Below are 72089 nucleotides of genomic sequence, written 5' to 3' on the forward strand. Positions count from 1 at the left end.
CAGGAGCAGGTGCAGACATTTGTGCAGAACATCCTGTCTCTGCTGCTGGCCTCGCCAGCGGCCACTGGAGACCGCTGAGGGCAGGTCAGGGCTGGAGAACAGCCAGGATCAAGGGCAGCACCGCCACCTCCTCTGAAGGAAGCCCAAAAGCTGAGGCTCTGCAGTCTCTCCTTTGCCCTGCACCACCCTTGGCTTTCAGCCCCACAGCAGAGCCCTTCTGCAGCCGCTTCTCAGCTCTTGTTGTTCGCTGGCAGCTTCCAAAGGCACTTGTGCCTCTGCCGGAGCCAGAGCAATGGCCCAGCCCGTGCTGCGGTGTGTGGGGCACTCTGATGGCACCATCAAGGGAGTGCAGGGCTCGGCAGCGCTGGCAGGAGCAGAGCTGTGGGGCCTGACCCTGCTCCCGGGGCAGACGTGGGTGAGCTCCAGCACTTGGGGTTTTTGGGGAGGAATCTTGAGCAGTTAACCCCTAGGGTTAACTCCGGTTAGAGGTAACCCTAACCTTAACCCGAACCCTAACCCTAACCCTAGTTATCTCCGGTTAGGGTTAACCTAACCCTAAACTTAAGTCTAACGCTAAGCCTGACCCTAATCCTAACCCTAACCCTAAGCCTGGGATTAAACCCGCAAATAGGGTTAATTCTGATTAGGGTTAATGCTAATCCTAAGCCTAACCCTAACCCTGGGGTTAACTCCACCCCTAGGTTTAACTCTGGTTAGAGGTAACCCAAACCTTAACCCTAATCCTAACCGTAACCCTAACCCCATCCCTAACCCCTAACCGTAACCCTGACCCTAACCCTAAAATCTAACACTAACCCTAATCCTAACCCAGCCAAACCATAACCCTAACTTAATCCTGACCGTAATCCTAATCCTAACCCTAACCCTGGGGTTAACTCCGCCCCCAGGCTTAACTCTGGTGAAGTTTAACCCTAACCCTAACCCTAAAACCTAACCCTATCCCTAACCCTAACACGTAACCCTAAACCTAACCCTATCCCTAAACCTAACACCTAACCCTAAACCTAACCCTGTACCTAACCCTGACCCTGACCCTAACCCTAAAGCTAACATTAATTCTAAACCTAACCCTAACCGCGATCCTAAGCCGTATAATATTCCTGGACCACGACCTGCCGTATCCAACACTTGTGGGTCTCGGCATTGGCCCAAGCCACGTCCATGATTCTGACCATCAGGAAGCAATCCGTGGTGAAGCTGGGAGGGAGTGGAAGAGCAGGGATTGGAGCCATAGGACAAGGGCTGATGGGTTCCGAGAGGGAATTGCAGGCTGGAGATAAGGAAGGGATTCCCTAAGAGGGTGCTGGGGCACTGGGATGGCATGGATGGAGAAGGTTTGGATGCTCCATCCCTGGCAGTGCAGCAGGCCAGCTTGGAGCAAGCTGCTCTATGGAAGGCATCCCTGCCCATGGCAAGGGGTTGGAAGTGGATGACCTCAAGCTCCTTCCCAACCCACCCCACTCCATGATCCATAACCATTGCATTGCATTCCATTCCATACCATTCCATTTTAATCTCTTCTAATCCATTCTATGGAGAAGAGGGATGGGAAGGAGCCACATTCCGGCTGCTTCCCAAAGGAAAGCAGCGTGCCTTAGGCTCAAGGGCTGTCAAGCTGGAAGCAGCCTTCTCCTGAGCGCTCTTCCCAGTGCATCCAGGATGGGGAAGGGGACGGGATGGGAGCTGCTCCTGGCCTATTCCCTATGGCTGCAATCCCTTCTCCCCCTTACTTTTGCGCGACGAAGCAGTGAGCGGCTGTGAGGACCCATTGAGGGGTGATCATAGAATCACAGAATCATAGAATAGTTAGGGTTGGAAAGGACCTTAAGATCATCTAGTTCCAACCCCCCTGCCATGGACAGGGACACCTCTCACTAAACCATCCCACACAAGGCTTCATCTAACCTGGCCTTGAACACCGCCAGGGATGGAGCACTCACAACCTCCCTGGGCAACCGATTCCAGCGTCTCCCCACCCTAACAGGAAAGAATTTCCTCCTTGTATCCAATTTAAACTTCCCCTGTTTAAGTTTTAACCCATTACCCCTTGTCCTGTCACTACAGTCCCTGACAAAGAGTCCCTCCCCAGCATCCCTGTAGGCCCCCTTCAGGTACTGGAAGGCTGCTCTTAGGTCTCCACGCAGCCATCTCTTCTCCAGGCTGAAAAGCCCCAACTTCCTCAGCCTGTCTTCATACGGGATGAGGGACCCCCCGCAGATGTGCGAGAACGCGGTGGCTGTGGGGAACTGGATGCTGAGCATCCGTGGCCAGGCGCCCTGGTGCGCATCCATGCCTCCGACGATGCGCGACATCCCGTAAGAATCAGCCATGGGACGGGTACCGCAGGTCCCTCTTGAAGCAGAAGCCCAACACTTGATGCTTAGGGATGAAGGGCGAGCATTGTCCCGCCCCATTGGGTGCTGCAGGGAAAAGGGACCCTACGCAGTGTCCCAGAGATGAGCATCATCCTGCCTCCTAGGGTGCTGCAGGACAAAGGACCCTATGGGGTGCCCCATAGCTGTGCTGTGCCAGCGCATGGGGTGATGGCAAGCAAGTGGGGCTCCTCAAATCCCACCTCCCCATTGGTGTGACCGTGGCTGGGAGCAGCAGCATCTCCCTATGGAATACCAGGAACCTTGGAGCCTGGAGCCACTCACCCACAGCTGTCCCAGGAGCCTTGCACCAGCCAGGCTGAGGCCAGCAGGATGATGACACGGAGCAAAGCCATCGCTGCCACCACCGCTAAGAGTGACACCAAGGAGCTGCAAGCAAGGAGCTGCAAGCACCACTGCAGCCAAAGCGCAACTGCCCCAGGGATACGGGTGCTGGATGCAGGTCCCTTGGAGCTGGGGCTGATGTCATAGAGAGGCAGGTTCCATGGGGGGAGCTCCATGGGGAGGGGAGTGGGTCAGGGGTGTCGATGGGGGCTTCCATGGGGAGATGGGGGGGTTCTGGTGCGCTTGGGGTGCTCTGAATCCCTATGGGACGCTCTGGAGCTCTGTATTATGCTGTGGTTGTGTGATGCTGTGAATCTCTGCGGGGTGCTCTGCTTTGTGGGATGCTCTGGAGCCCTGTGGGATGCTCTGAATCCCTCTGGCATGCTCTGCTTGTGGGATGCTCTGAATCCTTGTGGGATGCTCTGATTCCTTATGCGATGCTCTGACTGTGGGATGCTGTGAATCCCTGTGGGATGCTCTGCTTGTGGGATGCTGTGAATCCCTCTGGGATGCTCTGGATCTCGATGGGATGCTCTGAACCCCTATGGGATGCTCTGGATCTCGATGGGATGCTCTGAATCCCTATGGGATACTCTGCCTGTGGAATGCTCTGAATCCCTATGGGATGCTCTGCTTGTGGGATGCTGTGAATCCCTCTGGGATGCCCTGCTTGGGGGATGCTCTGAACACCTATGGGATGCTCTGCCTTTGGGATGCTCTGAATCCCTATGGGGATTTAAGGTCCCTTCCACCCCACACCACGCTGTCTGACTGTAAAGTACGATTTGCATTTGGCTGCAGAACAGCTCTCAGCACTGCTCAGGCCCAGGAGCAGGTGCAGACATTTGTGCAGAACATCCTGTCTCTGCTGCTGGCCTCGCCAGCGGCCACTGGAGACCGCTGAGGGCAGGTCAGGGCTGGAGAACAGCCAGGATCAAGGGCAGCACCGCCACCTCCTCTGAAGGAAGCCCAAAAGCTGAGGCTCTGCAGTCTCTCCTTTGCCCTGCACCACCCTTGGCTTTCAGCCCCACAGCAGAGCCCTTCTGCAGCCGCTTCTCAGCTCTTGTTGTTCGCTGGCAGCTTCCAAAGGCACTTGTGCCTCTGCCGGAGCCAGAGCAATGGCCCAGCCCGTGCTGCGGTGTGTGGGGCACTCTGATGGCACCATCAAGGGAGTGCAGGGCTCGGCAGCGCTGGCAGGAGCAGAGCTGTGGGGCCTGACCCTGCTCCCGGGGCAGACGTGGGTGAGCTCCAGCACTTGGGGTTTTTGGGGAGGAATCTTGAGCAGTTAACCCCTAGGGTTAACTCCGGTTAGAGGTAACCCTAACCTTAACCCGAACCCTAACCCTAACCCTAGTTATCTCCGGTTAGGGTTAACCTAACCCTAAACTTAAGTCTAACGCTAAGCCTGACCCTAATCCTAACCCTAACCCTAAGCCTGGGATTAAACCCGCAAATAGGGTTAATTCTGATTAGGGTTAATGCTAATCCTAAACCTAACCCTAACCCTGGGGTTAACTCCACCCCTAGGTTTAACTCTGGTTAGAGGTAACCCAAACCTTAACCCTAATCCTAACCGTAACCCTAACCCCATCCCTAACCCCTAACCGTAACCCTGACCCTAACCCTAAAATCTAACACTAACCCTAATCCTAACCCAGCCAAACCATAACCCTAACTTAATCCTGACCGTAATCCTAATCCTAACCCTAACCCTGGGGTTAACTCCGCCCCCAGGCTTAACTCTGGTGAAGTTTAACCCTAACCCTAACCCTAAAACCTAACCCTATCCCTAACCCTAACACGTAACCCTAAACCTAACCCTATCCCTAAACCTAACACCTAACCCTAAACCTAACCCTGTACCTAACCCTGACCCTGACCCTAACCCTAAAGCTAACATTAATTCTAAACCTAACCCTAACCGCGATCCTAAGCCGTATAATATTCCTGGACCACGACCTGCCGTATCCAACACTTGTGGGTCTCGGCATTGGCCCAAGCCACGTCCATGATTCTGACCATCAGGAAGCAATCCGTGGTGAAGCTGGGAGGGAGTGGAAGAGCAGGGATTGGAGCCATAGGACAAGGGCTGATGGGTTCCGAGAGGGAATTGCAGGCTGGAGATAAGGAAGGGATTCCCTAAGAGGGTGCTGGGGCACTGGGATGGCATGGATGGAGAAGGTTTGGATGCTCCATCCCTGGCAGTGCAGCAGGCCAGCTTGGAGCAAGCTGCTCTATGGAAGGCATCCCTGCCCATGGCAAGGGGTTGGAAGTGGATGACCTCAAGCTCCTTCCCAACCCACCCCACTCCATGATCCATAACCATTGCATTGCATTCCATTCCATACCATTCCATTTTAATCTCTTCTAATCCATTCTATGGAGAAGAGGGATGGGAAGGAGCCACATTCCGGCTGCTTCCCAAAGGAAAGCAGCGTGCCTTAGGCTCAAGGGCTGTCAAGCTGGAAGCAGCCTTCTCCTGAGCGCTCTTCCCAGTGCATCCAGGATGGGGAAGGGGACGGGATGGGAGCTGCTCCTGGCCTATTCCCTATGGCTGCAATCCCTTCTCCCCCTTACTTTTGCCCGACGAAGCAGTGAGCGGCTGTGAGGACCCATTGAGGGGTGATCATAGAATCACAGAATCATAGAATAGTTAGGGTTGGAAAGGACCTTAAGATCATCTAGTTCCAACCCCCCTGCCATGGACAGGGACACCTCTCACTAAACCATCCCACACAAGGCTTCATCTAACCTGGCCTTGAACACCGCCAGGGATGGAGCACTCACAACCTCCCTGGGCAACCGATTCCAGCGTCTCCCCACCCTAACAGGAAAGAATTTCCTCCTTGTATCCAATTTAAACTTCCCCTGTTTAAGTTTTAACCCATTACCCCTTGTCCTGTCACTACAGTCCCTGACAAAGAGTCCCTCCCCAGCATCCCTGTAGGCCCCCTTCAGGTACTGGAAGGCTGCTCTTAGGTCTCCACGCAGCCATCTCTTCTCCAGGCTGAAAAGCCCCAACTTCCTCAGCCTGTCTTCATACGGGATGAGGGACCCCCCGCAGATGTGCGAGAACGCGGTGGCTGTGGGGAACTGGATGCTGAGCATCCGTGGCCAGGCGCCCTGGTGCGCATCCATGCCTCCGACGATGCGCGACATCCCGTAAGAATCAGCCATGGGACGGGTACCGCAGGTCCCTCTTGAAGCAGAAGCCCAACACTTGATGCTTAGGGATGAAGGGCGAGCATTGTCCCGCCCCATTGGGTGCTGCAGGGAAAAGGGACCCTACGCAGTGTCCCAGAGATGAGCATCATCCTGCCTCCTAGGGTGCTGCAGGACAAAGGACCCTATGGGGTGCCCCATAGCTGTGCTGTGCCAGCGCATGGGGTGATGGCAAGCAAGTGGGGCTCCTCAAATCCCACCTCCCCATTGGTGTGACCGTGGCTGGGAGCAGCAGCATCTCCCTATGGAATACCAGGAACCTTGGAGCCTGGAGCCACTCACCCACAGCTGTCCCAGGAGCCTTGCACCAGCCAGGCTGAGGCCAGCAGGATGATGACACGGAGCAAAGCCATCGCTGCCACCACCGCTAAGAGTGACACCAAGGAGCTGCAAGCAAGGAGCTGCAAGCACCACTGCAGCCAAAGCGCAACTGCCCCAGGGATACGGGTGCTGGATGCAGGTCCCTTGGAGCTGGGGCTGATGTCATAGAGAGGCAGGTTCCATGGGGGGAGCTCCATGGGGAGGGGAGTGGGTCAGGGGTGTCGATGGGGGCTTCCATGGGGAGATGGGGGGGTTCTGGTGCGCTTGGGGTGCTCTGAATCCCTATGGGACGCTCTGGAGCTCTGTATTATGCTGTGGTTGTGTGATGCTGTGAATCTCTGCGGGGTGCTCTGCTTTGTGGGATGCTCTGGAGCCCTGTGGGATGCTCTGAATCCCTCTGGCATGCTCTGCTTGTGGGATGCTCTGAATCCTTGTGGGATGCTCTGATTCCTTATGCGATGCTCTGACTGTGGGATGCTGTGAATCCCTGTGGGATGCTCTGCTTGTGGGATGCTGTGAATCCCTCTGGGATGCTCTGGATCTCGATGGTATGCTCTGAACCCCTATGGGATGCTCTGGATCTCGATGGGATGCTCTGAATCCCTATGGGATACTCTGCCTGTGGAATGCTCTGAATCCCTATGGGATGCTCTGCTTGTGGGATGCTGTGAATCCCTCTGGGATGCCCTGCTTGGGGGATGCTCTGAACACCTATGGGATGCTCTGCCTTTGGGATGCTCTGAATCCCTATGGGGATTTAAGGTCCCTTCCACCCCACACCACGCTGTCTGACTGTAAAGTACGATTTGCATTTGGCTGCAGAACAGCTCTCAGCACTGCTCAGGCCCAGGAGCAGGTGCAGACATTTGTGCAGAACATCCTGTCTCTGCTGCTGGCCTCGCCAGCGGCCACTGGAGACCGCTGAGGGCAGGTCAGGGCTGGAGAACAGCCAGGATCAAGGGCAGCACCGCCACCTCCTCTGAAGGAAGCCCAAAAGCTGAGGCTCTGCAGTCTCTCCTTTGCCCTGCACCACCCTTGGCTTTCAGCCCCACAGCAGAGCCCTTCTGCAGCCGCTTCTCAGCTCTTGTTGTTCGCTGGCAGCTTCCAAAGGCACTTGTGCCTCTGCCGGAGCCAGAGCAATGGCCCAGCCCGTGCTGCGGTGTGTGGGGCACTCTGATGGCACCATCAAGGGAGTGCAGGGCTCGGCAGCGCTGGCAGGAGCAGAGCTGTGGGGCCTGACCCTGCTCCCGGGGCAGACGTGGGTGAGCTCCAGCACTTGGGGTTTTTGGGGAGGAATCTTGAGCAGTTAACCCCTAGGGTTAACTCCGGTTAGAGGTAACCCTAACCTTAACCCGAACCCTAACCCTAACCCTAGTTATCTCCGGTTAGGGTTAACCTAACCCTAAACTTAAGTCTAACGATAAGCCTGACCCTAATCCTAACCCTAACCCTAAGCCTGGGATTAAACCCGCAAATAGGGTTAATTCTGATTAGGGTTAATGCTAATCCTAAGCCTAACCCTAACCCTGGGGTTAACTCCACCCCTAGGTTTAACTCTGGTTAGAGGTAACCCAAACCTTAACCCTAATCCTAACCGTAACCCTAACCCCATCCCTAACCCCTAACCGTAACCCTGACCCTAACCCTAAAATCTAACACTAACCCTAATCCTAACCCAGCCAAACCATAACCCTAACTTAATCCTGACCGTAATCCTAATCCTAACCCTAACCCTGGGGTTAACTCCGCCCCCAGGCTTAACTCTGGTGAAGTTTAACCCTAACCCTAACCCTAAAACCTAACCCTATCCCTAACCCTAACACGTAACCCTAAACCTAACCCTATCCCTAAACCTAACACCTAACCCTAAACCTAACCCTGTACCTAACCCTGACCCTGACCCTAACCCTAAAGCTAACATTAATTCTAAACCTAACCCTAACCGCGATCCTAAGCCGTATAATATTCCTGGACCACGACCTGCCGTATCCAACACTTGTGGGTCTCGGCATTGGCCCAAGCCACGTCCATGATTCTGACCATCAGGAAGCAATCCGTGGTGAAGCTGGGAGGGAGTGGAAGAGCAGGGATTGGAGCCATAGGACAAGGGCTGATGGGTTCCGAGAGGGAATTGCAGGCTGGAGATAAGGAAGGGATTCCCTAAGAGGGTGCTGGGGCACTGGGATGGCATGGATGGAGAAGGTTTGGATGCTCCATCCCTGGCAGTGCAGCAGGCCAGCTTGGAGCAAGCTGCTCTATGGAAGGCATCCCTGCCCATGGCAAGGGGTTGGAAGTGGATGACCTCAAGCTCCTTCCCAACCCACCCCACTCCATGATCCATAACCATTGCATTGCATTCCATTCCATACCATTCCATTTTAATCTCTTCTAATCCATTCTATGGAGAAGAGGGATGGGAAGGAGCCACATTCCGGCTGCTTCCCAAAGGAAAGCAGCGTGCCTTAGGCTCAAGGGCTGTCAAGCTGGAAGCAGCCTTCTCCTGAGCGCTCTTCCCAGTGCATCCAGGATGGGGAAGGGGACGGGATGGGAGCTGCTCCTGGCCTATTCCCTATGGCTGCAATCCCTTCTCCCCCTTACTTTTGCCCGACGAAGCAGTGAGCGGCTGTGAGGACCCATTGAGGGGTGATCATAGAATCACAGAATCATAGAATAGTTAGGGTTGGAAAGGACCTTAAGATCATCTAGTTCCAACCCCCCTGCCATGGACAGGGACACCTCTCACTAAACCATCCCACACAAGGCTTCATCTAACCTGGCCTTGAACACCGCCAGGGATGGAGCACTCACAACCTCCCTGGGCAACCGATTCCAGCGTCTCCCCACCCTAACAGGAAAGAATTTCCTCCTTGTATCCAATTTAAACTTCCCCTGTTTAAGTTTTAACCCATTACCCCTTGTCCTGTCACTACAGTCCCTGACAAAGAGTCCCTCCCCAGCATCCCTGTAGGCCCCCTTCAGGTACTGGAAGGCTGCTCTTAGGTCTCCACGCAGCCATCTCTTCTCCAGGCTGAAAAGCCCCAACTTCCTCAGCCTGTCTTCATACGGGATGAGGGACCCCCCGCAGATGTGCGAGAACGCGGTGGCTGTGGGGAACTGGATGCTGAGCATCCGTGGCCAGGCGCCCTGGTGCGCATCCATGCCTCCGACGATGCGCGACATCCCGTAAGAATCAGCCATGGGACGGGTACCGCAGGTCCCTCTTGAAGCAGAAGCCCAACACTTGATGCTTAGGGATGAAGGGCGAGCATTGTCCCGCCCCATTGGGTGCTGCAGGGAAAAGGGACCCTACGCAGTGTCCCAGAGATGAGCATCATCCTGCCTCCTAGGGTGCTGCAGGACAAAGGACCCTATGGGGTGCCCCATAGCTGTGCTGTGCCAGCGCATGGGGTGATGGCAAGCAAGTGGGGCTCCTCAAATCCCACCTCCCCATTGGTGTGACCGTGGCTGGGAGCAGCAGCATCTCCCTATGGAATACCAGGAACCTTGGAGCCTGGAGCCACTCACCCACAGCTGTCCCAGGAGCCTTGCACCAGCCAGGCCGAGGCCAGCAGGATGATGACACGGAGCAAAGCCATCGCTGCCACCACCGCTAAGAGTGACACCAAGGAGCTGCAAGCAAGGAGCTGCAAGCACCACTGCAGCCAAAGCGCAACTGCCCCGGGGATACGGGTGCTGGATGCAGGTCCCTTGGAGCTGGGGCTGATGTCATAGAGAGGCAGGTTCCATGGGGGGAGCTCCATGGGGAGGGGGGTGGGTCAGGGGTGTCGATGGGGGCTTCCATGGGGAGATGGGGGGGTTCTGGTGCGCTTGGGGTGCTCTGAATCCCTATGGGACGCTCTGGAGCTCTGTATTATGCTGTGGTTGTGTGATGCTGTGAATCTCTGCGGGGTGCTCTGCTTTGTGGGATGCTCTGGAGCCCTGTGGGATGCTCTGAATCCCTCTGGCATGCTCTGCTTGTGGGATGCTCTGAATCCTTGTGGGATGCTCTGCTCTGACTGTGGGATGCTGTGAATCCCTGTGGGATGCTCTGCTTGTGGGATGCTGTGAATCCCTCTGGGATGCTCTGGATCTCGATGGGATGCTCTGAACCCCTATGGGATGCTCTGGATCTCGATGGGATGCTCTGAATCCCTATGGGATACTCTGCCTGTGGAATGCTCTGAATCCCTATGGGATGCTCTGCTTGTGGGATGCTGTGAATCCCTCTGGGATGCCCTGCTTGGGGGATGCTCTGAACACCTATGGGATGCTCTGCCTTTGGGATGCTCTGAATCCCTATGGGGATTTAAGGTCCCTTCCACCCCACACCACGCTGTCTGACTGTAAAGTACGATTTGCATTTGGCTGCAGAACAGCTCTCAGCACTGCTCAGGCCCAGGAGCAGGTGCAGACATTTGTGCAGAACATCCTGTCTCTGCTGCTGGCCTCGCCAGCGGCCACTGGAGACCGCTGAGGGCAGGTCAGGGCTGGAGAACAGCCAGGATCAAGGGCAGCACCGCCACCTCCTCTGAAGGAAGCCCAAAAGCTGAGGCTCTGCAGTCTCTCCTTTGCCCTGCACCACCCTTGGCTTTCAGCCCCACAGCAGAGCCCTTCTGCAGCCGCTTCTCAGCTCTTGTTGTTCGCTGGCAGCTTCCAAAGGCACTTGTGCCTCTGCCGGAGCCAGAGCAATGGCCCAGCCCGTGCTGCGGTGTGTGGGGCACTCTGATGGCACCATCAAGGGAGTGCAGGGCTCGGCAGCGCTGGCAGGAGCAGAGCTGTGGGGCCTGACCCTGCTCCCGGGGCAGACGTGGGTGAGCTCCAGCACTTGGGGTTTTTGGGGAGGAATCTTGAGCAGTTAACCCCTAGGGTTAACTCCGGTTAGAGGTAACCCTAACCTTAACCCGAACCCTAACCCTAACCCTAGTTATCTCCGGTTAGGGTTAACCTAACCCTAAACTTAAGTCTAACGCTAAGCCTGACCCTAATCCTAACCCTAACCCTAAGCCTGGGATTAAACCCGCAAATAGGGTTAATTCTGATTAGGGTTAATGCTAATCCTAAGCCTAACCCTAACCCTGGGGTTAACTCCACCCCTAGGTTTAACTCTGGTTAGAGGTAACCCAAACCTTAACCCTAATCCTAACCGTAACCCTAACCCCATCCCTAACCCCTAACCGTAACCCTGACCCTAACCCTAAAATCTAACACTAACCCTAATCCTAACCCAGCCAAACCATAACCCTAACTTAATCCTGACCGTAATCCTAATCCTAACCCTAACCCTGGGGTTAACTCCGCCCCCAGGCTTAACTCTGGTGAAGTTTAACCCTAACCCTAACCCTAAAACCTAACCCTATCCCTAACCCTAACACGTAACCCTAAACCTAACCCTATCCCTAAACCTAACACCTAACCCTAAACCTAACCCTGTACCTAACCCTGACCCTGACCCTAACCCTAAAGCTAACATTAATTCTAAACCTAACCCTAACCGCGATCCTAAGCCGTATAATATTCCTGGACCACGACCTGCCGTATCCAACACTTGTGGGTCTCGGCATTGGCCCAAGCCACGTCCATGATTCTGACCATCAGGAAGCAATCCGTGGTGAAGCTGGGAGGGAGTGGAAGAGCAGGGATTGGAGCCATAGGACAAGGGCTGATGGGTTCCGAGAGGGAATTGCAGGCTGGAGATAAGGAAGGGATTCCCTAAGAGGGTGCTGGGGCACTGGGATGGCATGGATGGAGAAGGTTTGGATGCTCCATCCCTGGCAGTGCAGCAGGCCAGCTTGGAGCAAGCTGCTCTATGGAAGGCATCCCTGCCCATGGCAAGGGGTTGGAAGTGGATGACCTCAAGCTCCTTCCCAACCCACCCCACTCCATGATCCATAACCATTGCATTGCATTCCATTCCATACCATTCCATTTTAATCTCTTCTAATCCATTCTATGGAGAAGAGGGATGGGAAGGAGCCACATTCCGGCTGCTTCCCAAAGGAAAGCAGCGTGCCTTAGGCTCAAGGGCTGTCAAGCTGGAAGCAGCCTTCTCCTGAGCGCTCTTCCCAGTGCATCCAGGATGGGGAAGGGGACGGGATGGGAGCTGCTCCTGGCCTATTCCCTATGGCTGCAATCCCTTCTCCCCCTTACTTTTGCCCGACGAAGCAGTGAGCGGCTGTGAGGACCCATTGAGGGGTGATCATAGAATCACAGAATCATAGAATAGTTAGGGTTGGAAAGGACCTTAAGATCATCTAGTTCCAACCCCCCTGCCATGGACAGGGACACCTCTCACTAAACCATCCCACACAAGGCTTCATCTAACCTGGCCTTGAACACCGCCAGGGATGGAGCACTCACAACCTCCCTGGGCAACCGATTCCAGCGTCTCCCCACCCTAACAGGAAAGAATTTCCTCCTTGTATCCAATTTAAACTTCCCCTGTTTAAGTTTTAACCCATTACCCCTTGTCCTGTCACTACAGTCCCTGACAAAGAGTCCCTCCCCAGCATCCCTGTAGGCCCCCTTCAGGTACTGGAAGGCTGCTCTTAGGTCTCCACGCAGCCATCTCTTCTCCAGGCTGAAAAGCCCCAACTTCCTCAGCCTGTCTTCATACGGGATGAGGGACCCCCCGCAGATGTGCGAGAACGCGGTGGCTGTGGGGAACTGGATGCTGAGCATCCGTGGCCAGGCGCCCTGGTGCGCATCCATGCCTCCGACGATGCGCGACATCCCGTAAGAATCAGCCATGGGACGGGTACCGCAGGTCCCTCTTGAAGCAGAAGCCCAACACTTGATGCTTAGGGATGAAGGGCGAGCATTGTCCCGCCCCATTGGGTGCTGCAGGGAAAAGGGACCCTACGCAGTGTCCCAGAGATGAGCATCATCCTGCCTCCTAGGGTGCTGCAGGACAAAGGACCCTATGGGGTGCCCCATAGCTGTGCTGTGCCAGCGCATGGGGTGATGGCAAGCAAGTGGGGCTCCTCAAATCCCACCTCCCCATTGGTGTGACCGTGGCTGGGAGCAGCAGCATCTCCCTATGGAATACCAGGAACCTTGGAGCCTGGAGCCACTCACCCACAGCTGTCCCAGGAGCCTTGCACCAGCCAGGCCGAGGCCAGCAGGATGATGACACGGAGCAAAGCCATCGCTGCCACCACCGCTAAGAGTGACACCAAGGAGCTGCAAGCAAGGAGCTGCAAGCACCACTGCAGCCAAAGCGCAACTGCCCCGGGGATACGGGTGCTGGATGCAGGTCCCTTGGAGCTGGGGCTGATGTCATAGAGAGGCAGGTTCCATGGGGGGAGCTCCATGGGGAGGGGGGTGGGTCAGGGGTGTCGATGGGGGCTTCCATGGGGAGATGGGGGGGTTCTGGTGCGCTTGGGGTGCTCTGAATCCCTATGGGATGCTCTGGAGCTCTGTATTATGCTGTGGTTGTGTGATGCTGTGAATCTCTGCGGGGTGCTCTGCTTTGTGGGATGCTCTGGAGCCCTGTGGGATGCTCTGAATCCCTCTGGCATGCTCTGCTTGTGGGATGCTCTGAATCCTTGTGGGATGCTCTGCTCTGACTGTGGGATGCTGTGAATCCCTGTGGGATGCTCTGCTTGTGGGATGCTGTGAATCCCTCTGGGATGCTCTGGATCTCGATGGGATGCTCTGAACCCCTATGGGATGCTCTGGATCTCGATGGGATGCTCTGAATCCCTATGGGATACTCTGCCTGTGGAATGCTCTGAATCCCTATGGGATGCTCTGCCTTTGGGATGCTCTGAATCCCTATGGGGATTTAAGGTCCCTTCCACCCCACACCACGCTGTCTGACTGTAAAGTACGATTTGCATTTGGCTGCAGAGGAGCTCTCAGCACTGCTCAGGCCCAGGAGCAGGTGCAGACATTTGTGCAGAACATCCTGTCTCTGCTGCTGGCCTCGCCAGCGGCCACTGGAGACCGCTGAGGGCAGGTCAGGGCTGGAGAACAGCCAGGATCAAGGGCAGCACCGCCACCTCCTCTGAAGGAAGCCCAAAGGCTGAGGCTCTGCAGTCTCTCCTTTGCCCTGCACCACCCTTGGCTTTCAGCCCCACAGCAGAGCCCTTCTGCAGCCGCTTCTCAGCTCTTGTTGTTCGCTGGCAGCTTCCAAAGGCACTTGTGCCTCTGCCGGAGCCAGAGCAATGGCCCAGCCCGTGCTGCGGTGCGTGGGGCGCTCTGATGGCACCATCAAGGGAGTGCAGGGCTCGGCAGTGCTGGCAGGAGCAGAGCTGTGGGGCCTGACCCTGCTCCCGGGGCAGACGTGGGTGAGCTCCAGCACTTGGGGTTTTTGGGGAGGAATCTTGAGCAGTTAACCCCTAGGGTTAACTCCGGTTAGAGGTAACCCTAACCTTAACCCGAACCCTAACCCTAACCCTAGTTAACTCCGGTTAGGGTTAACCTAACCCTAAACTTAAGTCTAACGCTAAGCCTGACCCTAACCCTAACCCTAAGCCTGGGATTAAACCCGCAACTAGGGTTAATTCCGATTAGGGTTAATGCTAATCCTAAACCTAACCCTCACCCTGGGGTTAACTCCACCCCTAGGTTTAACTCTGGTTAGAGGTAACCCTAACCTTAACCCTAATCCTAACCGTAACCCTAACCCCATCCCTAACCCCTAACCGTAACCCTGACCCTAACCCTAAGACCTAACACTAACCCTAATCCTAACCCAGCCAAACCATAACCCTAATTTAATCCTGACCGTAATCCTAATCCTAACCCTAACCCTGGGGTTAACTCCGCCCCCAGGCTTAACTCTGGTGAAGTCTAACCCTAACCCTAACCCTAAAACCTAACCCTATCCCTAACCCTAACACCTAACCCTAAACCTAACCCTGTACCTAACCCTGACCCTGACCCTAACCCTAAAGCTAACATTAATTCTAAACCTAACCCTAACCGCGATCCTAAGCCGTATAATATTCCTGGACCACGACCTGCCGTATCCAACACTTGTGGGTGTCGGCATTGGCCCAAGCCACGTCCATGATTCTGACCATCAGGAAGCAATCCGTGGTGAAGCTGGGAGGGAGTGGAAGAGCAGGGATTGGAGCCATAGGACAAGGGCTGATGGGTTCCGAGAGGGAATTGCAGGCTGGAGATAAGGAAGGGATTCCCTAAGAGGGTGCTGGGGCACTGGGATGGCATGGATGGAGAAGGTTTGGATGCTCCATCCCTGGCTGCAGTGCTGCAGGCCAGCTTGGAGCAAGCTGCTCTATGGAAGGCATCCCTGCCCATGGCAAGGGGTTGGAAGTGGATGACCTCAAGCTCCTTCCCAACCCACCCCACTCCATGATCCATAACCATTGCATTGCATTCCATTCCATTCCATTTTAATCTCTTCTAATCCATTCTATGGAGAAGAGGGATGGGAAGGAGCCACATTGCGGCTGCTTCCCAAAGGAAAGCAGCGTGCCTTAGGCTCAAGGGCTGTCAAGCTGGAAGCAGCCTTCTCCTGAGCGCTCTTCCCAGTGCATCCAGGATGGGGAAGGGGACGGGATGGGAGCTGCTCCTGGCCTATTCCCTATGGCTGCAATCCCTTTTCCCCCTTACTTTTGCGCGACGAAGCAGTGAGCGGCTGTGAGGACCCATTGAGGGGTGATCATAGAATCACAGGATCATAGAATAGTTAGGGTTGGAAAGGACCTTAAGATCATCTAGTTCCAACCCCCCTGCCATGGACAGGGACACCTCTCACTAAACCATCCCACACAAGGCTTCATCCAACCTGGCCTTGAGCACCGCCAGGGATGGAGCACTCACAACCTCCCTGGGCAACCGATTCCAGCGTCTCCCCACCCTAACAGGAAAGAATTTCCTCCTTGTATCCAATTTAAACTTGCCCTGTTTAAGTTTTAACCCATTACCCCTTGTCCTGTCACTACAGGCCCTGACAAAGAGTCCCTCCCCAGCATCCCTGTAGGCCCCCTTCAGGTACTGGAAGGCTGCTCTTAGGTCTCCACGCAGCCATCTCTTCTCCAGGCTGAAAAGCCCCAACTTCCTCAGCCTGTCTTCATACGGGATGAGGGACCCCCCGCAGATGTGCGAGAATGCGGTGGCTGTGGGGAACTGGATGCTGAGCATCCGTGGCCAGGCGCCCTGGTGCGCATCCATGCCTCCGACGATGCGCGACATCCCGTAAGAATCAGCCATGGGACGGGTACCGCAGGTCCCTCTTGAAGCAGAAGCCCAACACTTGATGCTTAGGGATGAAGGGCGAGCATTGTCCCGCCCCATTGGGTGCTGCAGGGAAAAGGGACCCTACGCAGTGTCCCAGAGATGAGCATCATCCTGCCTCCTAGGGTGCTGCAGGACAAAGGACCCTATGGGGTGCCCCATAGCTGTGCTGTGCCAGCGCATGGGGTGATGGCAAGCAAGTGGGGCTCCTCAAATCCCACCTCCCCATTGGTGTGACCGTGGCTGGGAGCAGCAGCATCTCCCTATGGAATACCAGGAACCTTGGAGCCTGGAGCCACTCACCCACAGCTGTCCCAGGAGCCTTGCACCAGCCAGGCCGAGGCCAGCAGGATGATGACACGGAGCAAAGCCATCGCTGCCACCACCGCTAAGAGTGACACCAAGGTGCTGCAAGCAAGGAGCTGCAAGCACCACTGCACCCAAAGCGCAACTGCCCCGGGGATACGGGTGCTGGATGCAGATCCCTTGGAGCTGGGGCTGATGTCATAGAGAGGCAGGTTCCATGGGGGGAGCTCCATGGGGAGGGGGGTGGGTCAGGGGTGTCGCTGGGGGCTTCCATGGGGAGATGGGGGGGTTCTGGTGCGCTTGGGGTGCTCTGAATCCCTATGGGATGCTCTGGAGCTCTGTATTATGCTGTGGTTGTGTGATGCTGTGAATCTCTGCGGGGTGCTCTGCTTTGTGGGATGCTCTGGAGCCCTGTGGGATGCTCTGAATCCCTCTGGCATGCTCTGCTTGTGGGATGCTCTGAATCCTTGTGGGATGCTCTGATTCCTTATGCGATGCTCTGACTGTGGGATGCTGTGAATCCCTGTGGGATGCTCTGCTTGTGGGATGCTGTGAATCCCTCTGGGATGCTCTGGATCTCGATGGGATGCTCTGAACCCCTATGGGATGCTCTGGATCTCGATGGGATGCTCTGAATCCCTATGGGATACTCTGCCTGTGGAATGCTCTGAATCCCTATGGGATGCTCTGCCTTTGGGATGCTCTGAATCCCTATGGGGATTTAAGGTCCCTTCCACCCCACACCACGCTGTCTGACTGTAAAGTACGATTTGCATTTGGCTGCAGAAGAGCTCTCAGCACTGCTCAGGCCCAGGAGCAGGTGCAGACATTTGTGCAGAACATCCTGTCTCTGCTGCTGGCCTGGCCAGCGGCCACTGGAGACCGCTGAGGGCAGGTCAGGCCTGGAGAACAGCCAGGATCAAGGGCAGCACCGCCACCTCCTCTGAAGGAAGCCCAAAGGCTGAGGCTCTGCAGTCTCTCCTTTGCCCTGCACCACCCTTGGCTTTCAGCCCCACAGCAGAGCCCTTCTGCAGCCGCTTCTCAGCTCTTGTTGTTCGCTGGCAGCTTCCAAAGGCACTTGTGCCTCTGCCGGAGCCAGAGCAATGGCCCAGCCCGTGCTGCGGTGCGTGGGGCGCTCTGATGGCACCATCAAGGGAGTGCAGGGCTCGGCAGTGCTGGCAGGAGCAGAGCTGTGGGGCCTGACCCTGCTCCTGGGACAGACGTGGGTGAGCTCCAGCACTTGGGGTTTTTGGGGAGGAATCTAAAGCAGTTAACCCCTAGGGTTAACTCCGGTTAGAGGTAACCCTAACCTTAACCCGAACCCTAACCCTAACCCTAGTTAACTCCGGTTAGGGTTAACCTAACCCTAAACTTAAGTCTAACGCTAAGCCTGACCCTAACCCTAACCCTAAGCCTGGGATTAAACCCGCAACTAGGGTTAATTCCGATTAGGGTTAATGCTAAACCTAAACCTAACCCTCACCCTGGGGTTAACTCCACCCCTAGGTTTAACTCTGGTTAGAGGTAACCCTAACCTTAACCCTAATCCTAACCGTAACCCTAACCCCATCCCTAACCCCTAACCGTAACCCTGACCCTAACCCTAAGACCTAACACTAACCCTAATCCTAACCCAGCCAAACCATAACCCTAACTTAATCCTGACCGTAATCCTAATCCTAACCCTAACCCTGGGGTTAACTCCGCCCCCAGGCTTAACTCTGGTGAAGTTTAACCCTAACCCTAACCCTAAAACCTAACCCTATCCCTAACCCTAACACGTAACCCTAAACCTAACCCTATCCCTAAACCTAACACCTAACCCTAAACCTAACCCTGTACCTAACCCTGACCCTGACCCTAACCCTAAAGCTAACATTAATTCTAAACCTAACCCTAACCGCGATCCTAAGCCGTATAATATTCCTGGACCACGACCTGCCGTATCCAACACTTGTGGGTCTCGGCATTGGCCCAAGCCACGTCCATGATTCTGACCATCAGGAAGCAATCCGTGGTGAAGCTGGGAGGGAGTGGAAGAGCAGGGATTGGAGCCATAGGACAAGGGCTGATGGGTTCCGAGAAGGAATTGCAGGCTGGAGATAAGGAAGGGATTCCCTAAGAGGGTGCTGGGGCACTGGGATGGCATGGATGGAGAAGGTTTGGATGCTCCATCCCTGGCAGTGCAGCAGGCCAGCTTGGAGCAAGCTGCTCTATGGAAGGCATCCCTGCCCATGGCAAGGGGTTGGAAGTGGATGACCTCAAGCTCCTTCCCAACCCACCCCACTCCATGATCCATAACCATTGCATTGCATTCCATTCCATACCATTCCATTTTAATCTCTTCTAATCCATTCTATGGAGAAGAGGGATGGGAAGGAGCCACATTCCGGCTGCTTCCCAAAGGAAAGCAGCGTGCCTTAGGCTCAAGGGCTGTCAAGCTGGAAGCAGCCTTCTCCTGAGCGCTCTTCCCAGTGCATCCAGGATGGGGAAGGGGACGGGATGGGAGCTGCTCCTGGCCTATTCCCTATGGCTGCAATCCCTTCTCCCCCTTACTTTTGCCCGACGAAGCAGTGAGCGGCTGTGAGGACCCATTGAGGGGTTATCATAGAATCACAGAATCATAGAATAGTTAGGGTTGGAAAGGACCTTAAGATCATCTAGTTCCAACCCCCCTGCCATGGACAGGGACACCTCTCACTAAACCATCCCACACAAGGCTTCATCCAACCTGGCCTTGAGCACTGCCAGGGATGGAGCACTCACAACCTCCCTGGGCAACCGATTCCAGCGTCTCCCCACCCTAACAGGAAAGAATTTCCTCCTTGTATCCAATTTAAACTTGCCCTGTTTAAGTTTTAACCCATTACCCCTTGTCCTGTCACTACAGGCCCTGACAAAGAGTCCCTCCCCAGCATCCCTGTAGGCCCCCTTCAGGTACTGGAAGGCTGCTCTTAGGTCTCCACGCAGCCATCTCTTCTCCAGGCTGAAAAGCCCCAACTTCCTCAGCCTGTCTTCATACGGGATGAGGGACCCCCCGCAGATGTGCGAGAATGCGGTGGCTGTGGGGAACTGGATGCTGAGCATCCGTGGCCAGGTGCCCTGGTGCGCATCCATGCCTCCGACGATGCGCGACATCCCGTAAGAATCAGCCATGGGATGGGTACCGCAGGTCCCTCTTGAAGCAGAAGCCCAACACTTGATGCTTAGGGATGAAGGGCGAGCATTGTCCCGCCCCATTGGGTGCTGCAGGGAAAAGGGACCCTACGCAGTGTCCCAGAGATGAGCATCATCCTGCCTCCTAGGGTGCTGCAGGACAAAGGACCCTATGGGGTGCCCCATAGCTGTGCTGTGCCAGCGCATGGGGTGATGGCAAGCAAGTGGGGCTCCTCAAATCCCACCTCCCCATTGGTGTGACCGTGGCTGGGAGCAGCAGCATCTCCCTATGGAATACCAGGAACCTTGGAGCCTGGAGCCACTCACCCACAGCTGTCCCAGGAGCCTTGCACCAGCCAGGCCGAGGCCAGCAGGATGATGACACGGAGCAAAGCCATCGCTGCCACCACCGCTAAGAGTGACACCAAGGAGCTGCAAGCAAGGAGCTGCAAGCACCACTGCACCCAAAGCGCAACTGCCCCGGGGATACGGGTGCTGGATGCAGGTCCCTTGGAGCTGGGGCTGATGTCATAGAGAGGCAGGTTCCATGGGGGGAGCTCCATGGGGAGGGGGGTGGGTCAGGGGTGTCGCTGGGGGCTTCCATGGGGAGATGGGGGGGTTCTGGTGCGCTTGGGGTGCTCTGAATCCCTATGGGATGCTCTGGAGCTCTGTATTATGCTGTGGTTGTGTGATGCTGTGAATCTCTGCGGGGTGCTCTGCTTTGTGGGATGCTCTGGAGCCCTGTGGGATGCTCTGAATCCCTCTGGCATGCTCTGCTTGTGGGATGCTCTGAATCCTTGTGGGATGCTCTGATTCCTTATGCGATGCTCTGACTGTGGGATGCTGTGAATCCCTGTGGGATGCTCTGCTTGTGGGATGCTGTGAATCCCTCTGGGATGCTCTGGATCTCGATGGGATGCTCTGAACCCCTATGGGATGCTCTGGATCTCGATGGGATGCTCTGAATCCCTATGGGATGCTCTGCTTGTGGGATGCTGTGAATCCCTGTGGGATGCCCTGCTTGTGGGATGCTCTGAACACCTATGGGATGCTCTGCCTTTGGGATGCTCTGAATCCCTATGGGGATTTAAGGTCCCTTCCACCCCACACCACGCTGTCTGACTGTAAAGTACGATTTGCATTTGGCTGCAGAAGAGCTCTCAGCACTGCTCAGGCCCAGGAGCAGGTGCAGACATTTGTGCAGAACATCCTGTCTCTGCTGCTGGCCTGGCCAGAGGCCACTGGAGACCGCTGAGGGCAGGTCAGGGCTGGAGAACAGCCAGGATCAAGGGCAGCACAGAATCACAGAATCACAGAATCCCAAGGGTTGGAAGGGACCTAAAAAGATCATCTAGTCCAACCCCCCCGCAAGAGCAGGGTAACCTACAGTACATCACACAGGAACTTGTCCAGGCGGGCCTTGAATATCTCCAGTGTAGGAGACTCCACAACCCCCCTGGGCAACCTGTTCCAGTGCTCTGTCACTCTTACAGTAAAGAAGTTCTTCCTGATGTTAACGTGGAACTTCCTATGTTCCAGTTTACACCCATTGCCCCTTGTCCTATCACTGGATATCACTGAAAAAAGCCTAGCTCCATCATCCTGACACCTACGCTTTACATATTTGTAAACATTGATGAGGTCACCCCTCAGTCTCCTCTTCTCCAAGCTAAAGAGACCCAGCTCCCTCAGCCTCTCCTCATAAGGGAGATGTTCCACTCCCTTAATCATCTTTGTGGCTCTGCGCTGGACTCCTTCAAGCAATTCCCTGTCCTTCTTGAACAGAGGGGCCCAGAACTGGACGCAATATTCCAGATGCGGCCTCACCAAGGCTGAGTAGAGGGGGAGGAGAACCTCTCTTGACCTACTAACCACTCCCTTTCTAATGCACCCTAAGATGCCATTTGCCTTCTTGGCCACAAGAGCACATTGCTGGCTCATGGTCATCCTCCTATCCACCAGGACCCCCAGGTCCCTTTCCCCTTCACTACTTTCCAGCAGGTCAACCCCCAACCTGTACTGGTACATGGGGTTGTTCTTCCCCAGATGCAAGACTCTACACTTGCCCTTGTTAAATTTCATCAAGTTTCTCCCCGCCCAACTCTCTAGCCTGTCCAGGTCTCGCTGAATGGCAGCACAGTCCTCTGGTGTGTCAGCCACTCCTCCCAGTTTTGTGTCATCAGCAAACTTGCTGAGGGTGCACTCAGTTCCCTCATCCAGGTCATTGATGAAAATATTAAACAGCACCGGTCCCAGCACCGACCCCTGAGGAACTCCACTAGTCACAGACCTCCAGCTAGATTCTGCGCCATTGACCACAACTCTCTGCCTTCTTCCTTTCAACCAGTTCTCGATCCACCTCACTACTTGATCGTCAAGCCCACACTTCCTCAGCTTATCTATGAGGATGCTGTGGGAGACAGTATCAAATGCCTTACTGAAATCAAGAAAAACCACATCTACCGCTCTACCATCATCCCTCCACCTAGTCACTTCCTCATAGAAGGCTATAAGGTTGGTCATACATGACTTCCCCCTCATAAAACCATGTTGGCTGTTCTTAATGACCCCCTCATCCTTGATATGCCTAGTGATGGAGTCAAGAATAAGTTGTTCCATCATCTTTCCAGGGATGGAGGTAAGGCTGACCGGTCTATAATTACCCGGGTCCTCCTTCTTGCCTTTCTTATAGATTGGTGTGACCTTTGCCATCCGCCAATCCTCAGGCACCTCGCCCATTTCCCACGACTTACCAAAGATGATGGAAAGTGGCCTAGCAATGACCTCCGCCAGCTCCCTCAGCACCCGTGGGTGCATTCCATCCGGACCCATCGATTTACAGATGTCCAGTTTGCATAGCTGATCCCTAACCCAATCCTCATCTACCAAAGCAAACTCCTCCTTTGTCCTGACTCCTTCTGGGGCTATAGAAATCCGGGGCCCTCGGGGAGAGTCTGCAGGAGTAAAGACAGAGGCAAAGAAGGCATTCAGCACCTCTGCCTTCTTTATATCCTCTGTCTCCAGGGTACCCACTTCGTTCAGCAGTGGGCCTATATTGCCTCTTGTTTTAGTTTTATTTGCTATGTATTTGAAGAAGCCCTTTCTATTGTCTTTAACCCGACTAGCAAGATTGAGTTCCAAGGAGGCCTTAGCTATCCTAATTGACTCCCTACATCCTCTAACAACTGTCCTATATTCCTCCCAAGCGGCCAGCCCCTCCTTCCATAATTAATAGATTCTCCTTTTCCACTTGAGTTTGCCCAGCAGCTCCTTGTTTATCCACGCCGGTCTTCTAGATCCCTTACTTGACTTCCTACTCATTGGGACGCTCCGATCCTGAGCTTGGAAGAAGCGGTCCTTGAATGCTAACCAACTATCTTGAGCCCCTTTACCGCCTAGTACACTTTCCCATGAGACTTCCCTTAGCAGTTGACTGAAGAGGCCAAAGTTGGCCCTTCGGAAATCCAGAACTATGGCTTTGCTAGGTATTCTATTCCACCGCCACCTCCTCTGAAGGAAGCCCAAAGGCTGAGGCTCTGCAGTCTCTCCTTTGCCCTGCACCACCCTTGGCTTTCAGCCCCACAGCAGAGCCCTTCTGCAGCCGCTTCTCAGCTCTTGTTGTTCGCTGGCAGCTTCCAAAGGCACTTGTGCCTCTGCCGGAGCCAGAGCAATGGCCCAGCCCGTGCTGCGGTGCGTGGGGCGCTCTGATGGCACCATCAAGGGAGTGCAGGGCTCGGCAGCGCTGGCAGGAGCAGAGCTGTGGGGCCTGACCCTGCTCCCGGGGCAGACGTGGGTGAGCTCCAGCACTTGGGGTTTTTGGGGAGGAATCTTGAGCAGTTAACCCCTAGGGTTAACTCCGGTTAGAGGTAACCCTAACCTTAACCCGAACCCTAACCCTAACCCTAGTTAACTCCGGTTAGGGTTAACCTAACCCTAAACTTAAGTCTAACGCTAAGTCTGACCCTAATCCTAACCCTAACCCTAAGCCTGGGATTAAACCCGCAACTAGGTTTAATTCTGATTAGGGTTAATGCTAAACCTAAACCTAACCCTAACCCTGGGGTTAACTCCACCCCTAGGTTTAACTCTGGTTAGAGGTAACCCAAACCTTAACCCTAATCCTAACCGTAACCCTAACCCCATCCCTAACCCCTAACCGTAACCCTGACCCTAACCCTAAAATCTAACACTAACCCTAATCCTAACCCAGCCAAACCATAACCCTAACTTAATCCTGACCGTAATCCTAATCCTAACCCTAAACCTGGGGTTAACTCCGCCCCCAGGCTTAACTCTGGTGAAGTTTAACCCTAACCCTAACCCTAAAACCTAACCCTATCCCTAACCCTAACACGTAACCCTAAACCTAACCCTATCCCTAAACCTAACACCTAACCCTAAACCTAACCCTGTACCTAACCCTGACCCTGACCCTAACCCTAAAGCTAACATTAATTCTAAACCTAACCCTAACCGCGATCCTAAGCCGTATAATATTCCTGGACCACGACCTGCCGTATCCAACACTTGTGGGTCTCGGCATTGGCCCAAGCCACGTCCATGATTCTGACCATCAGGAAGCAATCCGTGGTGAAGCTGGGAGGGAGTGGAAGAGCAGGGATTGGAGCCATAGGACAAGGGCTGATGGGTTCCGAGAGGGAATTGCAGGCTGGAGATAAGGAAGGGATTCCCTAAGAGGGTGCTGGGGCACTGGGATGGCATGGATGGAGAAGGTTTGGATGCTCCATCCCTGGCAGTGCTGCAGGCCAGCTTGGAGCAAGCTGCTCTATGGAAGGCATCCCTGCCCATGGCAAGGGGTTGGAAGTGGATGACCTCAAGCTCCTTCCCAACCCACCCCACTCCATGATCCATAACCATTGCATTGCATTCCATTCCATACCATTCCATTTTAATCTCTTCTAATCCATTCTATGGAGAAGAGGGATGGGAAGGAGCCACATTGCGGCTGCTTCCCAAAGGAAAGCAGCGTGCCTTAGGCTCAAGGGCTGTCAAGCTGGAAGCAGCCTTCTCCTGAGCGCTCTTCCCAGTGCATCCAGGATGGGGAAGGGGACGGGATGGGAGCTGCTACTGGCCTATTCCCTATGGCTGCAATCCCTTCTCCCCCTTACTTTTGCCCGACGAAGCAGTGAGCGGCTGTGAGGACCCATTGAGGGGTGATCATAGAATCACAGAATCATAGAATAGTTAGGGTTGGAAAGGACCTTAACATCATCTAGTTCCAACCCCCCTGCCATGGACAGGGACACCTCTCACTAAACCATCCCACACAAGGCTTCATCCAACCTGGCCTTGAGCACTGCCAGGGATGGAGCACTCACAACCTCCCTGGGCAACCGATTCCAGCGTCTCCCCACCCTAACAGGAAAGAATTTCCTCCTTGTATCCAATTTAAACTTGCCCTGTTTAAGTTTTAACCCATTACCCCTTGTCCTGTCACTACAGGCCCTGACAAAGAGTCCCTCCCCAGCATCCCTGTAGGCCCCCTTCAGGTACTGGAAGGCTGCTCTTAGGTCTCCACGCAGCCATCTCTTCTCCAGGCTGAAAAGCCCCAACTTCCTCAGCCTGTCTTCATACGGGATGAGGGACCCCCCGCAGATGTGCGAGAATGCGGTGGCTGTGGGGAACTGGATGCTGAGCATCCGTGGCCAGGCGCCCTGGTGCGCATCCATGCCTCCGACGATGCGCGACATCCCGTAAGAATCAGCCATGGGACGGGTACCGCAGGTCCCTCTTAAAGCAGAAGCCCAACACTTGATGCTTAGGGATGAAGGGCGAGCATTGTCCCGCCCCATTGGGTGCTGCAGGGAAAAGGGACCCTACGCAGTGTCCCAGAGATGAGCATCATCCTGCCTCCTAGGGTGCTGCAGGACAAAGGACCCTATGGGGTGCCCCATAGCTGTGCTGTGCCAGCGCATGGGGTGATGGCAAGCAAGTGGGGCTCCTCAAATCCCACCTCCCCATTGGTGTGACCGTGGCTGGGAGCAGCAGCATCTCCCTATGGAATACCAGGAACCTTGGAGCCTGGAGCCACTCACCCACAGCTGTCCCAGGAGCCTTGCACCAGCCAGGCCGAGGCCAGCAGGATGATGACACGGAGCAAAGCCATCGCTGCCACCACCGCTAAGAGTGACACCAAGGAGCTGCAAGCAAGGAGCTGCAAGCACCACTGCACCCAAAGCGCAACAGCCCCGGGGATACGGGTGCTGGATGCAGGTCCCTTGGAGCTGGGGCTGATGTCATAGAGAGGCAGGTTCCATGGGGGGAGCTCCATGGGGAGGGGGGTGGGTCAGGGGTGTCGATGGGGGCTTCCATGGGGAGATGGGGGGGTTCTGGTGCGCTTGGGGTGCTCTGAATCCCTATGGGATGCTCTGGAGCTCTGTATTATGCTGTGGTTGTGTGATGCTGTGAATCTCTGCGGGGTGCTCTGCTTTGTGGGATGCTCTGGAGCCCTGTGGGATGCTCTGAATCCCTCTGGCATGCTCTGCTTGTGGGATGCTCTGAATCCTTGTGGGATGCTCTGATTCCTTATGCGATGCTCTGACTGTGGGATGCTGTGAATCCCTGTGGGATGCTCTGCTTGTGGGATGCTGTGAATCCCTCTGGGATGCTCTGGATCTCGATGGGATGCTCTGAACCCCTATGGGATGCTCTGGATCTCGATGGGATGCTCTGAATCCCTATGGGATACTCTGCCTGTGGAATGCTCTGAATCCCTATGGGATGCTCTGCCTTTGGGATGCTCTGAATCCCTATGGGGATTTAAGGTCCCTTCCACCCCACACCACGCTGTCTGACTGTAAAGTACGATTTGCATTTGGCTGCAGAAGAGCTCTCAGCACTGCTCAGGCCCAGGAGCAGGTGCAGACATTTGTGCAGAACATCCTGTCTCTGCTGCTGGCCTCGCCAGCGGCCACTGGAGACCGCTGAGGGCAGGTCAGGCCTGGAGAACAGCCAGGATCAAGGGCAGCACCGCCACCTCCTCTGAAGGAAGCCCAAAGGCTGAGGCTCTGCAGTCTCTCCTTTGCCCTGCACCACCCTTGGCTTTCAGCCCCACAGCAGAGCCCTTCTGCAGCCGCTTCTCAGCTCTTGTTGTTCGCTGGCAGCTTCCAAAGGCACTTGTGCCTCTGCCGGAGCCAGAGCAATGGCCCAGCCCGTGCTGCGGTGCGTGGGGCGCTCTGATGGCACCATCAAGGGAGTGCAGGGCTCGGCAGTGCTGGCAGGAGCAGAGCTGTGGGGCCTGACCCTGCTCCCGGGGCAGACGTGGGTGAGCTCCAGCACTTGGGGTTTTTGGGGAGGAATCTTGAGCAGTTAACCCCTAGGGTTAACTCCGGTTAGAGGTAACCCTAACCTTAACCCGAACCCTAACCCTAACCCTAGTTAACTCCGGTTAGGGTTAACCTAACCCTAAACTTAAGTCTAACGCTAAGCCTGACCCTAATCCTAACCCTAACCCTAAGCCTGGGATTAAACCCACAACTAGGGTTAATTCTGATTAGGGTTAATGCTAATCCTAAACCTAACACTCACCCTGGGGTTAGCTCCACCCCTAGGTTTAACTCTGGTTAGAGGTAACCCTAACCTTAACCCTAATCCTAACCGTAACCCTAACCCCATCCCTAACCCCTAACCGTAACCCTGACCCTAACCCTAAGACCTAACACTAACCCTAATCCTAACCCAGCCAAACCATAACCCTAACTTAATCCTGACCGTAATCCTAATCCTAACCCTAACCCTGGGGTTAACTCCGCCCCCAGGCTTAACTCTGGTGAAGTTTAACCCTAACCCTAACCCTAAAACCTAACCCTATCCCTAACCCTAACACGTAACCCTAAACCTAACCCTATCCCTAAACCTAACACCTAACCCTAAACCTAACCCTGTACCTAACCCTGACCCTGACCCTAACCCTAAAGCTAACATTAATTCTAAACCTAACCCTAACCGCGATCCTAAGCCGTATAATATTCCTGGACCACGACCTGCCGTATCCAACACTTGTGGGTGTCGGCATTGGCCCAAGCCACATCCATGATTCTGACCATCATAAAGCAATCCGTGGTGAAGCTGGGAGGGAGTGGAAGAGCAGGGATTGGAGCCATAGGACAAGGGCTGATGGGTTCCGAGAGGGAATTGCAGGCTGGAGATAAGGAAGGGATTCCCTAAGAGGGTGCTGGGGCACTGGGATGGCATGGATGGAGAAGGTTTGGATGCTCCATCCCTGGCAGTGCTGCAGGCCAGCTTGGAGCAAGCTGCTCTATGGAAGGCATCCCTGCCCATGGCAAGGGGTTGGAAGTGGATGACCTCAAGCTCCTTCCCAACCCACCGCACTCCATGATCCATAACCATTGCATTGCATTCCATACCATTCCATTTTAATCTCTTCTAATCCATTCTATGGAGAAGAGGGATGGGAAGGAGCCACATTCCGGCTGCTTCCCAAAGGAAAGCAGCGTGCCTTAGGCTCAAGGGCTGTCAAGCTGGAAGCAGCCTTCTCCTGAGCGCACTTCCCAGTGCATCCAGGATGGGGAAGGGGACGGGATGGAAGCTGCTACTGGCCTATTCCCTATGGCTGCAATCCCTTCTCCCCCTTACTTTTGCCCGACGAAGCAGTGAGCGGCTGTGAGGACCCATTGAGGGGTGATCATAGAATCACAGAATCATAGAATAGTTAGGGTTGGAAAGGACCTTAACATCATCTAGTTCCAACCCCCCTGCCATGGACAGGGACACCTCTCACTAAACCATCCCACACAAGGCTTCATCCAACCTGGCCTTGAACACTGCCAGGGATGGAGCACTCACAACCTCCCTGGGCAACCGATTCCAGCGTCTCCCCACCCTAACAGGAAAGAATTTCCTCCTTGTATCCAATTTAAACTTGCCCTGTTTAAGTTTTAACCCATTACCCCTTGTCCTGTCACTACAGTCCCTGACAAAGAGTCCCTCCCCAGCATCCCTGTAGGCCCCCTTCAGGTACTGGAAGGCTGCTCTTAGGTCTCCACGCAGCCATCTCTTCTCCAGGCTGAAAAGCCCCAACTTCCTCAGCCTGTCTTCATACGGGATGAGGGACCCCCCGCAGATGTGCGAGAATGCGGTGGCTGTGGGGAACTGGATGCTGAGCATCCGTGGCCAGGTGCCCTGGTGCGCATCCATGCCTCCGACGATGCGCGACATCCCGTAAGAATCAGCCATGGGATGGGTACCGCAGGTCCCTCTTGAAGCAGAAGCCCAACACTTGATGCTTAGGGATGAAGGGCGAGCATTGTCCCGCCCCATTGGGTGCTGCAGGGAAAAGGGACCCTACGCAGTGTCCCAGAGATGAGCATCATCCTGCCTCCTAGGGTGCTGCAGGACAAAGGACCCTATGGGGTGCCCCATAGCTGTGCTGTGCCAGCGCATGGGGTGATGGCAAGCAAGTGGGGCTCCTCAAATCCCACCTCCCCATTGGTGTGACCGTGGCTGGGAGCAGCAGCATCTCCCTATGGAATACCAGGAACCCTGGAGCCTGGAGCCACTCACCCACAGCTGTCCCAGGAGCCTTGCACCAGCCAGGCCGAGGCCAGCAGGATGATGACACGGAGCAAAGCCATCGCTGCCACCACCGCTAAGAGTGACACCAAGGAGCTGCAAGCAAGGAGCTGCAAGCACCACTGCACCCAAAGCGCAACTGCCCCGGGGATACGGGTGCTGGATGCAGGTCCCTTGGAGCTGGGGCTGATGTCATAGAGAGGCAGGTTCCATGGGGGGAGCTCCATGGGGAGGGGGGTGGGTCAGGGGTGTCGATGGGGGCTTCCATGGGGAGATGGGGGGGTTCTAGTGCTCTTGGGGTGCTCTGAATCCCTATGGGATGCTCTGGAGCTCTGTATTATGCTGTGGTTGTGGGATGCTGTGAATCTCTGCGGGGTGCTCTGCTTTGTGGGATGCTCTGGAGCCCTGTGGGATGCTCTGAATCCCTCTGGCATGCTCTGCTTGTGGGATGCTCTGAATCCTTGTGGGATGCTCTGATTCCTTATGCGATGCTCTGACTGTGGGATGCTGTGAATCCCTCTGGGATGCTCTCGATCTCGATGGGATGCTCTGAACCCCTATGGGATGCTCTGGATCTCGATGGGATGCTCTGAATCCCTATGGGATACTCTGCCTGTGGAATGCCCTGAATCCCTATGGGATGCTCTGCTTGTGGGATGCTGTGAATCCCTGTGGGATGCCCTGCTTGGGGGATGCTCTGAACACCTATGGGATGCTCTGCCTTTGGGATGCTCTGAATCCCTATGGGGATTTAAGGTCCCTTCCACCCCACACCACGCTGTCTGACTGTAAAGTACGATTTGCATTTGGCTGCAGAAGAGCTCTCAGCACTGCAGCCCTAAGTAAGGTGGGCACTGCAGCCCTAAGTAAGGTGGGCACTGCAGCCCTAAATTATGGTGGTCACTGCAGCCCTAACTAAGGAGGGCACTGCAGCCCTAACTAAGGAGGGCACTGCAGCCCTGAGGAGGCCTGTCACTGGAGCCCTGAGGAGGCCAAGTACTGCAGCCCTAACTAATGTGGGCACTGCAGCCCTAACTACGGTGGGCAGTGCAGCTCTGAGGAGGCCGGGCACTACAGACCTGAGGAGGACCGGCACTGTAGGACTATGTAAGCCTGGCACTGTATTTCTAATTAAGATGTTCACTACAGCCGTAAGTAAATTAGGCACTGCAGCCCTACACAAGGTGGGCACTGGAGCCCTAAGGAAGCCCTACCCTACATCTCTAAGGGGGCCCGGCCCTACAGCCCTAAGTTAACTTGGGCACTGCAGCCCGAAGGAGGCCCGGCACAGCAGCCCTAAGCAAGGTGGGCACTGTAGCCCTAAGGAGGCCCGGCACGGCAGCCGTAAGACAGCTGGGGACTGCAGCCCTAAAATGATGGGCACTGCCGCCTTAAGCAAGGTGAGCACTGCAGCCCTAAGGAAGCCCCACCCTACAGCTCTAAGGGGGCCCGGCCCTACAGCCCTAAGTTAACTTGGGCACTGCAGCCCGAAGGAGGCCCGGCACGGCAGCCGTAAGCAAGGTGTGCACTGCAGCCGTAAGGAGGCCCGGCCCTGCTGCCCCGAGATCTGCACTGGAGCCATAAGTTCTCCAGTCAGAGGCCAAGTTCTCCACTCAAAAACTAACTTCTCCATTGAAACATTAAGTTCTCCATTCACAAAGACCATCATTCATAAAGTAATTTTTCTATTTAGAAACTAAGACCATCTTTCTGACAGAAAGTTCTCCACTCTGACACTATGACCAGGACTCTGAGACTAAATTCCCCTTTCAGAGACTAAGACCAGCATTAGGAAACTAACTTCACCATTCAGAGACTAAGTTCACTGTGCTGAGAATAAACCAGCACTCAAAGACTATGTTCACCATTCTGAGACTAATACTGGTACTCTAAGACTAAGTTCACCTTTTGAGACTAAATTCTCCATTCTAAGACTAAGACCGGCCTTCTGAGACTAAAACCGCATTCTAATACCGACACCAAAGCTCTCATACCGACACCAGCTTTCTAATACTAATAGCAACACTCTAAAACCCACACTATCATTCTACAACCAATCCCACTAACATCGACCTTGCATTTAGTTTAGACTGCCACACCAACACTCAGAATTTCTTCCCTAATGAGTGACAACAGCCCCAACCTGTCTTCCGAACTCCTCAGGAACTATGTTCCCGAGAACACCGAAAATGCCCTGCCTGAGAAAATCCCGTCCCTGCACCGGCCTGCGCCCAAACATAGGCGATGAACATCGCCTCTCAGACCGGCCAGGACCCGAGAAAAAAAACCCAGCTGGGGGAGGATAAACCCCTCCCCTGGCTGTTTTTTTTTTTTCTCTAAAAAACCAAAAAGGAGAACTCTTTCAGTCTACAACACACTCCCCACACACAAGTAAAGCACTAAGCTTACACCCAACGCATCGCCCTCCAACTCCCTGCCACCTCCCACAACTACATGCCATGGTCACAACATTTCCTAAACAAAAACATATACACACCTCTCCCCCGTGCTACCTTTCAAACTCTTGCCTGCCATCCTGACCTCATCTCCTGCCCTCCGGCTCCAAAAAGGAGTCCATCTATTCAGGTTCCGTAGTGGTGTGGGTCTCGAGCCAGCCTCATGGCTCGGACTCCCATGTCACAGTCCCAAAAAAGTTTCCAAGTGGTGCTCTGGGGCTCCCTTCCCCTGCAAGACCTGAGAGAGTAGAGACGAGTGACTGTCACCCTGGGGAGAAGTGACTGACCCTGCAGTCATTCTCTTTACCTCCCCGACTCCCTGCGAGTACTCATCAGACTCCAAAGGCGACTGCACAGCAACTGTGAGAAAGACCTTGAACCCCGCCATCGTACTGGGCTATGGTGTCAGTTGCCAGCCCAGTATAAAACCCTCTTAGCTTCGTACATCCCCTCTAACTGTGCGGCTTCGCCTCTCCCGATTCGGATGTGAAACCTGAAAAATAAATAGAAACGAATGTGTGCCGATACAGTGCTCGAAATGTCGGCCTTCTCCGTGCTAAGCCCTCCCGCCGCTGAGTTACGTCACCCTTTGACATTTCAAATAAAAAAATGCCTTCCGATACTAAAAACTATTTTGCATTGAGCTGCTGCTTCAGCCGGTTAATGGCCTCTCACTTTAACTGGCAAGAGGGCTGGACACAGTCAGCTCTGGGCAGACATACATTGAAAGAACAGAGCTGTAAAAACAACCTGGAGCTATGCCCCGAGAGATTACTGAACTTGAGACTCTGAGGCACGACCCCCAGCTGTGCTTTAGCTTTATAAAGCCATAAAAGCTCAAACTGAATAATAACCTGCTCCCTTTACCTGCCCAAAGACACTGCCTCTTTAACAGCCTCTCTTCCCCACCGACCTTACGACTCCTTCCTGCCCCTCTCCATGCACGCTTTTTTAACTCACCTTTCACAAGGGCAGAGGTCCAAAGCCACACTTGAGACAAACCCCTTTTTGGCTCACCGGTACATTCCTTCTCTAGCCATATACCTTTTCTTCATCTGTAAAAAGGAACGGGAATGATACACTGTTAACCAGGACATCAAGCAAAGATTACCTTTGCCACAACTCCTCCCCCTGAGAACAGCTGCGGGTTTCTTCTTGCCTCACCACCACTGCTTACAAATATGACACCTAAAAAAACCACTCTACACAAAGACACTTACTAATGCACACACTAGTAAGCCTTAACATGAGCTGAAGACCTTCACTGAAACAAGTCCATTTCAAACCCACCCCCAAAAAAAACCCCTGAAACAGACCACAAAGCTCTAAGGCCAGAAAACCTGAGCTAACACCAGAGAACACACCCTGATGAGAGCTGAACCCCAAATGAGCTCCCTGAGCAAAGGCTGTGCCTCATATACCACAAGCCCCATCCACAGCTCCTCCCTCAATGGGCTGGGGCAGGCGAGTGGCAAACCACCACCTGGGCTAAAAGCACCCTGATAAGCCACAGCTGGGTCTTTGTATTACCTGGCTCTGGTTCTGTGGCTGCTCCCTGGTTGTACCGAAGCTGATCCCTGGCTGTTTGGTGAGTGCCCTGCCTGTTCTGCAACTTCTCGCCGTTTCCTCTGGGGGTGCTCCTTGGCTTTGATTTTCTGTTGCGTTTTCTCTGGTTCAGATGGGTGAGACTTGGAGATTCAGACTTTGGGGCTGAGGCTCGGGGACTGAAACTCAAGGGCTGAGACTGGGGCTGAGAATCTAGGACTCAGACTCTGTGGCTAAGACTGTGGTTGAAACTGTGGCTGAAACTGTGGGTGAGATTGGGACTGAGACTCTGGGCCGCAGATTTTGGAGCTGATACTGTCGGACTCAGGCTCTGTGGCTGAGACTGTTGCTGACACTCCATGGCTAAAGCTATGCAATTCAGACTCTGGGGCAGAGACTGTGGAGAAGACTGGAATTCAGACTGTGGCTGAGACTCTTTAGCTAAGACTCTGGGATTCAGACTTTGGGGCTGAGGCTGTAACTGAGACTGTGGCTAAAACTATAAAATTCAGACTTTGGGGATGAGCCTGCAGCTGAAATTTTGTGGCTAAGACTCTGGGATACAGAATTAGGGGAATAGACTGAAGCTTAGACTCTGTGGCTCAGACTGTGGTTAAGACTCCAGGACTCATACTCCGAGATGAGACTGACTGATGCACTGCAGATGAGACTCTTGTGCTGAGACTGTTCCTAAGACCATTGCTAAGACTCTCAGATTCAGACTTTGGGGATGAGACTGGCTGAGACTCTGAACCATAATCCCTAACACTAACCCTAATATATGTAAAGGAGCCCTAAGCCTAACCCCTAGCCCAAACCTTAACCCTAACCCCCTAACCCCAACCCCTCACCCTCAACCATAATCTAGCCCTAACCATAGCCATAGCTCTGACCTTAAACCCTAATACTAACCCTAACTCTATCCCCTAGCCCTAATCCTAACCCTAAACCTAACCCTAATAATAAACCTAACCCTCACCCTAACCCTAACAGCAAAACGCACGGTAACCCTAACATGAACCCGAAACCTAACCCAAACCCTCATCCTAATGCTAACCGTAAGCCTCACCCTACCCCAAACCAAAACCCACATGCTAAACCTAATATTAACCCTCACACTAACCCTCCCACTCACCTTAACCCTAACCGTAACCCTAACCCTACCCCTATCTCTGCCCATTTTGGATTAGCCACGCCCACGAACGTGATTCTGCCACCTGAGCTCAACCCTAACCATAACACCTAACCCTAACCTCTACCCTAATACTAACTGTAACTCTAACACCAACCCTAACCCTAACACCTAACCCTAACCCCTAACACTAACCCTAAGCGTAACCCTAAACCTAACCCTAATCCCTAACCGTAATCCTAATCCCTGACTGTAACCCCAACCCCTAACTGTAATCCTAACTCTAACGCTAACCCTAACCCCTAACACTAAGCCTAAGCCTAACTCTGGCCACATAGGGTTAGCCAGAACCACAAGCATGACTCCGCCACCCGATCTCAACCCTAACACTAACCCCTAACAATAACCCTAACACTAACCATAACCCCTAACCTTAACAGTAACCCCAAACCCTAACCCTAACTATAATCCTGATTCTAACACCTATCGCTATCCCTAACCCAACATGGGTTTATAGATGTAATGGATGTAAGGGAGCCCTATCCCTTATAGAACTATAGAAATCCCACACAAGTGTTTCACAGAAGAGACAATCCCCTGCAAAAAAACGTATGTACGAAACCCAGCACTCACAGCGGCTGCAGCCATTAGCGAGGGCCTGTGCTTGAGCTACAACAGGAACTAAAAGTCACCTCAGTGCAGGACACGACTCCGTGATGAAGCACGGAGCCTGCTGGACCCCTGCACAGACAACACACAGCCAGGAGCCTGTCCACAGAGCACTGGGACAACCTGGAAACGAGAGACTGCCCAGTTCTGGAGAGGAAGAACTCCTGGACTTTATGTTGGATTAAGAGTAACGACTGGGAGAGCTGGGGATGCATGTTCAACAAGTAGATCCAAGTAGAGCGTGCCTGTGCAAGACAAGTGGACCATCTGTTTCAAAGACTCTTCCGTTAGGCATGATATTTACTATCAGATGTAAGAACCATAACAGCAGATACACCGGAAAAAAATACTAATCATTATACAGCTTCTCTGTCTATAAAATAATGAAAGGGATATGGTCATCCATTATCAAAAAGAACTGTGTTCCTCATACCAAGTAAATGCTTTTATTTCAGGTGTGTTTTGTGGAAAAACCCCGTGAAGGAGATGGTCTTTCAGTACTGAATATCATTGAGACTAAGAAGGGTAGCTGCTTGCCTGGACTTTTCTCATCCTTTAGGCACGAGGAGCCAGAGGCAGCCCCCACACTGCTGCAGGGCCGCTTCAGAGCTGCCTGCTGATGCAGACACTGGGACCAGCGGCAGCTCTTTGTGTCACGTTGAGAAAGGATGCTCTCAGCATCATTGCCAACACACTGGAGAGCTGAAATGGGCCACTTCCAGCAATGTATTTGTACTCCCTTGCTCCACAAACAAGACGACCAGAATCAGCTTTGCCATTTAAACCTCTCTTCCCTCGTGTGTTCTTCCTCATTCCAGACAGCTCACTGATAGCAGTGGTTTTCCTCCAGCATAGCCCATGGCAGCCAGCATGGGGAGCCAGGGAGGAGGCAGGATGGCACTGACACCCAAAAACCTCTGAGCAGTCAGGAGCTGGCAGGTCAGGAGCCAGGTCTGCCCAGAAACAAGACACTCAAGGCAGTGGGCAAGCTGAAAGCAGGCAAACAAGAGGAGAGCCTTTTCACACAGCTATTTTGTACAGCGGCGGATAAATACAGAGCTCTCTAAGGTCACTTCTCAGTGAAAACTGCTCACAGAGATGGTCAGAAATCCCATGAAGTAACACCTCAGAAAGATGCACTCACACAGCTTAGTGCCCAACCTAACCAACTGCTTGAAAATCACACTAGAAATCCTGCTCCGAGACAAGAAAAACACTTTTTAGGGCAATATTGATCACAAAGAGCTGGTGGCAAATAGGACAGCTGCCAAGCTGATCCAGTGCTCTTTGGATTACAGTTGCAATAGAAAGCTAAAATCCACTGGGAGAGAAACCAGGGATGCAGCTCTAATGAAAACCTAGCAAGCCACAGCTACTTCAGATTCAGATAAGTAGATTTCAACTCCAAACTGAAATGCAGTGCTCGTTTGTTAACTGCTTTCTCCACTTTCAGTCGCAGTTCTGAAGCAAAGGCAGTTGCCTTTCTGTACCTGAAGCAATGGGAACAGAGCACAGCAGCACAGTCAGGATACAGAGTTAAGATGCATTTTGATAATTTTCACATCACATCATTTTAGACTGAAGAAAAATTACTCAGAACTTTCCTGGCAAATTCCATGGATAACTCCATGCTGTGAAAGATGGGGAGACATCGCCAGGCACACTCCTCAGCTGGGGCCCTCACTGATTTTACTGCACCTCCAGAACAAGAACCTTGTTCTGCACTTCTTGCCATGACTGAAGTTGCCATCCCTAAGGAGGAACTCAAGTACAGGGCTTACAACTATGCAGTTTCTCTTCTCCAGGCTCAACAGCCCCAACTTCCTCAGCCTGTCTTCGTACAGGAGGTGCTCCAGCCCCTGATCATCCTCGTGGCCCTCCTCTGGACTTGCTCCAACAGCTTCATGTACTTTTCATGTTGAGGACAACAATATGTGCTGTAGCACAGCACAATACAGCACAGAATAGCACAGCATACCACAGCATCGGATGGCATGGCATGGCATGGAATAGCACAGCATAGCATCGCATGGGATGGCATAGCATGGCATAGCACCACATAGCACAGTACAGCAGAGCGTAGCACAGCACAGAACAGCATAGCACAGAATAGCTCATTGGGAAAGGACCTACAACCACCAACTAGTCCAACTGCCTGACTAATTCAGGGCTGACCAAAAGTCAAAGCATTGTCCAAATAAACGCCTCTTCAACACTGATAGCCTTGGGGCACCAACCACCTCTCCAGGAAGCCTGTGCCACCCCCTGAACACCCTCCCTGTGAAGAAATGCTTCCTTCTATGAATTGTGAGCCTCCCCTGACTCCCAGCTGTCCTGTCCCTAGATCCCAGGGAGAAGAGATCAGCACCTCCCTGGGATTTTAGATCCTGACAACAGTTCTGCTTCTCTTTGTTTACCAGCACGTGTCTAAACTCAAACCAGTGTTCATAAACAAAGTAAGCATTCATTTAGCCTTGTGGATTCCCTGGCATGCCTGCATTACTTTTCTAAGTCGCATCTTGCCATAAGGTGACATAGATATCTCCAAAAAAAAAACCGAACCCGAAAAAAAGGAAAAACTCTTGAGTCAGAGGGAAGACACAGTTAGAGCTGGATAAAGCAAATTAAAGGCAGAGCAAAAGAATCCCCTTCTTGTCTGCTCCGACTGTACCTGGTTTGGGCTGTGGGTACTCGTAGGTGGAAGCCTTGCATCTCTCTTTACAAGTGTTGTCTCTCTTGCTGTAAAAGCACTGCAGCTTCAGGTGCTTCTGGTGTCAGGGACGCACTTAGTGAGATTCTTAAAGCCAGCTTACATCCGGCCTGAAGTGGGGCGGTTGGGCTTTGTTGTTTTTTTTTCTAATAAATGTATTTCTGGATGTGTTTCAGAGAAGAACCTGGATCTTAGCGTGGTGGAATAAGTCCCTGGAAAGCTTGCCAATTATTGCTGCCCAGTTGTTCTGGGTTCAGCTCTAACGGTTCTTTTTCTCCTTCTTAGCCACCAACTTAAAATGAGTTCAGAATTTTTATAAAGGATGCACAAAAGCTTTGATTCTTCATTGTCTTACATTTTGGTGCTTGGGTTTTTTGTTTTTTCCTTTTTTGGTTTGTTTTTTCCCAATTCTTGTGCAGTATTATCTTAGGGTTGTACGAAACCTCCACGGAGATCCTACTGCCCTGACAGTGGAGTATCCCAGTGTCCTGGGTTGAGCAGCAGCAGTCATTTTTCTCCTTCTTAGGAGCTAGTACAGTGCTGTGTTTTGATCTTTTGGCCTGGGAACAGTGCTGATAACGCCGATGTTTTTGGTTTCTGCTCGAATGTTTGGTCTGGCCAAAGACTTTGTGAGCCTCATGCTCTGCTAGGAAGGAGGGGAAGCTGGGAGGAAGCAGAGACAGGACACCTGACCCAAACTGACCAAAGAGGTATTCCATACCGCAGCACGTCATGCCCAGGAGGTAACCGGGAGTTACCCAGAAGGGTTGGGACTGCAGGGTTGGACGAGGTATCAGTCGGTGCTCGGCTGGGGGGAGTGGGGCGAGTTACCAGTCAGCTGGTACTGAGGTGTTGTATTCTTTCCTCTTGTTATTTCCTTTATCATTATTATTATTGGTGGTAGCAGCAGTGATTTGTGTTATACCTTAGTTACTAAACTGTTCTTATCTCAGCCCGTGGGAGTTGCATTCTTTTCGATTCTCCTCTCCGTCCCTCCAGGAGCAGGGGGAAGGCAAGAAGAGGGGGAGTGAGTGAACGAGGTTTGTGGTTGGGTTTAAACCACGACACCCAGACACACTGGTGAACCCCAAATGTGGTTTTACACAGGGGTCTCACACCCTTCAAACAGTCACGTACCACACACTTGGACCAAGCACTAGCACCCTCACTACCAATTACTAGTCCCAGTCAAACTCTGCCAGGCGCTCATGCTACTTCTGCTGCAGTCCTGCTCTTGCCTATTGATGCAGATGTCCCTGGAGCCAGTCCTGCAAGAGATACTGAGTAATGGTGTGCGGGATATTGCGAGGGTTTCAAAGACATGCTGGAGGGGATGGGATTCTGCCACTACTTCTGCTGTGCTGCAATACCCCTTCTCCTTCACAGACAGCTCTAAGATACCCTCAAGAAAAGTCCTAGTTCCAGGGCTGGGATGAAGTTTCCAGTAAAAGTCTACTATCGCATCGGATGACAGTGTACATACAAATATATATACATACATACTTAAAAGACCTATTAATACTTTAAAGACTGGCTGATCTAGTAGTTAGGGGGAAGCGAGTCTTCATAACATGCCTTGTGGGTCCCACCAAACAGGGTCCCAAACAGCAGTGACAAGGTGACGAGAGGCAGCAAAGATGCCATCCCAGGGGGATCAGTCTCCTGAGAGGGGGGAGGAAAAAACAACCCAAAAATGCCACAAGCCCACTTCCACCACTGGGGAAGATTGGGAAGCATGCACGTAAGCATTGCAGAGCCAGAGGTGCCGGCCCCATCCCTTCCTCTTGGACATGAAATTCACCTTCCCAAAAACCACAGCTGGGATGGGAAACCATCGTTTAAGACAGGAGATCACCAGCAGGGCAGGAAAGCATTGCGAGGGGCAGCTGCTGTGTCTGACAAACCAAAGGCCTGAGGGGCTGCTGAAGCAGCCAGGACTGGTGGAACTGGGGCGGAACCCGAGGGAGGGGGCAGCTGGCCCCTGCCCAAGCAACACTGACCAACTGCCATGGCAGGTACAGCAGCAGCTCCCGCTCCTCCTGCCCTCCAGGTAACCCCCAGCCGCCTCTGCCTGCCAAGCTCTCACCCCAGCACCTCTCTGCTTCTCCCAACAGAGAGGCTCCCTCTCCAGCTGCCCATGGCATCGGAGGTGCCCGGAGTGAGCTTCACTGCTCCGGCCATGCCGCCTTCTGTGCGTGCCTGTGCGCTGCCCTCTGTCCTGCGGCTGCCGGTCTCCACTGAGCCTGCCCAGGTCCAGCAGCTCCCCAAGGAGCCAGCAGCAGTGGCAGGGCTGGACAGCAGTGAGGACACCGTCCCGAACGTCTGTGATTTGACTGACTCACTCAGTGCTCTCCCTGACGTGTTCGAGCGCTCAGTGGAGGGCGGTTGCCACACAGAGCCAGCAGCAGTGGCAGGGCTGGGGAACAATCAGATCTTACATAAAGGTGACCGTATTCACCTTTGGAACTGGGAGAACTGCTGAGACTTCCAGGGTATGTAAAAAGCGCTTTGATATAGAATACGACGACTCACTAGGTTGGACCACTGCGTACAACGGAAACATTGGACTGATTACATAGATGACAAGAGTGAGGTCACGAAAACAGCCAATATTCTCCTGATCGTAAACAGTCACACAGCCACTTCTAAAGAACGGGAAAAATGACAGCTCGTGCCGATATTTATCAAGAAGTGTTCCCAACCTGTCACTCTGGCATGCCAATTCGAAATAAATTCGACTGCATGGCCAGTCATTATGGCAAATCTTTACCAGATACCTAGCCTAAATCCAGACTGTACCCTATCTATGTCCTGCATGAGTGCAGTGTTCCTACTCTTTTAATATCCAGGAAGACAGTGCTTTATCTTGTGTACGATATGTAGTAGAGAACCACAGGTGGAGATGAGCCTGTAGGCAAATTAACATTAAAATACCAGAAGATCAATCCTCTAAAAAATGTAATTTGAACCTTTCCTTCAGGGGAAAGAGGGAAGGGGGAATTTATTGACAACGCGTGGTTGGAGCCGGTACTCAAGATAAGACCTGTAAGATACATGTAAGACCTCGCTGGGGGAAATACCTCACAACAATATCTGGTAAAAATAACACCCAGATTCTGATCTGTGCCCAAAGATATGGAAGTGTATTCTATCCTAAACTTTTCTTTAAGGGGCCTAAAAACTATACCCCTGAGATAACAATATCCCAAATAAGACGAGATCAAAATCAAATTTTAATTAACTGTTCTCAGAAGGAAACTTGCCGACTTGGTCTTGCAGTGACCGAACCAAGTACTCTAGCATTCAACTGGAAACAAGGACTTGACAGAATAACAATCAGGCTGAGAGTGGAAGTCTCCACACATGCTACACCTACTCCCTTCTCCCCTACACACTTCTCCCCTTTAGAATGCTCAGTCAAATATCACAACCTCTCATTTGCAGGACCTTATGTGGTAAGGCAATCAAATGAACAAAAATTCATGCTAGACCCCAAATACTCTTTAAAGAAAGTGGTGGTAAAGCTACAAGCTTATATCTCAACCATAAAATCAGAATGTAAATCCTTTAGTAATCAAAGCCTTATAGGATGGGGAACCTGGATTCAGTCTAGAACACCCCGTACTACACCTAGAAGGGATTAGACGTGGTCTTGAACTCCACTGACCAAGAAGTCTTAGGAAATAAATTAAGTACAGTCACCTCAGAGCTGGGAAATCTAGAAATTCCACTCAGATCGTCTCTCCTTACCATTGCTGAAACACAGCGGCTGGTAAGTGATCTTACAACAGGGTTAGCAGAACACACCTCCCAGGACCTTCCCAGGACCTATATCGTGTTACTACCTTCCTAGGGAATTTGCGAGGAAAAGTGCCCCTAGCCTTAAGCTGTATTCAGTCACAACTTTGGTTACAGTCTGTTGCAGTGGCTATTATTAGGGAAGGAGAAACAGGACTTCTGCACAACAGGTACGAACAATTATTGCCAGAAATCATGCTACCACAAAGTTCAAGAAAACATTTCAAGCATGCTGGAAACTAGTAAATTTCATGTATAACCCATTTCAAAGACAAATCACTGCTTTTGTATTGACAATTGAGCATGCCAAAATATTAGACATATTTCCTGTATTGTCTCTAGGGAAGATACACCGGGATGATGGGCCACAATGTATGGGCAAGATTTAACACTAGGACCCAAAATTGACAAACGGGAAGTACAGAACCATGTACCTCAAGAGAACACTTAGGGTTTACCTGTGAAAATCCTAGAACTGAAAACAAAGATCTTTGTCTCGATACTGAGGATAGTACTTGCATTTTCTAAATCACCCGTCACTCATGCAAGATCCCAAGTGTATTATATTGGACAAGGATGTGCTTGTGTAAGAACCGTGTGTGAGAATGTAACGATAGCTGTATTGAAGAAACAAATGCTATTAACTTTTGTGTGTGTAATCTTACCAAATCATTGGATGCGATTTTAACTATACCATCCCTGTAACTACTAATCAACTACTACACGATACCTATGTGTTACACCATGATATATCTGCCCTACAGATTGGAATGAAAATAGAAATGCTAAAGAAAGTGTTCTATCACCCAGACCTCGAGAAGATGATACGGAAGGCCAATGAAACTTCTCACCAAGCAGTATGGACTGTTACGCATAATGTAGAAGAAATTAAAGAAATCATCACCGACACCAAGAGAACCGGAGAGCACCACTAGTAGGAAATTTTCTTGGTAGGGACAAAATGGCAATCTCCTACAGCAACTCAACTTTTGAAGATACTGGTCCACCCTGTGCTTGTGCTACTACTGACTACGGCTTTATTAACAGTTGTTAATTTGTGGAGGTGGTGGAAAGTTCGTACGGTAGCTCAACAAGTGTGCATATTATGGACTGTGCAAAAGAATTTGCACTGTTTGAAAGAAAAGGGGGGAAACTGAGAGCAAGCCATTAGGCCTTAGCTGAAATAACTTGACTTTTTAGCAGGAGTGTGACTTAGCACCGAAACATGAATGCTCGCTCAACAGGGGGCCCCTCTGAGGGTGGGAACCTGCCCTTCTGGTGGGGCATGATAAACAATGCATTAGAATTCGGGCCTGTGGGCACCTTGCATCTGCTTCCGGAAATTGCTTCTAAGCAGGGACATTCCTAATGGCAAGGTATGATAACAATCTCAACAAAGAACTAAGCAAGTAGCTCGCAGGTATTAGCAGTTGAAAGCTCAAAGGTAACCAACAGACTGTCACTGTAGCCCTAACCCAAGTTAGGGGTTAGTAGCAGTAGGACAAGAGGACTACAGTTCTATAACTTACCCAATTGTATGTGTCCCCACCACTAGGCAGCCGTGTTCTGGGGTGTGCAGAGACTGTGCCTTCAGTGGCCCCTGGCACTTGCTGCACTTTCCCTCACATGTGACTCTTCCACTGAGCTCTGCAGCTGGATGGGGCAGCTCCTTTGCACCAGCTCCCTCCTGCTTTCCTTGGGGAACTGGGCTGCACCAGGCACAGAGAAGCTTTCTCTTCAGTGCCTACAAACACAAGTTACATACTATATAATAACTCCTCCACTTTATGACAAGTCCAAGCAGCGTCTAACGTGATCACCCTTCCATAAGAGTTTTGCACAGAACAGTTTCAAAATGAGAGTGATGAAACGAGAGACATAAACACGATGAAGGTGTTGACCAAAGGGTTAATGAGACTTCTGAGAAAAGGGACCAGTTCCCAACTCCCTGCAGCTCAAAGCAGGAACCAGAGCTGAGAGGATCTGAATGACCAAAGAGCAAGTGGAGGAGGAAACCTGAGAGCAATGGGAAGGCCACATGTCCGGATAGTCTGCTGGGAAGGTGTCCTTAGACATGTCCATTTGATCAGGAGTGGAGGAAAAACCTTAATGATGAGGGTGATGAAATTATAGACAGAGTACGTGTAATACAAGTACAGCAGGGAGATCAAGATTTCTACTCTTGCCATTAATACACTGCCTGGAATTTCTCATTCTGTTATGGTGGGAAAATATTGCCAGGTCTTGAATGTACACAAGTGATTGAGCTGATGGAAATGTGCTTGTATATTTGTGTGCGTATTTCATTTACACAGACATCAACTGATGACTGACAGGCCTTCAGGCATTAAAACAAGATCATTTGTGTCCTGCACAGAGAAAGCTGTGTGCCCTGAAAACCTTGCCCAGGACTCCTCCCTTTGCAGAGAGCGGGTTGCTGAAGTGTCAGAGTCTCTTTGCTGGTGAGGATGTCAGTTGAGATGGTCACCTACTAGAGGATTCATGTCCCATCAACATCTGCTCTGCTCCAGTTAGCAATAGGGCCCAACATCATCACAGGATCTTAAGAGAAGAGAGGTTGGAAGGGAGGTCGCATGTCCAACCCATCAGGAACAGGGCCAGAGCAAGTGGTTCAAGGCTTGATTCAGTCTGAGTTGGAAATCCCCAAGGCCAGAGACTGCACAGCCTCTCTGGGTGACCTGATGCAGCGCTTGCCTGAGCCCGTGGGAACAAGGTTTCCTTCTGTCCTGGCTGAACCTCCCCTCTGTCACTATCCCCATTGCCTTCTGTCCTCCCACCAGGCACCATGGTGAGGAGCCAGGCACTGTGTTCTCCACATCCTCCTTGTCTGTACAGGCAGCCAGTCCCCCACAGCCTTCCCTTCCCAAGATCTCAGGTGCACATCAGCCTTCCCTTCTCCGGGCTGGACAAGCCCAGCTCCCCCAGCCTCTCCCCACACGCGATGGTAGTTTGGTTTTGGTTGTCTGGACTTTGGTATGCGGTGGAGGTCAGGATCCTCCAAAGAGGGGATCCTGAAAAGGGCCCCATTGGGTTGCATTTTGCAACCGTCTGGGTGGAGGTCAGGACCACTGCCTCCACAGGGGGGTTTGAAGAAACCCCCATTGGGTTGCATTTCACAACACTGGAAACAAATCACTGAACCCCCAGGTGGTTCGGTCACTCAGGAGACTTTGGAACAAAGTGGTGGACCCCTGAGGGGTTTGGTTACTCAGGAGACTCTGCTAAAATACTGTCATCAAAGCTGGATGTTATTCTTGAGACGAGAAGGAAATTGGGATGAAGTAGCTTATGCAGAAATGTTTTTCACTTTGAGATATCACCTGGTATGGCAAAAGGATTGTGGATTTAATTTTGCACTCCAGGACCTGTTAGCATTGTCCTTGGAGAAAGACAGTAAAATTTGCTTAAACGCTGTTGCTCTTTGTGCACCATAGGGCACTAAACATCTAAGGAATGTGGAGAAGGATATGGATTTGATGGCAGCCCCCTGGAGAAGAGGTATTGTGAATAATGGGGTTGAAGGTGCTGAAAATGAGAATCAAGCACAAGCACCAGCACAGGCCCCAGAGATACTGGGGGGGCAGGCTGAAGGATTTAGCCCTACAGCAGGGCAAACTAGGGAAAAACAAGGGGAAAACGAGGGGAAACTGTGATTGCAACTTTAAGTCAAGCTGTGTGTAATGATGGTCTGCTCATGATGGAGATCCCCTTTACCGTTATAGATCTGAATAGTTGGAAACAAGTGGCTGGTGATTACGCACCATGCTTTTGAGAGTGTTCACAGAAATATAATTATTCATATGGCTGTTACCGCATTAAAGCGACAAATAACAGCAGGCACAGCAGCAGGTACAGGGAATCTTCACGTACCTATCCCCAATCCTAACTGGGGCCCTAATTGGGACAGGCAAGCTTTGAAACAATATCGGAGGTGGATTTTATTCGGTATTAGGAATGCGGTCCCCAAGACAGTGAACTGGTCTAAGCTATATATGAAATAAAGCCAGATGTAAATGAATCACCTTCTGGATTCATGGGAAGATTAAAAGAGGTGATGCATAAATATACTCATATTGATCCTGAATAAGAGGAAGGAAGAGAAGAGTTAGGCCAGTTAACAAGAAGTCAATCCATGGAAGACATAAGAAAAAACGTACAAAAACTTAAGGGGGAGGACCAATGTGATTTGGTAAAAATAATGGATGTGGCCTTGGAGACCTACCACCATCGGACCAATATTGCTCTGCGGCAAGTTCTCGGAAATGGTTCAAATGGTTTAATGATACTGGGAAGTGTTTTGAGTCCCTAATTATTAATATATATATTATTAATAGAATATAATTATTAATATAATACAATATTGTGTTTTGTGGGTTATAGTGTGTCAGGTTTCAACTAGGAATTTGTTCATGTATACGTGGGGACATAAGATAAGCTCCAGAGTAAAACTGGACTCTTGAGGGGGAAAAAAAAATACACCAAAAATAATTGCTGCCTGTAGCTTTCCCACAAGAAACCAGGAGAGGGGGGTGTGGCCCAGGAGGAGAGGAAACAAGGATTACACGGAAAGGTTTGTGAACAGACTCCACAGGCTGAACCCCAACGGAAAACGCCCTCAGAATCAAAATAAACACAGGAGGTTTAGTGGAACGTCAGGACAGGCAGAGAGAATTCTTACTTCAGATGAAGACTGAGGAGGCGCGGGGGAAGATTTGAATCCCTCCCCAGCAGAGCCCCTGGCTACAGCTAGGTTGGGGAATGAGAAGGTAAAATTTCTTGTAGAAACAGAAGCTACTTATTCTGTTATAAATACTTGTAAAGGGCAATTAAGCAAACAAACAGCTTCGGGCGTTGGTGCCACAGAGTGGACAGGAACCCGGCCTTCCTTTACATTTGAGAAATTGGCAAACAGATGCTGACCCATCAATTTCTCTGCATGCTCGAGTGCCCCATGCTGTTATTGGATAGAGATATACTGAGTAAATGACATGCATCAATTAGGGTTAAAGAAAGAAAATTCAGGTACATGTTCCTGATGAAAAGGCTGTGAAGGCCCGAGTTTTTATGTTACAGAAACCAGGCACTGAGCCGGATCTCCCAGAGGAAGTGGGTACAGCCGCAAGTATGGGCTGCCGGACCACTGGGAGGATCACGAGATGCAGAAGCAGTAACTATTCCTCTGAAACCAAATATCACACCACTAAGACAGAAAGAGCATCCTGTAAAACTGGAAGCAAGAAAAGGACTAGAGCTTCTAATAGAAAAATTTATCAAATACTTTGGGCCAAAAATGGACTGTATTTGTACTTCATGTGGAAATAACCATTCTGGAACAGAAAAGCAGCCACTGGCTTTCCCCAAGCAGGCTACGCTTCCATGGCAAGAAGACATAGGCTTGAAAGTGCTGTGCCACGGCATGGGGTGATGGCAAATGGGCTCCCCAAATCCCACCTCCCCATTGGTGTGACCGTGGAATGCTCTGAATCCCTATGGGATGCTCTGCTTGTGGGATGCTCTGGAGCTCTGTATGATGTATGGGGTTTTGGGCAGGAGCCTTGGGCAGTTAACCCCTAGGGTTAACTCCGGTTAGAGGTAACCCTAACATTAACCCTAACCCTAACCCACAGCCTGGGATAAAACCAGCCCCTAGGGTTAATTCCGATTAGGGTTAATGCTAAGCCTAAACCTAACCCTAACCCTGGGGTTAACTCCACCCCTAGGGTTAACTCCGGTTAGAGGTAACCCTAACCTTAACCTTAACCTTAAACGTAACCCTAACACCAACCCTAACCCCTAACCGTAACCCGGACCCTAACCCTAAAACCTACCACTAACCCTAATCCTAACCCAGCCTAACCATAACCCTAACTTAATCCTGACCGTAAACCTAACCCTAACCCTGGGGTTAACTCCGCCTCTAGGCTTAACTCTGGTGAAGGTTAACCCTAAACCAAACCCTAATCCTATCCCTAAACCTAATCCTAACTGTAACCCTAACCCGAACCCTAAGGCTCAACCTGGTGTTAACTCCACCCCTGGAGTTAAATCCACCCCTGGAGTTAACTCCACCCCTGGTGTTAACTCCACCCCTGGAGTTAACTCCGGTTACGGTTAACCCTAAACCTAACCCTAACCCTATCCCTAACCCTAAGACGTAACCCTAAACCTAACCCTGTACCTAACCCTGACCCTGACCCTAACCCTAAACCTAACCCTAACCGTGATCCTAAGCCGTATAATATTCCTGGACCATGACCTGCCGTATTCAACACTTGTGGGTCTCGGCATTGGCCCAAGCCACGTCCAAGATTCTGACCATCATGAAGCAATGCGTGGTGAAGCTGGGAGGGAGTGGAAGAGCAGGGATTGGAGCCATAGGACAAGGGCTGATGGGTTCCGAGAGGGAATTGCAGGCTGGAGATAAGGAAGGGATTCCCTAAGAGGGTGCTGGGGCACTGGGATGGCATGGATGGAGAAGGTTTGGATGCTCCATCCCTGGCAGTGCTGCAGGCCAGCTTGGAGCAAGCTGCTCTATGGAAGGCATCCCTGCCCATGGCAAGGGGTTGGAAGTGGATGATCTCAAGCTCCTTTCCAAGCCACCCCACTCCATGATCCATAACCATTGCATTCCATTCCATTCCATTTTAATCTCTTCTAATCCATTCTATGGAGAAGAGGGATGGGAAGGAGCCACATTCCGGCTGCTTCCCAAAGGAAAGCAGCGTGCCTTAGGCTCAAGGGCGGTCAAGCTGGAAGCAGCATTCTCCTGAGCGCTCTTCCCAGTGCATCCAGGATGGGGAAGGGGACGGGATGGGAGCTGCTCCTTGCCTATTCCCTATGGCTGGAATCCCTTCTCCCCCTTACTTTTGCGCGACGAAGCAGTGAGCGGCTGTGAGGACCCATTGAGGGGTGATCATAGAATCATAGAATAGTTAGAGTTGGAAAGGACCTTAAGATCATCTAGTTCCAACCCCCCTGCCATGGACAGGGACACCTCTCACTAAACCATCCCACACAAGGCTTCATCCAACCTGGCCTTGAACACTGCCAGGGATGGAGCACTCACAACCTCCCTGGGCAACCGATTCCAGTGTCTCAGCACCCTAACAGGAAAGAATTTCCTCCTTGTATCCAATTTAAACTTGCCCTGTTTAAGTTTTAACCCATTACCCCTTGTCCTGTCACTACAGTCCCTGAAAAAGTGTCCCTCCCCAGCATCCCTATAGGCCCCCTTCAGGTACTGGAAGGCTGCTCTTAGGTCTCCACGCAGCCATCTCTTCTCCAGGCTGAAAAGCCCCAACTTCCTCAGCCTGTCTTCATACGGGATGAGGGACCCCCCGCAGATGTGCGAGAATGCGGTGGCTGTGGGGAACTGGATGCTGAGCATCCGTGGCCAGGCGCCCTGGTGCGCATCCATGCCTCCGACGATGCGCGACATCCCGTAAGAATCAGCCATGGGACGGGTACCGCAGGTCCCTCTCGAAGCAGAAGCCCAACACTTGATGCTTAGGGATGAAGGGCGAGCATTGTCCCGCCCCACTGGGTGCTGCAGGGAAAAGGGACCCTACGCCGTGTCCCAGAGATGAGCATCATCCTGCCTCCTAGGGTGCTGCAGGACAAAGGAACCTACGGGGTGCCCCATAGCTCTGCTGTGCCACCGCATGGGCTGATGGCAAGCAAGTGGGGCTCCTCAAATCCCACCTCCCCATTGGTGTGACCGTGGCTGGGAGCAGCAGCATCTCCCTATGGAATACCAGGAACCTTGGAGCCTGGAGCCACTCACCCACAGCTGTCCCAGGAGCCTTGCACCAGCCAGGCCGAGGCCAGCAGGATGATGACACGGAGCAAAGCCATCGCTGCCACCACCGCTAAGAGTGACACCAAGGAGGTGACACCAAGGAGGTGACACCAAGGAGCTGCAAGCACCACTGCAGCCAAAGCGCAACTGCCCCGGGGATACGGGTGCTGGATGCAGGTCCCTTGGAGCTGGGGCTGATGTCATAGAGAGGCAGGTTCCATGGGGGGAGCTCCATGGGGAGGGGGGTGGCTCAGGGGTGTCGATGGGGGCTTCCATGGGGAGATGGGGGGATTCTGATGCGCTTGGGGTGCTCTGAATCCCTATGGGATGCTCTGGAGCTCTGTATGATGTATGGGGTTTTGGGCAGGAACCTTGGGCAGTTAACCCCTAGGGTTAACTCCGGTTAGAGGTAACCCTAACCTTAACCCTAACCCTAACCCACAGCCTGGGATTAAACCAGCCCCTAGGGTTAATTCCGATTAGGGTTAATGCTAAGCCTAAACCTAACCCTAACCCTGGGGTTAACTCCACCCCTAGGGTTAACTCCGGTTAGAGGTAACCCTAACCTTAACCTTAACCCTAACCGTAACCCTAACACCAACCCTAACCCCTAACCGTAACCCGGACCCTAACCCTAAAACCTACCACTAACCCTAATCCTAACCCAGCCTAACCATAACCCTAACTTAATCCTGACCAGAATCCTAACCCTAACCCTGGGGTTAACTCCGCCTCTAGGCTTAACTCTGGTGAAGGTTAACCCTAAACCAAACCCTAATCCTATCCCTAAACCTAATCCTAACTGTAACCCTAACCCGAACCCTAAGGCTCAACCTGGTGTTAACTCCACCCCTGGAGTTAACTCCACCCCTGGAGTTAACTCCACCCCTGGTGTTAACTCCACCCCTGGAGTTAACTCCGGTTACGGTTAACCCTAAACCTAACCCTAACCCTATCCCTAACCCTAAGACGTAACCCTAAACCTAACCCTGTACCTAACCCTGACCCTGACCCTAACCCTAAACCTAACCCTAACCGTGATCCTAAGCCGTATAATATTCCTGGACCACGACCTTCCGTATCCAACGCTTGTGGGTCTCGGCATTGGCCCTAGCCACGTCCATGATTCTGACCATCATGAAGCAATGCGTGGTGAAGCTGGGAGGGAGTGGAAGAGCAGGGATTGGAGCCATAGGACAAGGGCTGATGGGTTCCGAGAGGGAATTGCAGGCTGGAGATAAGGAAGGGATTCCCTAAGAGGGTGCTGGGGCACTGGGATGGCATGGATGGAGAAGGTTTGGATGCTCCATCCCTGGCAGTGCTGCAGGCCAGCTTGGAGCAAGCTGCTCTATGGAAGGCATCCCTGCCCATGGCAAGGGGTTGGAAGTGGATGATCTCAAGCTCCTTTCCAAGCCACCCCACTCCATGATCCATAACCATTGCATTGCATTCCATTCCATTCCATTTTAATCTCTTCTAATCCATTCTATGGAGAAGAGGGATGGGAAGGAGCCACATTGCGGCTGCTTCGCAAAGGAAAGCAGTGTGCCTTAGGCTCAAGGGCGGTCAAGCTGGAAGCAGCCTTCTCCTGAGCGCTCTTCCCAGTGCATCCAGGATGGGGAAGGGGACGGGATGGGAGCTGCTCCTTGCCTATTCCCTATGGCTGGAATCCCTTCTCCCCCTTACTTTTGCGCGACGAAGCAGTGAGCGGCTGTGAGGACCCATTGAGGGGTGATCATAGAATCATAGAATAGTTAGGGTTGGAAAGGACCTTAAGATCATCTAGTTCCAACCCCCCTGCCATGGACAGGGACACCTCTCAGTAAACCATCCCACGCAAGGCTTCATCTAACCTGGCCTTGAACACCGCCAGAGATGGAGCACTCACAACCTCCCTGGGCAACCGATTCCAGTGTCTCAGCACCCTAACAGGAAAGAATTTCCTCCTTGTATCCAATTTAAACTTGCCCTGTTTAAGTTTTAACCCATTACCCCTTGTCCTGTCACTACAGGCCCTGACAAAGAGTCCCTCCCCAGCATCCCTATAGGCCCCCTTCAGGTACTGGAAGGCTGCTCTTAGGTCTCCACGCAGCCATCTCTTCTCCAGGCTGAAAAGCCCCAACTTCCTCAGCCTGTCTTCATACGGGATGAGGGACCCCCCGCAGATGTGCGAGAATGCGGTGGCTGTGGGGAACTGGATGCTGAGCATCCGTGGCCAGGCGCCCTGGTGCGCATCCATGCCTCCGACGATGCGCGACATCCCGTAAGAATCAGCCATGGGACGGGTACCGCAGGTCCCTCTTGAAGCAGAAGCCCAACACTTGATGCTTAGGGATGAAGGGCGAGCATCGTCCCGCCCCATTGGGTGCTGCAGGGAAAAGGGACCCTACGCAGTGTCCCAGAGATGAGCATCATCCTGCCTCCTAGGGTGCTGCAGGACAAAGGACCCTACGGGGTGTTCCATAGCTGTGCTGTGCCACCGCATGGGCTGATGGCAAGCAAGTGGAGCTCCTCAAATCCCACCTCCCCATTGGTGTGACCGTGGCTGGGAGCAGCAGCATCTCCCTATGGAATACCAGGAACCTTGGAGCCTGGAGCCACTCACCCACAGCTGTCCCAGGAGCCTTGCACCAGCCAGGCCGAGGCCAGCAGGATGATGACACGGAGCAAAGCCATCGCTGCCACCACCGCTAAGAGTGACACCAAGGAGGTGACACCAAGGAGGTGACACCAAGGAGCTGCAAGCACCACTGCACCCAAAGCGCAACTGCCCCGGGGATACAGGTGCTGGATGCAGGTCCCTTGGAGCTGGGGCTGATGTCATAGAGAGGCAGGTTCCATGGGGGGAACTCCATGGGGAAGGGGGTGGCTCAGGGGTGTCGATGGGGGCTTCCATGGGGAGATGGGGGGATTCTGATGCGCTTGGGGTGCTCTGAATCCCTATGGGATGCTCTGGAGCTCTGTATGATGTATGGGGTTTGGGCAGGAACCTTGGGCAGTCAACCCCTAGGGTTAACTCCGGTTAGAGGTAACCCTAACCTTAACCTTAACCCTAACCGTAACCCTAACACCAACCCTAACCCCTAACCGTAACCCGGACCCTAACCCTAAAACCTACCACTAACCCTAATCCTAACCCAGCCTAACCATAACCCTAACTTAATCCTGACCGGAATCCTAACCCTAACCCTGGGGTTAACTCCGCCTCTAGGCTTAACTCTGGTGAAGGTTAACCCTAAACCAAACCCTAATCCTATCCCTAAACCTAATCCTAACTGTAACCCTAACCCGAACCCTAAGGCTCAACCTGGTGTTAACTCCACCCCTGGAGTTAACTCCACCCCTGGAGTTAACTCCGGTTACGGTTAACCCTAAACCTAACCCTAACCCTATCCCTAACCCTAAGACGTAACCCTAAACCTAACCCTGTACCTAACCCTGACCCTGACCCTAACCCTAAACCTAACCCTAACCGTGATCCTAAGCCGTATAATATTCCTGGACCACGACCTTCCGTATCCAACGCTTGTGGGTCTCGGCATTGGCCCAAGCCACGTCCATGATTCTGACCATCATGAAGCAATGCGTGGTGAAGCTGGGAGGGAGTGGAAGAGCAGGGATTGGAGCCATAGGACAAGGGCTGATGGGTTCCGAGAGGGAATTGCAGGCTGGAGATAAGGAAGGGATTCCCTAAGAGGGTGCTGGGGCACTGGGATGGCATGGATGGAGAAGGTTTGGATGCTCCATCCCTGCCAGTGCTGCAGGCCAGCTTGGAGCAAGCTGCTCTATGGAAGGCATCCCTGCCCATGGCAAGGGGTTGGAAGTGGATGATCTCAAGCTCCTTTCCAAGCCACCCCACTCCATGATCCATAACCATTGCATTGCATTCCATTCCATTCCATTTTAATCTCTTCTAATCCATTCTATGGAGAAGAGGGATGGGAAGGAGCCACATTGCGGCTGCTTCGCAAAGGAAAGCAGTGTGCCTTAGGCTCAAGGGCGGTCAAGCTGGAAGCAGCCTTCTCCTGAGCGCTCTTCCCAGTGCATCCAGGATGGGGAAGGGGACGGGATGGGAGCTGCTCCTTGCCTATTCCCTATGGCTGGAATCCCTTCTCCCCCTTACTTTTGCGCGACGAAGCAGTGAGCGGCTGTGAGGACCCATTGAGGGGTGATCATAGAATCATAGAATAGTTAGGGTTGGAAAGGACCTTAAGATCATCTAGTTCCAACCCCCCTGCCATGGACAGGGACACCTCTCACTAAACCATCCCACGCAAGGCTTCATCTAACCTGGCCTTGAACACCGCCAGAGATGGAGCACTCACAACCTCCCTGGGCAACCGATTCCAGTGTCTCAGCACCCTAACAGGAAAGAATTTCCTCCTTGTATCCAATTTAAACTTGCCCTGTTTAAGTTTTAACCCATTACCCCTTGTCCTGTCACTACAGGCCCTGACAAAGAGTCCCTCCCCAGCATCCCTATAGGCCCCCTTCAGGTACTGGAAGGCTGCTCTTAGGTCTCCACGCAGCCATCTCTTCTCCAGGCTGAAAAGCCCCAACTTCCTCAGCCTGTCTTCATACGGGATGAGGGACCCCCCGCAGATGTGCGAGAATGCGGTGGCTGTGGGGAACTGGATGCTGAGCATCCGTGGCCAGGCGCCCTGGTGCGCATCCATGCCTCCGACGATGCGCGACATCCCGTAAGAATCAGCCATGGGACGGGTACCGCAGGTCCCTCTTGAAGCAGAAGCCCAACACTTGATGCTTAGGGATGAAGGGCGAGCATTGTCCCGCCCCACTGGGTGCTGCAGGGAAAAGGGACCCTACGCAGTGTCCCAGAGATGAGCATCATCCTGCCTCCTAGGGTGCTGCAGGACAAAGGACCCTACGGGGTGTTCCATAGCTGTGCTGTGCCACCGCATGGGCTGATGGCAAGCAAGTGGAGCTCCTCAAATCCCACCTCCCCATTGGTGTGACCGTGGCTGGGAGCAGCAGCATCTCCCTATGGAATACCAGGAACCTTGGAGCCTGGAGCCACTCACCCACAGCTGTCCCAGGAGCCTTGCACCAGCCAGGCCGAGGCCAGCAGGATGATGACACGGAGCAAAGCCATCGCTGCCACCACCGCTAAGAGTGACACCAAGGAGGTGACACCAAGGAGGTGACACCAAGGAGCTGCAAGCACCACTGCAGCCAAAGCGCAACTGCCCCGGGGATACGGGTGCTGGATGCAGGTCCCTTGGAGCTGGGGCTGATGTCATAGAGAGGCAGGTTCCATGGGGGGAGCTCCATGGGGAGGGGGGTGGCTCAGGGGTGTCGATGGGGGCTTCCATGGGGAGATGGGGGGATTCTGATGCGCTTGGGGTGCTCTGAATCCCTATGGGATGCTCTGGAGCTCTGTATGATGTATGGGGTTTTGGGCAGGAACCTTGGGCAGTTAACCCCTAGGGTTAACTCAGGTTAGAGGTAACCCTAACCTTAACCTTAACCCTAACCGTAACCCTAACACCAACCCTAACCCCTAACCGTAACCCGGACCCTAACCCTAAAACCTACCACTAACCCTAATCCTAACCCAGCCTAACCATAACCCTAACTTAATCCTGACCGTAATCCTAACCCTAACCCTGGGGTTAACTCCGCCTCTAGGCTTAACTCTGGTGAAGGTTAACCCTAAACCAAACCCTAATCCTATCCCTAAACCTAATCCTAACTGTAACCCTAACCCGAACCCTAAAGCTCAACCTGGTGTTAACTCCACCCCTGGAGTTAACTCCACCCCTGGAGTTAACTCCACCCCTGGTGTTAACTCCACCCCTGGAGTTAACTCCGGTTACGGTTAACCCTAAACCTAACCCTAACCCTATCCCTAACCCTAAGACGTAACCCTAAACCTAACCCTGTACCTAACCCTGACCCTGACCCTAACCCTAAACCTAACCCTAACCGTGATCCTAAGCCGTATAATATTCCTGGACCACGACCTTCCGTATCCAACGCTTGTGGGTCTCGGCATTGGCCCAAGCCACGTCCATGATTCTGACCATCATGAAGCAATGCGTGGTGAAGCTGGGAGGGAGTGGAAGAGCAGGGATTGGAGCCATAGGACAAGGGCTGATGGGTTCCGAGAGGGAATTGCAGGCTGGAGATAAGGAAGGGATTTCCTAAGAGGGTGCTGGGGCACTGGGATGGCATGGATGGAGAAGGTTTGGATGCTCCATCCCTGCCAGTGCTGCAGGCCAGCTTGGAGCAAGCTGCTCTATGGAAGGCATCCCTGCCCATGGCAAGGGGTTGGAAGTGGATGATCTCAAGCTCCTTTCCAAGCCACCCCACTCCATGATCCATAACCATTGCATTGCATTCCATTCCATTCCATTTTAATCTCTTCTAATCCATTCTATGGAGAAGAGGGATGGGAAGGAGCCACATTGCGGCTGCTTCGCAAAGGAAAGCAGTGTGCCTTAGGCTCAAGGGCGGTCAAGCTGGAAGCAGCCTTCTCCTGAGCGCTCTTCCCAGTGCATCCAGGATGGGGAAGGGGACGGGATGGGAGCTGCTCCTTGCCTATTCCCTATGGCTGGAATCCCTTCTCCCCCTTACTTTTGCGCGACGAAGCAGTGAGCGGCTGTGAGGACCCATTGAGGGGTGATCATAGAATCATAGAATAGTTAGGGTTGGAAAGGACCTTAAGATCATCTAGTTCCAACCCCCCTGCCATGGACAGGGACACCTCTCACTAAACCATCCCACGCAAGGCTTCATCTAACCTGGCCTTGAACACCGCCAGAGATGGAGCACTCACAACCTCCCTGGGCAACCGATTCCAGTGTCTCAGCACCCTAACAGGAAAGAATTTCCTCCTTGTATCCAATTTAAACTTGCCCTGTTTAAGTTTTAACCCATTACCCCTTGTCCTGTCACTACAGGCCCTGACAAAGAGTCCCTCCCCAGCATCCCTATAGGCCCCCTTCAGGTACTGGAAGGCTGCTCTTAGGTCTCCACGCAGCCATCTCTTCTCCAGGCTGAAAAGCCCCAACTTCCTCAGCCTGTCTTCATACGGGATGAGGGACCCCCCGCAGATGTGCGAGAATGCGGTGGCTGTGGGGAACTGGATGCAGAGCATCCGTGGCCAGGCGCCCTGGTGCGCATCCATGCCTCCGACGATGCGCGACATCCCGTAAGAATCAGCCATGGGACGGGTACCGCAGGTCCCTCTTGAAGCAGAAGCCCAACACTTGATGCTTAGGGATGAAGGGCGAGCATCGTCCCGCCCCATTGGGTGCTGCAGGGAAAAGGGACCCTACGCAGTGTCCCAGAGATGAGCATCATCCTGCCTCCTAGGGTGCTGCAGGACAAAGGACCCTACGGGGTGTTCCATAGCTGTGCTGTGCCACCGCATGGGCTGATGGCAAGCAAGTGGAGCTCCTCAAATCCCACCTCCCCATTGGTGTGACCGTGGCTGGGAGCAGCAGCATCTCCCTATGGAATACCAGGAACCTTGGAGCCTGGAGCCACTCACCCACAGCTGTCCCAGGAGCCTTGCACCAGCCAGGCCGAGGCCAGCAGGATGATGACACGGAGCAAAGCCATCGCTGCCACCACCGCTAAGAGTGACACCAAGGAGGTGACACCAAGGAGGTGACACCAAGGAGCTGCAAGCACCACTGCACCCAAAGCGCAACTGCCCCGGGGATACAGGTGCTGGATGCAGGTCCCTTGGAGCTGGGGCTGATGTCATAGAGAGGCAGGTTCCATGGGGGGAACTCCATGGGGAAGGGGGTGGCTCAGGGGTGTCGATGGGGGCTTCCATGGGGAGATGGGGGGATTCTGATGCGCTTGGGGTGCTCTGAATCCCTATGGGATGCTCTGGAGCTCTGTATGATGTATGGGGTTTGGGCAGGAACCTTGGGCAGTCAACCCCTAGGGTTAACTCCGGTTAGAGGTAACCCTAACCTTAACCTTAACCCTAACCGTAACCCTAACACCAACCCTAACCCCTAACCGTAACCCGGACCCTAACCCTAAAACCTACCACTAACCCTAATCCTAACCCAGCCTAACCATAACCCTAACTTAATCCTGACCGGAATCCTAACCCTAACCCTGGGGTTAACTCCGCCTCTAGGCTTAACTCTGGTGAAGGTTAACCCTAAACCAAACCCTAATCCTATCCCTAAACCTAATCCTAACTGTAACCCTAACCCGAACCCTAAGGCTCAACCTGGTGTTAACTCCACCCCTGGAGTTAACTCCACCCCTGGAGTTAACTCCACCCCTGGTGTTAACTCCACCCCTGGAGTTAACTCCGGTTACGGTTAACCCTAAACCTAACCCTAACCCTATCCCTAACCCTAAGACGTAACCCTAAACCTAACCCTGTACCTAACCCTGACCCTGACCCTAACCCTAAACCTAACCCTAACCGTGATCCTAAGCCGTATAATATTCCTGGACCACGACCTGCCGTATTCAACACTTGTGGGTCTCGGCATTGGCCCAAGCCACGTCCATGATTCTGACCATCATGAAGCAATGCGTGGTGAAGCTGGGAGGGAGTGGAAGAGCAGGGATTGGAGCCATAGGACAAGGGCTGATGGGTTCCGAGAGGGAATTGCAGGCTGGAGATAAGGAAGGGATTCCCTAAGAGGGTGCTGGGGCACTGGGATGGCATGGATGGAGAAGGTTTGGATGCTCCATCCCTGGCAGTGCTGCAGGCCAGTTTGGAGCAAGCTGCTCTATGGAAGGCATCCCTGCCCATGGCAAGGGGTTGGAAGTGGATGATCTCAAGCTCCTTTCCAAGCCACCCCACTCCATGATCCATAACCATTGCATTCCATTCCATTCCATTCCATTTTAATCTCTTCTAATCCATTCTATGGAGAAGAGGGATGGGAAGGAGCCACATTGCGGCTGCTTCGCAAAGGAAAGCAGTGTGCCTTAGGCTCAAGGGCGGTCAAGCTGGAAGCAGCCTTCTCCTGAGCGCTCTTCCCAGTGCATCCAGGATGGGGAAGGGGACGGGATGGGAGCTGCTCCTTGCCTATTCCCTATGGCTGGAATCCCTTCTCCCCCTTACTTTTGCGCGACGAAGCAGTGAGCGGCTGTGAGGACCCATTGAGGGGTGATCATAGAATCATAGAATAGTTAGGGTTGGAAAGGACCTTAAGATCATCTAGTTCCAACCCCCCTGCCATGGACAGGGACACCTCTCACTAAACCATCCCACACAAGGCTTCATCTAACCTGGCCTTGAACACCGCCAGAGATGGAGCACTCACAACCTCCCTGGGCAACCGATTCCAGTGTCTCAGCACCCTAACAGGAAAGAATTTCCTCCTTGTATCCAATTTAAACTTGCCCTGTTTAAGTTTTAACCCATTACCCCTTGTCCTGTCACTACAGGCCCTGACAAAGAGTCCCTCCCCAGCATCCCTATAGGCCCCCTTCAGGTACTGGAAGGCTGCTCTTAGGTCTCCACGCAGCCATCTCTTCTCCAGGCTGAAAAGCCCCAACTTCCTCAGCCTGTCTTCATACGGGATGAGGGACCCCCCGCAGATGTGCGAGAATGCGGTGGCTGTGGGGAACTGGATGCAGAGCATCCGTGGCCAGGCGCCCTGGTGCGCATCCATGCCTCCGACGATGCGCGACATCCCGTAAGAATCAGCCATGGGACGGGTACCGCAGGTCCCTCTTGAAGCAGAAGCCCAACACTTGATGCTTAGGGATGAAGGGCGAGCATTGTCCCGCCCCACTGGGTGCTGCAGGGAAAAGGGACCCTACGCAGTGTCCCAGAGATGAGCATCATCCTGCCTCCTAGGGTGCTGCAGGACAAAGGACCCTACGGGGTGTTCCATAGCTGTGCTGTGCCACCGCATGGGCTGATGGCAAGCAAGTGGAGCTCCTCAAATCCCACCTCCCCATTGGTGTAACCGTGGCTGGGAGCAGCAGCATCTCCCTATGGAATACCAGGAACCTTGGAGCCTGGAGCCACTCACCCACAGCTGTCCCAGGAGCCTTGCACCAGCCAGGCCGAGGCCAGCAGGATGATGACACGGAGCAAAGCCATCGCTGCCACCACCGCTAAGAGTGACACCAAGGAGGTGACACCAAGGAGGTGACACCAAGGAGCTGCAAGCACCACTGCACCCAAAGCGCAACTGCCCCGGGGATACGGGTGCTGGATGCAGGTCCCTTGGAGCTGGGGCTGATGTCATAGAGAGGCAGGTTCCATGGGGGGAGCTCCATGGGGAGGGGGGTGGCTCAGGGGTGTCGATGGGGGCTTCCATGGGGAGATGGGGGGATTCTGATGCGCTTGGGGTGCTCTGAATCCCTATGGGATGCTCTGGAGCTCTGTATGATGTATGGGGTTTTGGGCAGGAACCTTGGGCAGTTAACCCCTAGGGTTAACTCCGGTTAGAGGTAACCCTAACCTTAACCTTAACCCTAACCGTAACCCTAACACCAACCCTAACCCCTAACCGTAACCCGGACCCTAACCCTAAAACCTACCACTAACCCTAATCCTAACCCAGCCTAACCATAACCCTAACTTAATCCTGACCGGAATCCTAACCCTAACCCTGGGGTTAACTCCGCCTCTAGGCTTAACTCTGGTGAAGGTTAACCCTAAACCAAACCCTAATCCTATCCCTAAACCTAATCCTAACTGTAACCCTAACCCGAACCCTAAGGCTCAACCTGGTGTTAACTCCACCCCTGGAGTTAACTCCACCCCTGGAGTTAACTCCACCCCTGGAGTTAACTCCGGTTACGGTTAACCCTAAACCTAACCCTAACCCTATCCCTAACCCTAAGACGTAACCCTAAACCTAACCCTGTACCTAACCCTGACCCTGACCCTAACCCTAAACCTAACCCTAACCGTGATCCTAAGCCGTATAATATTCCTGGACCACGACCTTCCGTATCCAACGCTTGTGGGTCTCGGCATTGGCCCAAGCCACGTCCATGATTCTGACCATCATGAAGCAATGCGTGGTGAAGCTGGGAGGGAGTGGAAGAGCAGGGATTGGAGCCATAGGACAAGGGCTGATGGGTTCCGAGAGGGAATTGCAGGCTGGAGATAAGGAAGGGATTCCCTAAGAGGGTGCTGGGGCACTGGGATGGCATGGATGGAGAAGGTTTGGATGCTCCATCCCTGGCAGTGCTGCAGGCCAGCTTGGAGCAAGCTGCTCTATGGAAGGCATCCCTGCCCATGGCAAGGGGTTGGAAGTGGATGATCTCAAGCTCCTTTCCAAGCCACCCCACTCCATGATCCATAACCATTGCATTGCATTCCATTCCATTCCATTTTAATCTCTTCTAATCCATTCTATGGAGAAGAGGGATGGGAAGGAGCCACATTGCGGCTGCTTCCCAAAGGAAAGCAGTGTGCCTTAGGCTCAAGGGCGGTCAAGCTGGAAGCAGCCTTCTCCTGAGCGCTCTTCCCAGTGCATCCAGGATGGGGAAGGGGACGGGATGGGAGCTGCTCCTTGCCTATTCCCTATGGCTGGAATCCCTTCTCCCCCTTACTTTTGCGCGACGAAGCAGTGAGCGGCTGTGAGGACCCATTGAGGGGTGATCATAGAATCATAGAATAGTTAGGGTTGGAAAGGACCTTAAGATCATCTAGTTCCAACCCCCCTGCCATGGACAGGGACACCTCTCACTAAACCATCCCACGCAAGGCTTCATCTAACCTGGCCTTGAACACCGCCAGAGATGGAGCACTCACAACCTCCCTGGGCAACCGATTCCAGTGTCTCAGCACCCTAACAGGAAAGAATTTCCTCCTTGTATCCAATTTAAACTTGCCCTGTTTAAGTTTTAACCCATTACCCCTTGTCCTGTCACTACAGGCCCTGACAAAGAGTCCCTCCCCAGCATCCCTATAGGCCCCCTTCAGGTACTGGAAGGCTGCTCTTAGGTCTCCACGCAGCCATCTCTTCTCCAGGCTGAAAAGCCCCAACTTCCTCAGCCTGTCTTCATACGGGATGAGGGACCCCCCGCAGATGTGCGAGAATGCGGTGGCTGTGGGGAACTGGATGCTGAGCATCCGTGGCCAGGCGCCCTGGTGCGCATCCATGCCTCCGACGATGCGCGACATCCCGTAAGAATCAGCCATGGGACGGGTACCGCAGGTCCCTCTTGAAGCAGAAGCCCAACACTTGATGCTTAGGGATGAAGGGCGAGCATTGTCCCGCCCCACTGGGTGCTGCAGGGAAAAGGGACCCTACGCAGTGTCCCAGAGATGAGCATCATCCTGCCTCCTAGGGTGCTGCAGGACAAAGGACCCTACGGGGTGTTCCATAGCTGTGCTGTGCCACCGCATGGGCTGATGGCAAGCAAGTGGAGCTCCTCAAATCCCACCTCCCCATTGGTGTGACCGTGGCTGGGAGCAGCAGCATCTCCCTATGGAATACCAGGAACCTTGGAGCCTGGAGCCACTCACCCACAGCTGTCCCAGGAGCCTTGCACCAGCCAGGCCGAGGCCAGCAGGATGATGACACGGAGCAAAGCCATCGCTGCCACCACCGCTAAGAGTGACACCAAGGAGGTGACACCAAGGAGCTGCAAGCACCACTGCACCCAAAGCGCAACTGCCCCGGGGATACGGGTGCTGGATGCAGGTCCCTTGGAGCTGGGGCTGATGTCATAGAGAGGCAGGTTCCATGGGGGGAGCTCCATGGGGAGGGGGGTGGCTCAGGGGTGTCGATGGGGGCTTCCATGGGGAGATGGGGGGATTCTGATGCGCTTGGGGTGCTCTGAATCCCTATGGGATGCTCTGGAGCTCTGTATGATGTATGGGGTTTTGGGCAGGAACCTTGGGCAGTTAACCCCTAGGGTTAACTCCGGTTAGAGGTAACCCTAACCTTAACCTTAACCCTAACCGTAACCCTAACACCAACCCTAACCCCTAACCGTAACCCGGACCCTAACCCTAAAACCTACCACTAACCCTAATCCTAACCCAGCCTAACCATAACCCTAACTTAATCCTGACCGGAATCCTAACCCTAACCCTGGAGTTAACTCCACCCCTGGTGTTAACTCCACCCCTGGAGTTAACTCCGGTTACGGTTAACCCTAAACCTAACCCTAACCCTATCCCTAACCCTAAGACGTAACCCTAAACCTAACCCTGTACCTAACCCTGACCCTGACCCTAACCCTAAACCTAACCCTAACCGTGATCCTAAGCCGTATAATATTCCTGGACCATGACCTGCCGTATTCAACACTTGTGGGTCTCGGCATTGGCCCAAGCCACGTCCATGATTCTGACCATCATGAAGCAATGCGTGGTGAAGCTGGGAGGGAGTGGAAGAGCAGGGATTGGAGCCATAGGACAAGGGCTGATGGGTTCCGAGAGGGAATTGCAGGCTGGAGATAAGGAAGGGATTCCCTAAGAGGGTGCTGGGGCACTGGGATGGCATGGATGGAGAAGGTTTGGATGCTCCATCCCTGGCAGTGCTGCAGGCCAGCTTGGAGCAAGCTGCTCTATGGAAGGCATCCCTGCCCATGGCAAGGGGTTGGAAGTGGATGATCTCAAGCTCCTTTCCAAGCCACCCCACTCCATGATCCATAACCATTGCATTCCATTCCATTCCATTCCATTTTAATCTCTTCTAATCCATTCTATGGAGAAGAGGGATGGGAAGGAGCCACATTGCGGCTGCTTCGCAAAGGAAAGCAGTGTGCCTTAGGCTCAAGGGCGGTCAAGCTGGAAGCAGCCTTCTCCTGAGCGCTCTTCCCAGTGCATCCAGGATGGGGAAGGGGACGGGATGGGAGCTGCTCCTTGCCTATTCCCTATGGCTGGAATCCCTTCTCCCCCTTACTTTTGCGCGACGAAGCAGTGAGCGGCTGTGAGGACCCATTGAGGGGTGATCATAGAATCATAGAATAGTTAGGGTTGGAAAGGACCTTAAGATCATCTAGTTCCAACCCCCCTGCCATGGACAGGGACACCTCTCACTAAACCATCCCACGCAAGGCTTCATCTAACCTGGCCTTGAACACCGCCAGAGATGGAGCACTCACAACCTCCCTGGGCAACCGATTCCAGTGTCTCAGCACCCTAACAGGAAAGAATTTCCTCCTTGTATCCAATTTAAACTTGCCCTGTTTAAGTTTTAACCCATTACCCCTTGTCCTGTCACTACAGGCCCTGACAAAGAGTCCCTCCCCAGCATCCCTATAGGCCCCCTTCAGGTACTGGAAGGCTGCTCTTAGGTCTCCACGCAGCCATCTCTTCTCCAGGCTGAAAAGCCCCAACTTCCTCAGCCTGTCTTCATACGGGATGAGGGACCCCCCGCAGATGTGCGAGAATGCGGTGGCTGTGGGGAACTGGATGCAGAGCATCCGTGGCCAGGCGCCCTGGTGCGCATCCATGCCTCCGACGATGCGCGACATCCCGTAAGAATCAGCCATGGGACGGGTACCGCAGGTCCCTCTTGAAGCAGAAGCCCAACACTTGATGCTTAGGGATGAAGGGCGAGCATTGTCCCGCCCCACTGGGTGCTGCAGGGAAAAGGGACCCTACGCAGTGTCCCAGAGATGAGCATCATCCTGCCTCCTAGGGTGCTGCAGGACAAAGGACCCTACGGGGTGTTCCATAGCTGTGCTGTGCCACCGCATGGGCTGATGGCAAGCAAGTGGAGCTCCTCAAATCCCACCTCCCCATTGGTGTAACCGTGGCTGGGAGCAGCAGCATCTCCCTATGGAATACCAGGAACCTTGGAGCCTGGAGCCACTCACCCACAGCTGTCCCAGGAGCCTTGCACCAGCCAGGCCGAGGCCAGCAGGATGATGACACGGAGCAAAGCCATCGCTGCCACCACCGCTAAGAGTGACACCAAGGAGGTGACACCAAGGAGGTGACACCAAGGAGCTGCAAGCACCACTGCACCCAAAGCGCAACTGCCCCGGGGATACGGGTGCTGGATGCAGGTCCCTTGGAGCTGGGGCTGATGTCATAGAGAGGCAGGTTCCATGGGGGGAGCTCCATGGGGAGGGGGGTGGCTCAGGGGTGTCGATGGGGGCTTCCATGGGGAGATGGGGGGATTCTGATGCGCTTGGGGTGCTCTGAATCCCTATGGGATGCTCTGGAGCTCTGTATGATGTATGGGGTTTTGGGCAGGAACCTTGGGCAGTTAACCCCTAGGGTTAACTCCGGTTAGAGGTAACCCTAACCTTAACCTTAACCCTAACCGTAACCCTAACACCAACCCTAACCCCTAACCGTAACCCGGACCCTAACCCTAAAACCTACCACTAACCCTAATCCTAACCCAGCCTAACCATAACCCTAACTTAATCCTGACCGGAATCCTAACCCTAACCCTGGGGTTAACTCCGCCTCTAGGCTTAACTCTGGTGAAGGTTAACCCTAAACCAAACCCTAATCCTATCCCTAAACCTAATCCTAACTGTAACCCTAACCCGAACCCTAAGGCTCAACCTGGTGTTAACTCCACCCCTGGAGTTAACTCCACCCCTGGAGTTAACTCCACCCCTGGAGTTAACTCCGGTTACGGTTAACCCTAAACCTAACCCTAACCCTATCCCTAACCCTAAGACGTAACCCTAAACCTAACCCTGTACCTAACCCTGACCCTGACCCTAACCCTAAACCTAACCCTAACCGTGATCCTAAGCCGTATAATATTCCTGGACCACGACCTTCCGTATCCAACGCTTGTGGGTCTCGGCATTGGCCCAAGCCACGTCCATGATTCTGACCATCATGAAGCAATGCGTGGTGAAGCTGGGAGGGAGTGGAAGAGCAGGGATTGGAGCCATAGGACAAGGGCTGATGGGTTCCGAGAGGGAATTGCAGGCTGGAGATAAGGAAGGGATTCCCTAAGAGGGTGCTGGGGCACTGGGATGGCATGGATGGAGAAGGTTTGGATGCTCCATCCCTGGCAGTGCTGCAGGCCAGCTTGGAGCAAGCTGCTCTATGGAAGGCATCCCTGCCCATGGCAAGGGGTTGGAAGTGGATGATCTCAAGCTCCTTTCCAAGCCACCCCACTCCATGATCCATAACCATTGCATTGCATTCCATTCCATTCCATTTTAATCTCTTCTAATCCATTCTATGGAGAAGAGGGATGGGAAGGAGCCACATTGCGGCTGCTTCCCAAAGGAAAGCAGTGTGCCTTAGGCTCAAGGGCGGTCAAGCTGGAAGCAGCCTTCTCCTGAGCGCTCTTCCCAGTGCATCCAGGATGGGGAAGGGGACGGGATGGGAGCTGCTCCTTGCCTATTCCCTATGGCTGGAATCCCTTCTCCCCCTTACTTTTGCGCGACGAAGCAGTGAGCGGCTGTGAGGACCCATTGAGGGGTGATCATAGAATCATAGAATAGTTAGGGTTGGAAAGGACCTTAAGATCATCTAGTTCCAACCCCCCTGCCATGGACAGGGACACCTCTCACTAAACCATCCCACGCAAGGCTTCATCTAACCTGGCCTTGAACACCGCCAGAGATGGAGCACTCACAACCTCCCTGGGCAACCGATTCCAGTGTCTCAGCACCCTAACAGGAAAGAATTTCCTCCTTGTATCCAATTTAAACTTGCCCTGTTTAAGTTTTAACCCATTACCCCTTGTCCTGTCACTACAGGCCCTGACAAAGAGTCCCTCCCCAGCATCCCTATAGGCCCCCTTCAGGTACTGGAAGGCTGCTCTTAGGTCTCCACGCAGCCATCTCTTCTCCAGGCTGAAAAGCCCCAACTTCCTCAGCCTGTCTTCATACGGGATGAGGGACCCCCCGCAGATGTGCGAGAATGCGGTGGCTGTGGGGAACTGGATGCTGAGCATCCGTGGCCAGGCGCCCTGGTGCGCATCCATGCCTCCGACGATGCGCGACATCCCGTAAGAATCAGCCATGGGACGGGTACCGCAGGTCCCTCTTGAAGCAGAAGCCCAACACTTGATGCTTAGGGATGAAGGGCGAGCATTGTCCCGCCCCACTGGGTGCTGCAGGGAAAAGGGACCCTACGCAGTGTCCCAGAGATGAGCATCATCCTGCCTCCTAGGGTGCTGCAGGACAAAGGACCCTACGGGGTGTTCCATAGCTGTGCTGTGCCACCGCATGGGCTGATGGCAAGCAAGTGGAGCTCCTCAAATCCCACCTCCCCATTGGTGTGACCGTGGCTGGGAGCAGCAGCATCTCCCTATGGAATACCAGGAACCTTGGAGCCTGGAGCCACTCACCCACAGCTGTCCCAGGAGCCTTGCACCAGCCAGGCCGAGGCCAGCAGGATGATGACACGGAGCAAAGCCATCGCTGCCACCACCGCTAAGAGTGACACCAAGGAGGTGACACCAAGGAGCTGCAAGCACCACTGCACCCAAAGCGCAACTGCCCCGGGGATACGGGTGCTGGATGCAGGTCCCTTGGAGCTGGGGCTGATGTCATAGAGAGGCAGGTTCCATGGGGGGAGCTCCATGGGGAGGGGGGTGGCTCAGGGGTGTCGATGGGGGCTTCCATGGGGAGATGGGGGGATTCTGATGCGCTTGGGGTGCTCTGAATCCCTATGGGATGCTCTGGAGCTCTGTATGATGTATGGGGTTTTGGGCAGGAACCTTGGGCAGTTAACCCCTAGGGTTAACTCCGGTTAGAGGTAACCCTAACCTTAACCTTAACCCTAACCGTAACCCTAACACCAACCCTAACCCCTAACCGTAACCCGGACCCTAACCCTAAAACCTACCACTAACCCTAATCCTAACCCAGCCTAACCATAACCCTAACTTAATCCTGACCGGAATCCTAACCCTAACCCTGGAGTTAACTCCACCCCTGGTGTTAACTCCACCCCTGGAGTTAACTCCGGTTACGGTTAACCCTAAACCTAACCCTAACCCTATCCCTAACCCTAAGACGTAACCCTAAACCTAACCCTGTACCTAACCCTGACCCTGACCCTAACCCTAAACCTAACCCTAACCGTGATCCTAAGCCGTATAATATTCCTGGACCATGACCTGCCGTATTCAACACTTGTGGGTCTCGGCATTGGCCCAAGCCACGTCCATGATTCTGACCATCATGAAGCAATGCGTGGTGAAGCTGGGAGGGAGTGGAAGAGCAGGGATTGGAGCCATAGGACAAGGGCTGATGGGTTCCGAGAGGGAATTGCAGGCTGGAGATAAGGAAGGGATTCCCTAAGAGGGTGCTGGGGCACTGGGATGGCATGGATGGAGAAGGTTTGGATGCTCCATCCCTGGCAGTGCTGCAGGCCAGCTTGGAGCAAGCTGCTCTATGGAAGGCATCCCTGCCCATGGCAAGGGGTTGGAAGTGGATGATCTCAAGCTCCTTTCCAAGCCACCCCACTCCATGATCCATAACCATTGCATTCCATTCCATTCCATTCCATTTTAATCTCTTCTAATCCATTCTATGGAGAAGAGGGATGGGAAGGAGCCACATTGCGGCTGCTTCGCAAAGGAAAGCAGTGTGCCTTAGGCTCAAGGGCGGTCAAGCTGGAAGCAGCCTTCTCCTGAGCGCTCTTCCCAGTGCATCCAGGATGGGGAAGGGGACGGGATGGGAGCTGCTCCTTGCCTATTCCCTATGGCTGGAATCCCTTCTCCCCCTTACTTTTGCGCGACGAAGCAGTGAGCGGCTGTGAGGACCCATTGAGGGGTGATCATAGAATCATAGAATAGTTAGGGTTGGAAAGGACCTTAAGATCATCTAGTTCCAACCCCCCTGCCATGGACAGGGACACCTCTCACTAAACCATCCCACGCAAGGCTTCATCTAACCTGGCCTTGAACACCGCCAGAGATGGAGCACTCACAACCTCCCTGGGCAACCGATTCCAGTGTCTCAGCACCCTAACAGGAAAGAATTTCCTCCTTGTATCCAATTTAAACTTGCCCTGTTTAAGTTTTAACCCATTACCCCTTGTCCTGTCACTACAGGCCCTGACAAAGAGTCCCTCCCCAGCATCCCTATAGGCCCCCTTCAGGTACTGGAAGGCTGCTCTTAGGTCTCCACGCAGCCATCTCTTCTCCAGGCTGAAAAGCCCCAACTTCCTCAGCCTGTCTTCATACGGGATGAGGGACCCCCCGCAGATGTGCGAGAATGCGGTGGCTGTGGGGAACTGGATGCTGAGCATCCGTGGCCAGGCGCCCTGGTGCGCATCCATGCCTCCGACGATGCGCGACATCCCGTAAGAATCAGCCATGGGACGGGTACCGCAGGTCCCTCTTGAAGCAGAAGCCCAACACTTGATGCTTAGGGATGAAGGGCGAGCATTGTCCCGCCCCACTGGGTGCTGCAGGGAAAAGGGACCCTACGCAGTGTCCCAGAGATGAGCATCATCCTGCCTCCTAGGGTGCTGCAGGACAAAGGACCCTACGGGGTGCCCCATAGCTGTGCCGTGCCACCGCATGGGCTGATGGCAAGCAAGTGGAGCTCCTCAAATCCCACCTCCCCATTGGTGTGACCGTGGCTGGGAGCAGCAGCATCTCCCTATGGAATACCAGGAACCTTGGAGCCTGGAGCCACTCACCCACAGCTGTCCCAGGAGCCTTGCACCAGCCAGGCCGAGGCCAGCAGGATGATGACACGGAGCAAAGCCATCGCTGCCACCACCGCTAAGAGTGACACCAAGGAGGTGACACCAAGGAGGTGACACCAAGGAGCTGCAAGCACCACTGCAGCCAAAGCGCAACTGCCCCGGGGATACGGGTGCTGGATGCAGGTCCCTTGGAGCTGGGGCTGATGTCATAGAGAGGCAGGTTCCATGGGGGGAGCTCCATGGGGAGGGGGGTGGGTCAGGGGTGTCGATGGGGGCTTCCATGGGGAGATGGGGGGATTCTGATGCGCTTGGGGTGCTCTGAATCCCTATGGGATGCTCTGGAGCTCTGTATGATGTATGGGGTTTTGGGCAGGAACCTTGGGCAGTTAACCCCTAGGGTTAACTCCGGTTAGAGGTAACCCTAACCTTAACCTTAACCCTAACCGTAACCCTAACACCAACCCTAACCCCTAACCGTAACCCGGACCCTAACCCTAAAACCTACCACTAACCCTAATCCTAACCCAGCCTAACCATAACCCTAACTTAATCCTGACCGGAATCCTAACCCTAACCCTGGGGTTAACTCCGCCTCTAGGCTTAACTCTGGTGAAGGTTAACCCTAAACCAAACCCTAATCCTATCCCTAAACCTAATCCTAACTGTAACCCTAACCCAAACCCTAAGGCTCAACCTGGTGTTAACTCCACCCCTGGAGTTAACTCCACCCCTGGAGTTAACTCCACCCCTGGTGTTAACTCCACCCCTGGAGTTAACTCCAGTTACGGTTAACCCTAAACCTAACCCTAACCCTATCCCTAACCCTAAGACGTAACCCTAAACCTAACCCTGTACCTAACCCTGACCCTGACCCTAACCCTAAACCTAACCCTAACCGTGATCCTAAGCCGTATAATATTCCTGGACCATGACCTGCCGTATTCAACACTTGTGGGTCTCGGCATTGGCCCAAGCCACGTCCATGATTCTGACCATCATGAAGCAATGCGTGGTGAAGCTGGGAGGGAGTGGAAGAGCAGGGACTGGAGCCATAGGACAAGAGCTGATGGGTTCCGAGAGGGAATTGCAGGCTGGAGATAAGGAAGGGATTCCCTAAGAGGGTGCTGGGGCACTGGGATGGCATGGATGGAGAAGGTTTGGATGCTCCATCCCTGGCAGTGCTGCAGGCCAGCTTGGAGCAAGCTGCTCTATGGAAGGCATCCCTGCCCATGGCAAGGGGTTGGAAGTGGATGATCTCAAGCTCCTTTCCAAGCCACCCCACTCCATGATCCATAACCATTGCATTCCATTCCATTCCATTCCATTCCATTTTAATCTCTTCTAATCCATTCTATGGAGAAGAGGGATGGGAAGGAGCCACATTGCGGCTGCTTCGCAAAGGAAAGCAGTGTGCCTTAGGCTCAAGGGCGGTCAAGCTGGAAGCAGCCTTCTCCTGAGCGCTCTTCCCAGTGCATCCAGGATGGGGAAGGGGACGGGATGGGAGCTGCTCCTTGCCTATTCCCTATGGCTGGAATCCCTTCTCCCCCTTACTTTTGCGCGACGAAGCAGTGAGCGGCTGTGAGGACCCATTGAGGGGTGATCATAGAATCATAGAATAGTTAGGGTTGGAAAGGACCTTAAGATCATCTAGTTCCAACCCCCCTGCCATGGACAGGGACACCTCTCACTAAACCATCCCACGCAAGGCTTCATCTAACCTGGCCTTGAACACCGCCAGAGATGGAGCACTCACAACCTCCCTGGGCAACCGATTCCAGTGTCTCAGCACCCTAACAGGAAAGAATTTCCTCCTTGTATCCAATTTAAACTTGCCCTGTTTAAGTTTTAACCCATTACCCCTTGTCCTGTCACTACAGGCCCTGACAAAGAGTCCCTCCCCAGCATCCCTATAGGCCCCCTTCAGGTACTGGAAGGCTGCTCTTAGGTCTCCACGCAGCCATCTCTTCTCCAGGCTGAAAAGCCCCAACTTCCTCAGCCTGTCTTCATACGGGATGAGGGACCCCCCGCAGATGTGCGAGAATGCGGTGGCTCTGGGGAACTGGATGCTGAGCATCCGTGGCCAGGCGCCCTGGTGCGCATCCATGCCTCCGACGATGCGCGACATCCCGTAAGAATCAGCCATGGGACGGGTACCGCAGGTCCCTCTTGAAGCAGAAGCCCAACACTTGATGCTTAGGGATGAAGGGCGAGCATTGTCCCGCCCCACTGGGTGCTGCAGGGAAAAGGGACCCTACGCAGTGTCCCAGAGATGAGCATCATCCTGCCTCCTAGGGTGCTGCAGGACAAAGGACCCTACGGGGTGCCCCATAGCTGTGCCGTGCCACCGCATGGGCTGATGGCAAGCAAGTGGAGCTCCTCAAATCCCACCTCCCCATTGGTGTGACCGTGGCTGGGAGCAGCAGCATCTCCCTATGGAATACCAGGAACCTTGGAGCCTGGAGCCACTCACCCACAGCTGTCCCAGGAGCCTTGCACCAGCCAGGCCGAGGCCAGCAGGATGATGACACGGAGCAAAGCCATCGCTGCCACCACCGCTAAGAGTGACACCAAGGAGGTGACACCAAGGAGGTGACACCAAGGAGCTGCAAGCACCACTGCAGCCAAAGCGCAACTGCCCCAGGGATACGGGTGCTGGATGCAGGTCCCTTGGAGCTGGGGCTGATGTCATAGAGAGGCAGGTTCCATGGGGGGAGCTCCATGGGGAGGGGGGTGGCTCAGGGGTGTCGATGGGGGCTTCCATGGGGAGATGGGGGGATTCTGATGCGCTTGGGGTGCTCTGAATCCCTATGGGATGCTCTGGAGCTCTGTATGATGTATGGGGTTTTGGGCAGGAACCTTGGGCAGTTAACCCCTAGGGTTAACTCAGGTTAGAGGTAACCCTAACCTTAACCTTAACCCTAACCGTAACCCTAACACCAA

The 72089-nt window shown here is 53.3% G+C and overlaps 1 long non-coding RNA gene across 2 annotated transcripts; it reads right to left on the reverse strand.

The window, feature by feature from the left end:
* Positions 1-32339: 32339 nt before the first annotated feature.
* Positions 32340-38811, reverse strand: LOC136003695 (uncharacterized). 2 transcript variants are annotated; one of them, XR_010608172.1, is made up of 3 exons: positions 37972-38811; positions 32915-33009; positions 32340-32447 (listed from the first exon to the last, which is right to left on the reverse strand). It is a non-coding gene; the product is annotated as an uncharacterized LOC136003695 (long non-coding RNA). The 2 variants fall into 2 exon arrangements; XR_010608171.1 differs by lacking the exon at positions 37972-38811 and adding an exon at positions 33485-34139.
* Between the last annotated feature and the right edge of the window lie 33278 nt (positions 38812-72089).

This window comes from Lathamus discolor, chromosome 23, assembly GCF_037157495.1.
Source record: "Lathamus discolor isolate bLatDis1 chromosome 23, bLatDis1.hap1, whole genome shotgun sequence".
Classification (NCBI taxonomy): Eukaryota; Metazoa; Chordata; class Aves; order Psittaciformes; family Psittacidae; genus Lathamus; species Lathamus discolor.